The 72,089-nt window shown below is 38.2% G+C and overlaps 1 protein-coding gene, 1 pseudogene and 2 gene segments (V, D, J or C); all 4 read left to right on the top strand.

Annotated features, from left to right (window-relative positions):
* The window catches only part of LOC129490632 (T cell receptor alpha variable 9-2-like), an 841-nt gene extending 217 nt beyond the window's left edge, over nucleotides 1–624 (top strand). Inside the window, 1 exon segment of the V gene segment in view lies at nucleotides 2–624. Within this exon segment, the coding sequence occupies nucleotides 2–336 (335 nt within the window).
* An 18,719-nt stretch (nucleotides 625–19,343) lies between these two features.
* Nucleotides 19,344–24,439, top strand: LOC134731421 (T cell receptor alpha variable 12-3-like). The segment is given in 3 exon segments: nucleotides 19,344–19,397; nucleotides 23,743–23,827; nucleotides 24,039–24,439. Coding segments are annotated over 2 exon segments (405 nt in total).
* Nucleotides 24,440–39,480: 15,041 nt separating this feature from the next.
* LOC129490631 (uncharacterized) lies at nucleotides 39,481–53,899 on the top strand. The gene is made up of 8 exons (XM_055294487.2): nucleotides 39,481–39,595; nucleotides 39,710–40,055; nucleotides 40,841–41,028; nucleotides 42,435–42,610; nucleotides 46,411–46,466; nucleotides 46,728–46,783; nucleotides 46,930–47,214; nucleotides 53,871–53,899. The coding sequence occupies exons 1-8, from the start codon at nucleotides 39,487–39,489 to the stop codon at nucleotides 53,897–53,899; spliced, it is 1,245 nt and encodes a 414-aa protein (XP_055150462.1). The 5' UTR covers nucleotides 39,481–39,486.
* Nucleotides 53,900–59,646: 5,747 nt separating this feature from the next.
* LOC129490630 (sal-like protein 4) lies at nucleotides 59,647–65,205 on the top strand (annotated as a pseudogene).
* The last annotated feature ends 6,884 nt before the right edge of the window (nucleotides 65,206–72,089 follow it).

Below are 72,089 nucleotides of genomic sequence, written 5' to 3'. Positions count from 1 at the left end.
GGAAGAACCCATGGAAATTCAGTGACCCAGATGGAAGGACCAGTGACTCTCTCAGAAGAGGCCTTCCTGACTATAAACTGCACGTACACAGCCACAGGATACCCTACCCTTTTCTGGTATGTCCAATATCCTGGAGAAGGTCCACAGCTCCTCCTGAAAGCCACGAAGGCTGATGACAAGGGAAGCAACAAAGGTTTTGAAGCCACATACCGTAAAGAAACCACTTCTTTCCACTTGGAGAAAGACTCAGTTCAAGAGTCAGACTCAGCGGTGTACTTCTGTGCTCTGAGTGACACAGTGACAGGGACTGCAGGGGGAGCTGAGCACAAACTCTGAGCAGCACGGGGGGCCTGGCTGCTGAGTGTCAGCCACTGTGATCCACTCTGGTTCCAACACAGTCTGTGGTTGTTTGTGCCTCAGTTTCTCTGATTGATGCAGTAGTCATACACATGGCCAGAGGAGAAAAACAAGAAATGAACAACCCCAAACCCAGCTCTTGGTTAGTGAAATTAAAAACAGACATTGACACCAAGTAGTTCCTCATCCAGTGCCAAAGTAATTTCAAGGTTAAACCACAGAAACAATGAAGCTGTCTCTGTGATCATCCTTGCAGACAAAGTTCAACCCCCACCTCTTGTTCCAGGTCACTCTGGTAGATATTGGAGGTGGATGTGTTCTATGACATTTTTACAGAGCCAAATGTGCCAGAGAAGGTGGCGTCTCTATAATGTCTCCCTAACAGAGTACAGCAGGAGAGATGATAGGAGAGCTATAGCTCCTCAATTCAGTTCAAATGTCTATGCAGGATTCTTAATAGAGAAAGAAGGGAAGAGAAGAAAGGAGGAGGGACAGAATGTCACATGTAACAAAACAATGCAGAGAGGAAAGCAACAATTGTCAGAGAGAGGAAAGGTTTCTTTTTTGGTAAACCAGATGGTAGACAAAGGCTGATGTTCCAAAAAGAAAGGGAAGGATCAAAAGGATTATTGAAAAAATGACTCATATGTAAATCATAAGTATTCCTTGCTTGTTACGTTGATCAGTTGGCTTTCTAACAACAAGTCCTTAAGTGAGTGAGTTTTGCAGTGCCAATGGAAGATTAAGCATACAGATTTATATTTGTATCCCTGTGAAATCCTATTAGAGACACAGTAAAGAAATTGAAAAGGGCATAAAACCACAAAAAGAATAGAAAAGGAGATGACAGCAGATGGTGATATCAATACAATTTTAGAAGGCAAGAGTATATGGAGAAATGAAAACTTGCATAGCAGACCAGATAAGGAAGAAACCTGGGCCCAGTGAAAGAAGACAACAAGGAACACCCAATGTTTGTTGGGCCTTTGTGGAAAGGTTTAGAAATCAGAAGTACCAATGACCTTTGAATAATTGGTGAAGATAATGCTTTGTGTGTGTGTTTCTACTTTGAGGGTATTTGAAAAGAGGGTATGAAAAGAGGAGGAGAAAGTGAGAAAATGTATAATTAATAGACCACCCATGCTCTCCACCACTACCTTTATAACAAGCAATGATCACTTCCCAAACCCAGAAGAAAACTGGAATTTAATATTTCATGAATTGAAGTGCAGAAGATAACACAAGAAAGCAGAATAAAATTAAAATGTAAAAATATCACAGTCAATTATTTAATGTAAGTAATATAAAATATTGTTTATGAAATATTCTCGTAGTAGTCTATGTGTTTCAACCCAATTGTCCTCTAGATAAGTTTCACTAATTTATACTATCAGTAGTGGTGATTTGGCAGAATACCTATTTTCCTTAAACCTTGTGTATTACTAAACTTTTTGACGTTGGCTTATCAGTTAGAATTTCTTTTATTTATAGAATATTTCATTTACTTGTGAATGAGATGGAGCTTCATTTAATATACTTAAAAGCTATTTATATTTTTTGATATATTGCCATTTATATATGTGTCCCCCTTTTTTTTTTTTACCATTTATTATCTTTATTTTCCACATCTACCATTGTTCCAACTATTAGATATTGGCAAACCCTCACCCTTTGAAAAATTTTTTATTTTTTAAGAGCAGTTTTAGTTTACAGCAAGATCGAAAGAAGGGTACAGAGATTTACCACGTACCCTCTATCCCTTCCCAGATATATATCCTCGCCCATTTTCAACATCCACCACCAGAGTGATACATTTGTTACAACTGATGCACTTACATTGATATATCATAGTCACTCAAAGTTCATAGTTTACATTAGAGTTCATGCTTAGTGTTGCATAATATATAGATGTGGACAAATGTGTAATGCCACACATCTATCATTGTAGTATCAGACACAGTAATTTCACTGTCCTAAAAGTCCTTTGTGCTCTGGTATTCATTCATTTCCCAATATAACCACTGGCTACCTCTGATCTTTTAGTGTTTCTGTGATTTTGCCTTTTCCAGAATGTCATATACTTGGCATCATACAGTATGTAGACTTTTCACACTGACTTCTTTCACTTAGTAACATGGGTTTAAGGTTTCTCTGTTTCTTTCATGCCTTGATAGCTCATTTTTTTTTTTAGTATTGAATAATATTCTATTTTCTGGATACATCATAGTTTATTTATCCATTCATCTTCTGAAGGGCATTTTGGTTGCTTCGAAGTTTTGGCAATTATGAATAAAGCTGCCACAAATATCCCTTTGGAGGTTTTGGTGTAGACATGTGTTTTCCACTACTTGGATAAATACCAATGAGGAAAACTGCTGGATCATATGGAAAGAATTTTTTTTTTTTTTTTAAAAGCTGCCAAACTGTGCTCAAAGTGGCTGTACCATTTTGCATTCCCACCAACAATGAATGAGAGCTCTTTTTTGTTTAATCCTTGCTGGCATTTGGTGCTGTCAGAGGTCTGGATGTTGGCCATTCAAATAGGTGTATCGTGGTATCTCATTGTTGTTTTAATTTTTATTTCCCTGATGCCATATGATATAGAAGAACTTTTCATATGCTTATTTGTCATTTATATATTTTCTTTGCTGAAATATGTGTTAAAGTCTTTTATCCATTTTTTTTTGGTCAGACTGTTTTCTTATTGTTGAATTTTAAGATGTTTTGCATAAGAGTTCTTGATCAGATATGCCTTTTGCAAATGTTTTCTCCCGGTCTGTGTTTTGTCTCCCATTTTCTTGACATTGCATTTCATAAGAGCATAACTGTTAAATTTTAGTGCAGTGCAGCTTATCAATAATTTTTTTCTCCAGAGAACATACCTTTGTCTTTATATAAGTCATTGCCAAACCCAAGGTCATCTAGATTTTCTCCTACATTGCCTTCTTGGAGTTTTGTTTTGCATTTTACATTTACATCTATGGTTGCTTTTTGAGTTAATTTTTGTGAATAGTATAAGGTCTGTGTCTAGAGTCTAGATTAATTTTCTTTTCTTTTTCTTTTTTTGCATGTGAACATCCAGTTGTCCCAGCACCATTTATTGACAAAACTGTCTTTACACCATTGTATTGCCTGTGCTCCTTTGTCAAAGATTAGTTAACTACATTTACGTGGGTCTATTTCTAGGTCCTCTGTTTTGTTCCATTGATCTATTCGTTTATTCTTTTGCCAATGTCACAGTGTCTTGATTATTGTAGCTTTACAGTAAGTCTTAAAATCAGGTATTGTCATTCATCTGACTTTATTCTCTTGTAAAACCTTTTTTTTTTATAATTCTGGGTCCTTTGCCTCTCCATATAACCTTTAGAATGAGTTTATCAATATTCACAAAAATTGCTGGGATTTTAATTGAGATCGCATTGAACCTACAGATTAAACTGTGAGGAATGAACATTTTGACAATATTGAGTCTTCCTATTCATGAACATATCATCTGGGAACAAAATTATACTTCTTTCTTTCCCAATCTGTATACTTTTTTTTTTTACTTGTCTTGTTGCATTAGCTAGGACTTGCAATATGATGCTGAAAAGGAGTGGAGAGAGGCCCATCTTTGCCTTGTTCCTGATGTTAGTAGGAAAGCATCAGTTTCTCATCATTATGATGTTAGCTGTAGATTTTTGAACATATTATTTATGAAGTTGAAGGAATTCCACTCTATTTCTAGTTCACTGAGAGTTTTTATCATGAATAGGTGCTGAATTTTCTTAAATGCTTTTTCTGCATTTATTGATAAAATCATGTGATTTTTCTAGAGACTTGAAAAGTTGAGAAGTGTATAGCCCATAGACACAGGCTCATTAAAAGACTGAGAACAAATTGTGGGCCTATAGAACACTTCCTCTCCCCTCACACCTTACCACCATAGCACTAACAGTCTATTTACAGCCGTTCCTCTTACCAAGTATGTCATGTCTGGCTATCAAGTAAAAAATTGCAGGGCATATTAAAAGGGAAAATACAATTTAAAGAGACAGAAAGATCATCAGAAAAACACATCAGGGTTGTTGGAATTATCAGACCCAGGAATTTGAAACAAATATGCCAACAGCTCTAATAATGAAGTAGAGAGCATGCCAGAACAGACGGGCAATGTAACAGAGAGACAGACCTTCTAAGAAAGAACCAAGAAAAAAAAAGCTAAAGATCAAAATACTGCAACAGAAATGAAGAATGTAGTTGGCTGACTTATTAATAAACTGGATGTAGCTGAGGAAAGAATTTCTGAACTTAAGGATAAATCAGTAGAAACATCCAAAACTGAAAAAGCAGAGAAAACAAAGACTAAGAAAAAAACCCAGAAAAGAATATCTAAAAATATTCAAAAACTGTGGAACAACTATAAAAGTGTACTATACATGTAATGGGAATGTCACAAGGAGAAGAAAGTGAGAAATTAACAGAAAAAATATTTGAAACAATGATGGAGAATTTCTCCTAAAATAATGCCAGATACCAAACCACAGATCTAAGAAGCTCAGAGAACACTTGGTAGCATAAATGCCACCCCCCCCAAACCCTAAGCATATCATTTTCAAACTAGAAAATCATAAATAAAGAAAATATCCTGAAAGAAGCTGGCAAGGGGTGGAGTGGGGGAAGTGCCTTACCTATACAGGAACAAACATAAGAATTGCATCCAACTTCTCTTCAGAAATCATGCAAGGAGGAGAGAGTATAGTGAAATATTTAAAGTGTTAGCAGAACAAACCACTAACCTAGAATTGTGTACCCAGAGAAATTATCCCTCAAAAGTGCAAGAGAAATAAAGACATTTTCAGACAAAAATTGGGGATATGTGTTGCCAAGTAGCCCTGCCTTGCAAGAAATGTTAAAAGTTCTTTAAAGATAAATTAAAAGTTCAGTTTTCTTCTATGGCAGACTTGTATAAATATGAATACATTCAAAATATAAATGTATAAATAAAAATAGACCTCAAGTCTCAGTTCAACTAAAGAAAAATAAGTAAGTGCTTTTATGAGATATTTAGCTAAAAGTGCAATTCCTGTTCGTCTTTTGCACACTAGTGGAGACTGTTCCATAACCAGAGAACCCACTTGCAAATTTGAAAACTTAATTAGCTTCCTTCTTGGAAACACTCTACTTATTCTTACATTTATCAGCTTCTGAGAACATGACAGCAGGTGTAAGAAGCTTCTCCATCAGTAATCCAAACTCGGTGCCTGTCATTGTAAGGAATATGCAACTGATGCTGGAGACCAGGGATTTCATTCCAGCTTTTGCAGGGAAGAACTGAGCTTGTGTAGACCATGATCTCTCTCCTGCATCTATGACAAGAATTCTGCTACTGCTTGATGAAAAGGGGGTCACTGAGAACTCTGGATTTCTTTATGCTTATTTGATTCCAATGAGGGGGCAAGTAAAGGCTCTGAGAGCCTGATGGTTGCTCTCTCTGAACTCAGTAAAACATTGTAAAAATAGTACATGAAAATAAAAGGTAAATGAAACTGATAAAATTTTATTATTGTCTTGTAAGTGTGCAGAAAATGATACTCTGTCTTGGTTTTCCCTTAGTTGTATCAAAGTCTTGAAAATTTAGCCTTTACCAAAGCATTTTGTTTTCCATCTAGGCATAACACTTCTGCTCTAAACTCATATAAACTATTGGAACATATTCCTCAATTACCGCAAAAAATCCTTCAATTTCCTAGTAATTAGTTACAGAAGAAAGCTATTATGATAAAAACAGATGGTATTTGTTCTAGCATATAAGTGAATAATTTATGTTTCATATGAGAGTAGAAGTCACAGCATCAAATGATCAAATCTGAATAGAATGTTTATCAGTAGGTTTTTCGTATCCTCTCCTCCAAATTTCATCCTCTCGTTTCTTGAAGAGGTTAACAAAGACAAAGTGTGGCCTGCCTGTGTTCTCTCAGCTCAGTCACTTTCATGTCTTTGAAACCAAATAATGCCATGGGGCTGAGATCTTCTCAGCTGAATCCATGAAAAATAGTTCATCTTTTCACAAACTGGTAAACAAGTGAAGCATTTCAATTCACACATTGGGAATGTCACCATTTACCATGTGATTTGTTGATTAGGGAACAAAAAGGAGAGATGGTGAAGTGAGCAGTTAAGAGTAAGAATTTAGAAGCCTGTTTGCCTGGGTTTGAATCTGATCTTGAATGCTTATAACTGTATAATCTTGGCTAAGTTGCTTAACTTTCTGACTACCATTTGTTGTGGGGATTAAATGAATATATGTATTTGAAATTCTGGCTCATGATAAGTGCTCAGTAATTGTTAGCTGATTATAAAAGCTACTATAAAATCTTCTATAATATTGAGAAACTAAGAAGTCACTTGTGTTCAGGGAGAGAAAAATTACCATTTCGGTAGTTAATTATTTAGTAAATAAGCAAGAAAAGAAGAATACATGACCTAAAATAATAATGAAGCCCTTATATGTACAATGTGCTGTATCAGGACATTTGTCTACTGATAGCAGTATAAATTATTGCTTTTACCTGGAAAGAACTTATCCTTAAAAATTTATTCCATAAATTAAGTGAGGAACAAGATAAAATACATAAAAACTTAACCAATAGTTAAAATTATAAGTATGTGGACAATTAAGTTTTAAAGGTTATTTTCAGTAGGAGATCGCTGTGTTACAGAAAAGTCAAGGGGAGGCATCATGGGGAAATAGAAAATTGAATCAGGCTTTAAAGGACAGACACACATTAAATTTGTTCATTATACAATTATTTCTTAAATAGGCAACAGGTGTTTTTGTAGGTTTGATGAATAGAATAATAAACAAAATAGACAAATTCAGACACCAAAAGAGCTTCCCTCATGAGGCTTGAGTCTAGCTTTGTCTACAGTGTTCAACTTTCTCTTACAGAAATATCCTATGAGGATTTTGTTCTAACATAGATATTGCTCTTGCTTACTATAACAATTGACCTGTTTTATGTGATGATTAAAAGATAAAGTTTTGTTTTGTTTTGTTTTTGGAAACAGTATCACTATGTTGCCAAGGCTGGTCACAAACTCCTGGGCTCAAGCGATCCACCTGTCTCAGCCAACTGAGTAGCTGGGACTATAGGCCCGCGCTAGCACACCTGGCCAAGGTCTAAGTATTTAAGTGCTGTATCTGTCACTTACTAAATTATGTGGCCATGGACAAGTTACTTAATTTAGAGCATCTACACATCATCAATTTTAATAACATACATGATTTTAATAACTTTAATTTTAATAACTTTAATAATTTTAATAACTTTACATGATTGTAAAGATTGAATTAAAATAAATGAATTTAATTACATGATTGAATTTAGTCAAAAATAATTTTTCAGCTGATGATAGTTATTCTAGAATGTGGATGAAATGTGGATAAAACAGAACATAAGATAAAATAACTAAAAAATTTAAGTATAGATTAAGGTTTAGCTTTCCACTCTCCTGCTATTGATTATGTTATTTTACTATGGTTAAGGCTGAGTCACCCTTTATTTCCTATTGACCTTATTCCATCCAATTATTTGAACTGACTGTAATGGCTTTCTTGTTTGGTTTCTTTAGTTCACAGGTTTTATGCACAGAATGAAACATTCTTGCCCTGGTGTAACTTAATGTAAATTCTAAGATGAATTCGCGTGAGCAGGTCTCAGATATAATACTATTACATTGAGCTACGGTGCCAATAATTAGATCTGTATCTGGGGGCTCATTTAACAGGTTTCTTCATTGAAAGGAGGGAAAATAACCTTTCTAGGCTTTCCTTTGGGAGGAATGCTTTTTGGGTATTCAATTTATAACTCGTACATACATGGTAGATGCTCAGGAAGTATTATAGAAGAAAAAAAAGGAAGGATAACAATCTAGCAGACAAACAAGCATCACTCTCCAACAAATCAGCACCTGGTCCTACCAAGGTCCTTTTCCATGTTACCTCTTCAGACATCGGGAGGAGCTTTGTGATCTGTGCATGGGGGAATGGATCTTGTTTGCGGTTGGCTGGGAGGACTCTCAGCTTCCTGTAATAACAGAACTATGAATATTCACTCAGAGAAACAAGCTGTTGGCTTGGTAGTGTTTTAGGGCTCCCAGACCCCAACCAGAGTCCGCAGTAAGTCTCATGGACAAAGTGGAGAAGCCCTTGGGAGTTTCGTTCTTGATTTTCTCTTGGCAGCTGTGCTGTGAGTTTTGGGGCTCTGGAAATATCATTGAAAAGAGCAGTTTGTAGTATCTTCTTTAAAAGTCTGCACTTGGACACAGGAAGGGCAGCATCACACACCGGGGCCTGTGGTGGGGTGTGGGGATGGGGGAAAGATAACATTAGGGGATATACCTAATATAAATGATGAGTTAATGGGTGCAGCACACCAACATGGCACGTGTATACATATGTAACAAACCTGCACGTTGTGCACATGTACCCTAGAACGTGAAGTATAATAAAAATAAATAAATAAAATAAAAGTCTGGAAGTTATAGAAGGGTGGTTAGGGCCTCTGTGCTCACCTGTGGGGACTTGAAAAGAGAGTATATCTTCCAAAAGTAGTCAGCCATGAATGAATGTCCTCTGTCTGTGGTTCTCTGTTTAAACAGGGGTGAACAGCCTCCGTATTCTGGAGTAAAGTCCTTCATTCCTGAGTATCCAGGAGGGAATGCACACCATTCTTAATTTTATTTATGAAGAGAGAACGTTCTCTAACTTCTACTGGTTCTGGTAGGGTCTGGAAAAGGACTTGTGTCTTTGACCTTAATTCAATCAAGCCAGATGGAGCAGGGAGACAAAACGTTTTAAAGAAGCGCTTGGAAAAGAGAAATTTTATAGTGTTTTGAATATGCTGGTCTCTCATCCTGGAGATTCAGGCACCTACTTCTGTGCTTTGAGGCACAGGGTCCCCAACCACCTGCAGCCTGTACCACAACCTGCATCCAGGACCCTTCACACAGGCCTTGCCTTGCAGGTGTGAGTGAAGGTGTCGTCTTTATATGTAGAGGGAACTTCTTTACAACCTCTGTCTCCAAACAGAAGTGAAGGATAATGCAGAATCTTTCTTATGTGATGAAGCTGAATTTATATTAAATTAAATTTCATTTTGTTATTATTGAAATTTCATTCTTTAATGTAGATTCTGCTGTGCTGGTTCTGGGCCAATTTGCCCACCGATCCCTTCCACTGCTCTGTCCTTTACTGTAAATGGGCAGAACACTGTGGCACAGGCTCTAAGGCCAAGAGGCAAGTTTTCTCCATGCTATACCCTCACCAACAGTATTTTACCCATTTGCTTGTAAATTCATGATGTTTCCTGTATTTGTATCATCTATACTATTATTTACTTAATTTAATATTAAATTAACTTTTTTTTTCTTTTTTTTATTATATTTTAGGTTTTAGGGTACATGTGCACAATGTGCAGGTTTGTTACTTATGTATATATGTGCCATGCTGGTGTGCTGCACCCATTAACTCGTCATTTAGCATTAGGTATATCTCCTAATGCTATCCCTCCCCCCTCCCCCTACTCCACAACAGAACAGTCCCTGGAGTGTGATGTTCCCCTTCCTGTGTCCATGTGTTCTCATTGTTCAATTCCCACCTATGAGTGAGAACATGTGGTGTTTGGATTTTTTGTCCTTGCCATAGTTTGCTGAGAATGATGGTTTCCAGCCTCACCCATGTCCTGAATGGTATTGCCTAGGTTTTCTTGCAGGATTTTAATGGTTTTAGGTCTAACATTTAAGTCTTAATCCATCTTGAATTAATTTTTGTATAAGGTGTAAGGAAGGGATCCAGTTTCAGCTTTCTACCTATGGCTAGCCAGTTTTCCCAGCACCATTTATTAAATAGGGAATCCTTTCCCCATTGCTTGTTTTTGTCAGGTTTGTCAAAGATCAGATGGTTGTAGATATGCGGCATTATTTCTGAGGGCTCTGTTCTGTTCCATTGATCTATAGTTCTGTTTTGGTACCAGTACCATGCTGTTTTGGTTACTGTAGCCTTGTAGTATAGTTTGACGTCAGGTAGCGTGATGCCTCCAGCTTTGTTCTTTTGGCTTAGCATTGACTTGGCAATGCGGGCTCTTTTTGGTTCCATATGAACTTTAAAGTAGTTTTTTTCCAATTCTGTGAAGAAAGTCATTGGTAGCTTGATGGGGATGGCATTGAATCTATAAATTACCTTGGGTAGTGTGGCCATTTTCACGATATTGATTCTTCCTACCCATGAGCATGGAATGTTCTTCCATTTGTTTATATCATTTTTTAAAGTATAAATAAAGAGCTTTCTCCACTTGTCAAACATGCTTCAATGGCTTTCTATTGCTCCTGGAATAAAGTGTGGTGGCTTTCAGGCTGTGGTATAAAAGGATCTATATAATTGAAACCTCCCTTGGCCCTTCGGCTTTAAATTCTCTTTTCCTGGCTCTCTGTGCAGCAAAATTTCTGATTCTCTTTTAATTTTCTGAACTTGCCATGTCCTTTCCCACATGTAGGCTCTCTTTCATCCATCCGAAATGCTCTTCCCCTAAATCTTACTGAGCCTGACTCAACAAGAGTCGTCCTTCAGGTCTCAGCTCAAATGTTACTACTGTAGAAAAAAACCTACTGACCTCTGCTGCTCTTCCTGACTAATGTAGCCATCTGTAATCCTCCCCCAACTCTATCAGAACACTCTGGTTATTTCTCTTATGTTAATTATCATAACATATGTTACATTTTTGGTTTATTTGCCAGTATGTTCATTGTCCATACCTTCTATTAGAATACAATCTTTATGATGTCAGGGGTATTGTTGGTTTAGTTCATGGCTTGATTCTTTTGGTTTTTTTCTTTTTTTTTTCCAACTTTTATTTTAGGTTCTGAGGATACATAAACAGGTTTGTTATATGCGTAAATTGTATGTCACAGGGACTCAGTGAAAAGATTATTCCATCACCCAGGTAATGAGCATAGTACTTGATAGGTAGTTTTTGGATCTTCACCCTCTTCCTACTCTCCACCTTCAAGTAGGCCCCAGCGTCTGTTGTTTCCTTCTTTGTCTTCATGTATAATCAATGTTTAGCTCCCACTTATAAGTGAGAACATGTAGTGTTTGATTTTCTGTTCCCGTATTAATTTGCTTAGGATAATGGCCTTTAACTGTATCGATGTTGGCGCATAGGACAAAATTTCGTTCATTTTTATGGCTGCATAGTATTCCATGGTATATATGTACCACATTTTCTTTTTCCAGTACATCATTGCTATGCATCTAGATTGTTTCCACATCTTTGCTATTGTGAATAGTGCTGCAATGAACATGTGTGTGTGAGTGTCTTTATGGTAGAATGATTTATATTTCTTTGAGTATATACCCAGTAATAAGATTGATGGGTCTGATAGTGTTTGTTTTATGTTATTTGATAAATCTCCAAATGGCTTTCCACAGTGGCTGAACTAAGTTACATTCTCACCAGTGGTATAAAAGCATTCCCTTTTCTCCCCAACCTTGCCAGTATCTGTTATTTTTTTTACTTTTTAGTAATAGCCTTTTTGATTGGTATGAGATGGTATCTCATTGTGGTTTTGATTTGCATTTATCTAATGATTAATGATGTTGAGCATTGTTTATATGCTTGGTGGTTGCATTGATGTCTTCTTTTGAGAAGTATCTGTTCCTGTCGTTTTCCCACTTTGTCTGTTCATGTTGTTTGTTTTTTGCTGGTTAATTTGCTGAAGTTTCTTATAGGTTCTGGATATTACACCTTTGTCTGATATATAGTTTGCAAATATTTTCTTACATTCTGTAGGTTGCCTGTTTACTCTGTTGATAGTTTCCTTTGCTGTGTAAAAGTTCTTTAGTGTAATTAGGTCCCGTTTGTCAATGTTTGGATCTTTTTGCAATTGCTTTTGGAGTCTTTGTCATGAAATCTTTGCAAGGCCTCCAGAATATAATTTCATAAGTTTTCTTCTAGGGTTTTTATAGTTTTAAGTTTTACATTTACATCTTTATTTAGTCCATCTTGAATTTATTTTTGTATATGATAAAACAAAGAGATCCAGTTTCAGTCTTCTGCATATGGCTAGACAGTTACCCCAGTACCATTTATTGAATAGGGAGTCCTTTCCCCATTGGTTGTTTTGTTGGCTGTGTCGAAGATCAGGTGATCATAGGTGTGTGGCATTGTTTATCGGTTCTCTATTCTGTTCCAATGGTTTATGTGTCCATTTTTGTATTATCACCAAGGCTAAGTTTTGGTTACTTAGCCTTGTACTACAATTTGAAGTTGGGTAGTGTGATGTCTCCAGTTTTGTTCCTTCTTTTGTTAAGGATTGCTTTGGCTATTCAGGCTCTTTTTTTGGTTCCATATGAATTTTAGAATGGCTTCTACTAATTCTGTGAAAAATGACAATGATAATTTGATAGGAATACTGTTGAATCTGTAGATTGCTTTGGGCAGTATGGACATTTTGAGGACACTGATTCTTCCAATCTATGAGCATGAAATGTGTTTCCATTTGTTTTTGTGGTCTATGATTTCTTTCAGCTGTGTTTTGTAATTCTTATTTTAGGTATCTTTCACCTCCCTGGTTAGCTGTATTCCTAGATAAATTTTTTTGTGTGGCTATAGTGAATGGGATTGTATTCTTGATTTTGCTCTCAGCTTGGAGGTTTTCAGTTTATAGAAATGCTATTTATTCTTGTACATTGATTTTATATCCTAAAACTTTGCTGAAGTTGTTTATTAGGAGCCTTTTAGCAGAGGCCATGGAGTTTTCTAGGTCAAAAGTCATATAGTCTGTGAGGATAGAGAGTTTGACTTCCTCTCTTCCTATTTGGATGCTATTTATTTCTTTCTCTTGCCTGAACGTTCTGGCTAGGACATCCAGTACTATGTTGAATAGGAGTGGTGAGAGTGAGCATCTTTGTCATGTTTTGGTTCTCAAAGGGAATGCTTCCAGCTTTTGCTTGCTCACTATAATATTGGCTGTGGATTTGTAATAGACGGCTCTTATTATTTTGAGGTATGTTTCTTTAATGCCTACTTTGTTGAGGAGTTTTAATCTGAAAGGATTTTGAATTTCATCAAATGTTTTTTATGTCTATTGAGGTGATAATGTAGTTTTTTTTTAGTTCTGTTCATGTGATGAATCACATTTATTGATTTGTATATTTAAACAACCTTGCGTTTCAGAAATAAAGACTACTTGATTGTGCTGGATTAGCTGTGGGATTTGGTTTGGTAGTATTTTGTTTAGGATTTTTGCATGTATATTCATCAAGGATATTGGCCTAAAATTTTCTTCTTTTGTTGTGTCTCTTCTAGGCTTTGGTATCAGAATAATGCTGGCCTCGTAGAATGAGGTAAAGAGGAGCTCCTAGTCCTCAATATTTTGGAATAGCTTCAAAAAGTACCAGCTCTTCTTTATATGTCTGGTAGATTTTGACTATGAATCTTTCTAGTCCAGGGCTTTTTTCTTGTTGTAGGTTTTTATTACTAACTCAATTTCAGAACTCCTTATTGGTCAGTTCAGAATATTTATTTCTTCCTGATTCAATCTTGGGAGGTTGTATTTTTCCAGGAATTTACCCATTTCTTCTAGGTTTTCTGGTTTATCTGCATAGAGGTGTTCATAATAGTCTCTGAGGGATTTTTGTACTGTTCCTGTGTCATTTCTGATTGCATTTATTTGGATCTTCTCTGTTTTTTCTTTATTAGTCTATCAGTATAGCAATCATTTTTATTCTCTCAAATAAAAACCATTTGGTTTTATTCATCTTTTGTATGGTTTTTCATCTCCATTTCATTCAGTTCAGCTCTAAGTTTGTTATTTCTCTTCTTCTGCCAGCTTTGGGGTGGGTTTACTCTTGGGTTTTTTTAGTTACTCTAGATGTGATGTTAGGTTGGTAATTTGGGATCTTTCTAACTTTTTGATGTGGGTGTTTAGCACTATGAACTTTCTTTTCAACACTAGTTTAGCTGTGTCTCAGTGATTCTGTTATGTTTTATCTTTGTTTTCATTAGTTTCAATGAATCTCTTGCTTTTTCCTTAGTTTCATTGTTTACTGAAAAGTCATTCAGGGGCAGGTTGTTTAATTTCCACATAACTGTATGGTCTTGAGAGATCCTCTTGGTATTGATTTCTATTTTTATTGCACTATAGTCCAAGAGTATGGTTGGTATAATTTGGAGTTTTTTTGAATTTTTTGAGAATTGCTTTATAGTCAAGCATGTGGTTCATTTTAGAGTGCAGATAAGAAGAGTGTGTATTCTGAGGTTGTTGGGTCGAGTGCCCTATAGATGTCTGTTAGGTCCATTTGGTCATATGTCGAGTTTATATCCCAAATATCTTTGCTATGTTTCTGCTTCAATAATCTGTCTAATACTGTCAGTGGGGAGTTTAAGTCTACCAGTATTATTGCTTGGTTATCTAGGTCTCTTCATAGGACTCTAAGAATTTGCTTTATGAATCTGGGTGATCCAGCGTTGGATACATACTTATTTAGGATAGTTAGGTCTTCTTGTTAAATTGAACACTTATCATTATTCATTATTTAATGCCCTTCCTTGTGCATTTTCATTATTGTATTTAGAAAGTCTGTTCTAACTGAAATTAGAAAAAGTAACCTCTGCTCTTTTTGGTTTTCTATTTACTTTGCAGATTTTTCACTGTCTCTTTACTTTGAGCCTATGTGTGTCACTGCTTGTGAAATGTGTCTCTAGGAGACAGCATACAGTTGGGTCTTGCCTCTTTATCCAAATTGCTACCCTCTGCCTTTTAAGTGGGGCATTTACTCTGTTCATGTTTAAGATTAATATTGATATGTGTGGATTTGACCCTGTCTTCGTGTTGTTAGCTGATTGTTATGTAGACCTGATTGTGCAATTTCACCAGGCGTGGTGGGTGATGCCTGTAATTCCAACACTTTGGCAGGACAAGGTGGGCAAATTGCTTGAGCCCATTAGTTTGAGACCAGCCTGGGTAATATGGCAAAACCTGTCTCTACAAAAAAATAAAAAAAATTAGCTGAGTGTGATGGTGTGTGCTTGTAGTCCCAGCAGGCTGAGGCAGGAGGATTGATTGAGCCTGACCAGTCAATGCTGCAGTGAGCCATGATTGTACCGCTGCACTCCAGTCTGGGTGACAGAATGAGACCCTGACTCAAGAAGAAAGAAAGAAAGGAGAGAAGGAGAGAAAGAGAGAAAGAAAGAAAGAGAAAGAAAGAAAGAAGAAAGAAAGAAAGAAAGAAAGAAAGAAAGAAAGAAAGAAAGAAAGAAAGATAGATGGTGGAGCTGTTTTACAGTGTCAATGGTGTGTCCTAATTGTGTTTTTGTGGTGGCTTGTAGCAGTCTTTTTTCCCCATGTTTAAGCATTCCTTTAGGGACCTCTTATAAAGCAGGTCTGGAGGTTACAAATTTCTTTAGCATTTGCTTGTCTGAAAATAATTTTGTATTTCCTTTGCTGATAAAGCTTAGTGTGGTTGGCTATGAAATTCTTGTTAGGAATTTATTTTCTTTAAGGATGCTGAATATAAGCCCCTAATGTCCTCTGGTTTATGGGGTTTCTACTGAAAAGTTCACTGTTATTTTGATGGAGTTTCCTTAGTAGATGACCAGCCCCTTCCCTCTAGTGGCCTTTAATATTTTTTCTTTCCCATTAACCTTGGAGAATCTAATGACGACGTGTCTTGGAGATGGTTGTCTTGTATAATGTCTTGCTGAGGCTCCCTGAGTTTCCTGAATTTGAGTGTTGACTTTTCTGGTGAGGTTGGGAAAATTTTTATGGACAATATTCTCAAATATGTTTCCCAAGTTCCTTGCTCTTTCTCTCTCTCTTTCAGGGATGCCATTGAATTATAAATTTGGTCTCTTTACATAATCCCATATTTTTCAGAATTTTTGTTCATTACTTTTTATTCTTTTTTCTTTATTTTTGTCTGACTGAGTTGATTCCAAGAACTATTCTTTGACCTCTGAGATTCTTTCCTCAGCTTGCTGTATTCTCCTGTTAATACTTAACAGTTGTATTATAAAGTTCTTGTAATGAGTTTTTCAGCTCTGTCAGAACAGTTTGGTTCTTTCTTAAAATGGCTATTTTGTCTTTCAGATCTCATATTATTTTATTTCTTTACATTGTTTAGACTCCTTGGATTGGGTTTCAATTTTCTTATGAATCTCGATGTTCTTACATCCAAATTGTGACTTCTCTGTGTGTCATTTCAGCCATTTCAGCGTGGTTAACAACCATTGCCTGGGAGCTAGTGTGGTTGTTTGGAAGTAAGAAGACACTCTAGCTTCTTGAGGTGCCAAAGTTGTTGTGTTGGTTATTTATCATCTGTGTAGGCTGATGATCCTTTAATATTTGAAGTTCTTGTCCTTTGAATGGTTTTTTTTACTTTTATATTATTTTATGCCATTGAGGGATTTGACTGTGGAATAAGTTGAGTTCAGTCAACTGGCTTCATTTCTGGATGATTTCAGGGGTCCCGGGTTCAGATGAGCATTTCTGCACTGCATGCTCTAACCCTATGGGGTTGGGACCAGGCCCACTGCTTTGTTCTCTGGCCCCTTTAGGTTAAGTACCCGCTGAAACAGAGGGGCTGAGGTGTTACTGGTTTGCTGACATCAACACTCCACTTGGGGGTGCTGGCGAAAGCACTTCATTGAACTTGTGGCAGCAGTATCTGTGCTCATGTACACATGTGCCAGTGGCAATGGGGGGAGGGTGTGGATGTGTGTCAGCAGTGGCCTGTCTGCAGAAGCTCTCTGATGGTTAGGCAGAGTTTGCTGGTGAAGTAGCTATGGCATCAGTTGCCAGGGAGTGCCCTCATTGGACACCTAAGGCAGAGTTGCAAGTAGGCATGGTCAGGTAGGGACCCCAGAAGAGGTCGGCAGACAAGCGGGTGCTCAGATCAGACTAGTCCTGACCCATGGGCAAGACAACCCTACTCTGTCCAGGTCTGACAGTCAACAAAGGCTAGAGCCACGTAAAGGAGCATGGTGCACCTTGGGGAATGGGCATCCCTACTGTGCTCACTGCCACTATTCCCATGCTAAACACTCTGGGCTTCACACAGGCTAGAGTCCTGTCACTGCCAGCACTCCAAGTAGCTCTCCCTGCCAGCTCAAATTTCTATGGGCGTCATGGGTTCTCCTGCAGTTAGGATTAGAGGTCCATGGGAGGAGTTAGCAAATGCTCACCTATCTAATTCAGCCTTTCCTCGGGAGACATTGAGTATCATGAATGAGTCCCAGTGCTTGGCAGCCCAGGTTCCTCTCACTTTGGTCCAGGGTCTGAGTCTTCTCTCCATCCATTCTCAATGCATTCTTTCTGATGACACACTCAGAGAATGCAAGTCTTCCTGATGGTCTGATCTCTTGGTAGGAGAAGCTCTTTCTGGCTGTGTCTAATTGACCATCTTGGAGCTTCTCTTTCTGGCTTTGTTCTTAGTGCCTAGAATAATGACTAGCTCATAGTAATCAGTCAAAAAATCTACTGAATGAATGAAGAATGAAATTTGTTTGGCCCTCCTCTCTTTCTACCTTTTCCCTTTCTCTCATTCCCACTCTAGCAACTTTAACCTTTGTGTATGTTGTCTCTACTTCACTATGTGGGGCAGCTCAATTATCTCTGGCCCTCACCCCTGGACTCAGAACCCAGTCTTTTTGTACTTAGTGGCTTCTATCAAATAGATTCACTCAGGGCCTCAACCTTTCCTCACTTAATTGACCTCACCTTATCAGATGTGATGTGAAGGACTGAGTCAACTCTTAAGGCTAGTAACCTGTAGTGAAATATCTAAAAGAAAAAAGACATACCTAAAAGATGTTTGGAAAGTATAAAAGTAACTTCTCAAGCCTAATAATTATGAGCACATATCAAAGTTTTATTTCAAATTACTGCAAGAGAAAAAGCTCTTCAAGAAACAAATTCAAATAATTAGCCTTGGTATATTGTTACAGGAATCCAGATTTTTAAAAATCTGGTTAAAGATCATTATTACATTCAAATGACAGTTGCATAATTACCCTGCTTTTGACTGCCTGTGTAGTGGCTATTAAGCTTCTCACAAGATTAATGGTCATTTGAGTTTGTAACACTAATTTTCCCGAAGGAATCTTTATTTCATTAAAGGATATTAGAAAATTGCTCAAGCATTTTATTGGAAGTGATGGTTAATTACCATATGGGGCTATGTATATTATATCCTCCAAAAAATGCCTGCTTCATACCAGTTTGGAGAAACTTATTATATCCTCCATAAAAGGCTTGTTTCATACCAGTTTGGAGAAACTTACCTTTCTCACATGTAATTTAAATCTTTACAAGTCTTTACAACTCCTTTAGTGAGGAGTTGTCAGGTCTTGGATTTTGTCCCTTCTTGCAAGCTAATAAGCTTGTATCGTTGAGGCTGTCAATAAAAACACAGGGCTCTTTAGTAAGAGACAAAGGATTTTTATTACTTATGGCACAACAAACAGCATGAACATTGATATATTTCCATCAGTTTCTCCTCCCTTTAAGTCCTCAAAGGATGATGTAATGGGTAGTAAGGGATGCTATGCATGAAGTGGTAGTGTGTCACAGCTGAGGAACTCTGAGCTTAGGAAGTTCATTGCTTTTATAACAAGCACTTAGCCTGCTTGCTCTTTGTCTTAGAGGGAGACATTACCTCATCTCCCAAGATTGCTTGCTGGCATAACTCTGAGAAGTGACCCAGGTAGAATGCTCATGTCATTACACTGTTGGAACACTCATCAGGTCACGTTTGAGTACAACAGACTCATGGTGGACTGCCTTTCAATAATATCCACTCCATGGTCCTACACTGGGTTAGTTGCTAGAAATTTATTTTATGACTATGCCACTTTGTCAGTCATTCTGATTGGTGTAACTGAGAGATGTCATGACTAAATGCATTACATTTGTCTCAAATAGCATTTAATTAAGGCTACTATCAGCAGAACTCTAAGAAGCAGAATGAGACCAACCTGCTATGCTTGATCCAGCCAAATGTAAGTTCCAAAGTACAGACAGCTAGCACGTAGTACTTTATCTATTATAACCCATACACGAAAGTTTAGACTGAAATGTTGATCTTTGTCTGAATTACCACACAGAAAAAAACCCTACCATTCCCAATATGGAGATGTTGTATGGCCCCTTTTCCCCAGGCATAACCCAAAATGCACAAGTTAATCCAATTTGGGATTTATTATTAAACTTGATTTGGATAAGCACTGCATCACTTTGGTTAAACTACATGGGCAGTGTCAGTGCGTATTTGCAATATTTGCAACCTCTGTAGCCATTCATGACATAACCCAACTGTCAAGATATCAGGGGAAGCATATGCATTTTTATCAGTCAGTTTGAAACAAGGTTGTGCTGATTCTTGTGTTTGTATACTTATGAAGATGAGGAATTTATATTAGAAAGCTGCCACTGATAGAATAGTCTGGGAGCCATATTCACAAGAGTTTTCCTGTTTTCATGGAATGTGGAAAGAGATAACAAACCAATAGCAGGTCACAGAGTTGCTGCCTGGCTCCAGAAGACAATATGGTTGTTTTTCTATACTTGTTCTAGCATACAAACAGAGTATTAGACCCTCACTTCTCCCCACTGGCCAGGGTCTAAGAGTTTCTCTTGCTATGTGCTCATCATCACTAATCATCAGAGAAATATCCGTCAAAACCACAATGAGATATCATCTCACACCAGTCAGAATGGCTATTATTAAAAAAATTATAAAACAACAGATACTGTTGAGGCTGCAGAGAAAAGGGAACACTTATACGCTGTTGATGGGAATGTAAATTAGTTCAGTCCCTGTGGATAGCAGTTTGGAGATATCCCAAAGAACATAAAACGAAGCTATCATTTTACCCAGCAATCCCATTGTTGGATATATATGCAAAGGAAAATAGATTGTTGTACCAAAAGGATACGTGGCTTCTTATTATTATTGCCATGCTATTCACAATAGCAAATATATGGAATAAAACTCTGTGCCCATTGATGGTGGATTGGATAAAGAAAATGTGGTACATACATACCATGGAATACTATGTTGCCATAAAAAGGAATGAAATAATTTCTTTGCAGCAACATGAATGGATCTGGAGGCCATTATACTAAGTGAATTAATGCAGAAATGTTAAACCAAATATCACATATTCTTACTTATAAGTGGGAGCCAAACACAGAACCTACGTAAACATAGCAACAACTATGGATTACCAAAGGGAGCAGGAACTGGGGAGTGCATTAAATAGTACCTATCCAGTACTATGCTCACCACCTGAGTGTAATATAGACATGTAACAAACCTGCACATTTACCCCTCATACCTAAAATATAACCTAAAATATTTAAAAATAGACACAAAATTAGCACCATTTTCAGAAGCATTTATTTTAAGATAAATTGCTTTTAAATGAAATCTTGTTTTGCAATACTCTGAGGTTCACAAGACATATCTAGAAAATTTGCTATTAAAAAAATGAAAATTTACTATTGTGGAAGGTGAAGATGGTGTAAAACCAATCGGGGAGAGGTCAGTGGTTTTTGTTATTGGTCGATTATCTTAACACTGTCCTTTGGGGATATGAAAGAGTTTTATATATTCTTTAGACATAATTAGGCAAACAGGAGTCCATAGGACAGGTTTGATGCTGTATAAAGTCTGTCATTTTGCTAGCACTGATACGGCTCTTGGGTCCACCACATCATTCAATGTGTTGACCCATTTATATTATGTTTTGTTACAAATCTTACAAAGAGGGTCTGAGGCTTCTTACAGACTTTGCTTCAGACATTAGATTTTGTTTTAGTAAATTTTCCAAGACTGTAGTGGCTGCCAGCTTGTGTTACTTTCACTTTTCCTCTGGTTTTTGTATTTACTGAGAAATGGTCATGGTTTCTGTCAAGTGCAATGTACCCTTGGAGAGAGGAATTTCAATATTACCATCTATTCCTTCATTTATTTCCTAGGTAGTTGTTGGTGGGAATGGGAAATGTTAGCCTCAGCCATCTTTAGTGAATACCGATTACATGCCTCTTGAGTGGAAAAGAGCCTGCTTCATTTTTGGCCTCTTCAAGGACACAAAGCACGTTGTGGAACAGAAGAGAACAGTAGTTGCCTGTCCTTGTTTATCTATAGACTCAACTGAGTTTCTTGCATAGATAGCTCCCTGATAGATTTGGTTTGCTGGTTACGTGAGGATGAACAAAACCTGTAACTTTTAGAGATTGATTCCTAGGTATCAGCTTTATATAAGAAAGGCAATAAGAGGGACAGGACAAATGAACAGGCACATTGGGTTTTATTGACAGTCTAGGTACTAAAGGCAGGTTCATCTCAATTGCACCAACCTAAGCAAGTGCTGTTTTGGCACAGATGCATCACTGGTGCAAAATGGAATGACAAAATCCAAGCTCCTCCAGTTCCTGGCCTTGTTAAAAAATATTGCTTAGGCTGTGGGCTGTAACCATGTTTGTTTTGTTCAGCTAGATTTTAGGCCATTTCATCTTGGAAGACTTATTTTGAGTTATAAGACATTTTTTTAAAAGTTGTACATAACAGAGTAGTATAGGAATATGTGGCCTGACATTAAGAAGAGCTATACAGTGTGAAATTCTCCTTGAGTTGCAAGAATCTCACTCAGACTTCTATAATAGAATCTGTTATGTCTGATTTCTTAGTTCAGGAAAGTGGCTATTAGAAATAAGTAGTCTTACTTACACAAGAGTTGCCATTTGATGGAAACTCATACACACATATATACCCCTCTGCCTTTCTCACACATACATTGACTTTGACTTTTAATATAGCTTCAAAGCTTTATTAAAACTTTTTATTTTTAATTGATACATAATATTTGTACATATTTATGTGGTCCATGTGATATTTTGCTATGTGCATAGAATATACAATAATCAAGGCAGGGTGTTTAGAATATCTATTACCAAGAGCACTTATCATTTCTGTGTTGAGGATATTTCAAGTCCTCACTTCTAGCTATTTTGAAAGTACAATGTGTTGTTGTTAACTTTAGTCACTCTACTCTGCTATTGAACATTAGAACTTATTCCTTCTGTTTCTACCCATTAACCAACCTTTTTTTATTCCACCAACCACATCCATATCCTTCCCAGTCTCTGATAACCATCATTCTAGTCTCTATCTCCCTGAGATCAACTCTTTTTTTTTTTTTTAGCTCCCACCTATGAGTGAATTCATGCAATATTTATCTTTCTGTGCCTGGCTTATTTCATTTAACATAATGACTTCCAGTTCCATCCATGTTGCTGCAAAGAACATGATTTCATTCATTTTTATACCTGAAGAGTATTACATCGTGTAACTATACAACATTTTCTTTATCCATTCACCAGTAGATAGACACTTTGTTGATTTAATATCTTTGCTATTTAGAATAGTGCTGCAATAAACATGAGGAGGCAGGTATGCCTTCAAAACACTTATTTCCTTTCCTTTGGATAAATACTCAGTAGTTGGATTGCTGGATTGTATGCTAGTTCTATTACTAGATTTTTGAGAAATTTCTCTACTGTTTTCCAGAGTGGCTGTACTAATTTACATTCCTACCAACAATGTTTGAGAGTTCCATTTTCTATGCATCCTCATCACATCTATTATTTTGTATATTTTTAAAATAGTGATTCTAACTGGGATAGGATGATATCTCATTGTGGTTTTGATTCACATTTCCTTGATGATTAGTGATGTTGAGCATGTTTTTTTTTTTTTTATTATTATACTTTAGGGTTTTAGGGTACATGTGCACAATGTGCAGGTTTGTTACATATGTATCCATGTGCCATAATGAGCATGTTTTAAATACCTATTGGCCATATGTCTTCTTTTGAGAAATGTCAATTTAGATCTTCTACCCATTTTTAAATGGGATTGTTTGACTTTTTATTTTTCTGCTGTTGAGTTGTTTGAGTTCCTTGTATATTCTGAATTTAACTAAAGTGTCATATTTTCACTTTTAACAGTTCACATAACGCAGGTCTGTAGTTGGAAAACATCTTTGATCACTTTCATGAGTCCTCAAGATGGCAGTGTCTTCTCAGGGACCTTGAGGAAAGCTCTCATGTGCTCCTGTGGTGGGGAGGGGAGGGGGGATGCATGTGCACTTGCAAGTGCACACATACACATGAATAAGAGCAATAAGAGCAAGACAGAGGGAGAGATGAGGGAGGAGCTTAGTGATGGAGCAGAGGTGTTAAGAAGAACATATTTTTTCTAATTGGTAGGACAGATTTCTTTTATGATTCCTACAGCAGAAAAATAAGAAACATTTGAGTTATTTTTTTTTCGTGTTTAAGGTTTGAATCCTTGGTGAACCAGGGCAGAAAAGAATGATGAAATCCTTGAGAGTTTTACTGGTGATCCTGTGGCTTCAGTTAAGCTGTGAGTTTTGGGCATCTCTGTAGAAACATAATGTATATTGTTTGCAATTATTGTATATTCTAGGCCTGTGGGTAGAAACATGAGTGGTTTTTTCTCTAACAAAGGGAGACTGGGGAGAGTGGGGTCCCATGAAAAGATGATTTAAATTCTGGGTACTAAGTGTCCCCTACCCAATCTGTCTTCTCTGTCTTACCACTGTCTTTTTTCACAGGGGTTTGGTGCCAACAGAAGGAGGTGGAGCAGAATCCTGGACCACTCAGTGTTCCAGAGGGAGCCATTGCCTCTCTCAACTGCACTTACAGCAACAGTGCTTTTCAATATTTCATGTGGTACAGACAGTATTCCAGAAAAGGCCCTGAGTTGCTGATGTACACATACTCCAGTGGTAACAAAGAACATGGAAGGTTTACAGCACAGGTCGATAAATCCAGCAAGTGTATTTCCTTGTTCATCAGAAACTCACAGCCCAGTGATTCAGCCACCTACCTCTGTGCAATGAGTGCACAGTGCTCCCCAGACACCTGCAGTCTGTACCCAAACCTCCTGAGCCCTAGGAATGCCTGATGTAGAGCTTAGACTGCAAGGCAATGGAGTTCTGTTTGCTCTCTAGATGCAAATGAAAACTAAGAGCAGTAGTATTGAGGGTTTGATTAATTTGGGACATATTTTCATAATTCTGAAAATTATTGAGACCCCAAAGGAAAATAAAAGACACCATTTGGTCTACTTGAAATATTTTCTAGTCTTCTCTTTCCACTTTAGTTTTAAAATATTTTTTTTGACTGGACTTGGTGGCTTATGTCTGTAATCCCAACACTTTTGGAGGCATAGGGAAGAGGATCACTTAAGCCAAGAGTTTGAGACTAGCCTGGGCAACATAGGGAGACCTTGTCTCAAAAAAAGAAAAAAAATAGCCAAGAGTGGTAACATACACCTGCAGTCCCAGCAACTTGGAAGGGGAGAGGTGGGAGGATTTCTTGAGTCGGAGAGGTGGAGGCTGCAGTGAGCTGTGATCACAGGACTGCACTCCAGCCTGGACAATGGAGTGAGACCCTGTCTCAAAAAACAAACAAAAACAAAACACAAAACAACAACAAAAAACAAATAAAATATTTTTATTGAGGTGTTATTGACATACAAAAAGGTGCACATATTCACTTTATACAGACAATATAATCATGCCATAAACATATGTATCATTTCTAAAAATTTGCCTCCTCCCTTGTTCTTTTTATTAAGTTATTATTGCTATACAAAAAGGTACACTTATTTAATCTATGCCCAGTCTACTTTTATGCCAGATCTTTACTTTATGAGATTGGTTTTATGATTCTTTTTATCAAAGACAAGAAAATATTTCCATACAATAACAGATACGCTCTCATGTTTCCTAAGACATTTTGCTCTTTCCCCAAGGCATTTGATAGACATTGCTTTAGGAATGAAACAGCAAAGCAGAAATGCAAAGAGAAGAAAAATCTTAAGCAGATTACTTTGAAAATCTCGTAAGTCATAAATTTTTTTAGTTATAGAACCCTAACTCCATCTCCAGCCTCAACTGCAACATCACTCCTGAGTTATATAAGGGTACACCTGATGGATAACTGGAAGAACTAGAGTGAGCGGGTGAGAACTGGTTAAAAAAAAAGCCTAATTAGTTGTACAGACTAAAGATTAGAGAAGGTCTATGTTGCCATTTTAGGGTAAAGTTTTAATCAAATTCAAAACTCCTGGCTTGAGCCTGATGGGAAAGTTTTTTGATTCCTATGTACTTGAGTGTGGCCTGGAGATGGGAGGGAGCATTGGCTGTAGTTAGAGTGCCTTATCTCCCCAGCAGGGCATGACAGCACAGAAGGACTTAAAATTTTTTTTTAATTTTTTTTTAATTTTTATTATTGTACTTTAGGTTTTAGGGTACATGTGCACAACGTGCAGGTTTGTTACATATGTATCCATGTGCTGTGTTGGTTTGCTGCATCCATTGACTCATCATTTAGCATTAGGTATATCTCCTAATGCTATCCCTCCTCCCTCCCCCCACCCCACAACAGTCCCCGGAGTGTGATGTTCCCCTTCCTGTGTCCATGAGTTCTCATTGTTCAATTCCCACCTCTGAGTGAGAACATGCGGTGTTTGGTTTTTTTGTCCTTGTGATAGTTTACTGAGAATGATGGTTTCCAGTTTCATCCATGTCCCTACAAAGGACATGAACTCATCATTTTTTATGGCTGCATAGTATTCCATGGTGTATATGTGCCACATTTTCTTAATCCAGTCTATCGTTGTTGAACATGTGGGTTGGTTCCAAGTCTTTGCTATTGTGAATAGTGCCACAATAAACATATGTGTGCATGTGTCTTAATAGCAGCATGATTTATAGTCCTTTGGGTATATACCCAGTAATGGGATGGCTGGGTCAAATGGGATTTTTAGTTCTAGATCCCTGAGGAATCGCCACACTGACTTCCACAATGGTTGAACTAGGACTTAAAATGTTTTTGAGAAGGGTCTGTAAGTATTTAAAAGAGATCCAGACACCAAGGGCCTTTGTTATGATGAGTAAAGACTTGTATGAATAAGATACCAAAGACCATATGGAATTGAGAATGCTTCAGGAAATGTTTGTCTGGAGAGTTGGAAACACCTAACATCATATAAATATCTCCATCCCCTGACTACAAGGCACCACAAATTTGCCCTGCAGTGTATGTTAAGTACGGGGAAATTATTTGTGGCTGGATGAAATAAAGCCTTTTAGTAGATATTACTTTGAATTACAGGCAAAACATTTGAGAATCACATTTACTGTAAAAATGAAGTTGTGGTCTGATAGGCATGACATTATTTATGTAGCCCAGAAGGTGGGAAAAGCTTGGAAATGAAGAATAAAGATTTCTGTCCAGTTTTATTGACAGTCAGTGATGAAAATGATGAAGCCAATTCAGAATTTGCTACAACTTCTTACTCTGCAGAAGTGAAGACTCTGAACAAATATTTCCCAGTCATGGAAGAAAGATTTAAAAAGCAATGAGGAAGAGCAAACAGTTGTGCTGGAATCAAGGTACTTAAATTTTTGTTCCACTTTTATGATTTGCCTTCTGGCATCATGGCACTCTCGAAAGAACTCAGGCTGTGGTGCTGGTTTGAGCATCGATTATGTTACTTACGGCTTTTTTGATAACAAGCTATACTATTATATATATTTCAGGAATGGTTTCAGGATTCAGTGAGATAAAATATTGTCTTGGGATGAGTTCCTTAAAAGCAGAGACTGCGTTTGGAATTCTCTCTCTGTAATTTATTCTGGAAACCAGGTTGAGATGGGAGAAAGGCTAAGCATGGACATGGTCCAGCAGAGGTCTTGATCCAGCCTGACCTCATGGGGAGCTCTGGAGCTTGAACTGCATCACAGGGTTTATCCCTCCCACCCTGAGGCAAGGCGGCCAGACTGCTCAGACCTATTCTGGGTAAGAATAAAGTCGTCATTGGTTGTGGTGTTTCTTGGGGTAGAGGTATATGCTACTGGACAATGGTGACTCTCATTGGCTAAGGTCGATTTTCTAGGGAAAGAGGCAACTGTGAGCCAAGAGTAGCCAACATTCACAGTAGCTGGGGATGGCTACATTGTCCTAGGAAAGCCGATCTAGCTTGGGGACAAGCAGCATTCATTATTAATATGGAACTTGCCTTGTATGTGGGTAGCATTTGAGAAATAATAGACTTTGAGCAGAATAAATGATATCAGAAATTGAAGATCAACTTACTGAAATAAGGTGTGAAGACAAGATTAGAGAAAAAAGAATGAGAAGGAATGAACAATGTCTCCAAGATATATGGGACTATGTGAAAAGACCAAACCTGCACTTGATTGGTGTGCCTGAAAGTAACAGGGAGAATAGAACCAAGTTGGAAAACACACTTTAGGATATTATTCAGGAGAACGTCCCCAACCTAGCAAGACAGGCCAATATTCAAATTTAGGAAATACAGAGAACACCATTAAGATACTCCTCAAGAAGAGTAACCCCAAGTCACATAATCATCAGATTCTCCAAGATTGAAATGAATGAAAAAATGTTAAGGGCATCGAAACAGAAAGGTCATGTTACCTACAAAGGGAAGCCCATCAGACTAACAGTGGATGTCTCTGCAGAAACCCTACAAGCCAGAAGATAGTGAGGGCCAATATTCAACATTCATAAAGAAAAGAATTTTAAACACAGAATTTCACATCCAGCCAAACTAAGCTTCATAAGTGAAGGAGAAATAAAATCCTTTACACAGAAGTAAATGCTGAGGGATTTTGTCACCATCAGATCTGCCTTACAAGAGCTTCTGGAGGAAGCACTAAATATGGAAAGGAAAAACTGGTACCAACCACTGCAAAAACACACCAAAATATAAAGACCAATGACACTATGAAGAAACTGCATCAACTAATGTGCAAAATAACCACCTAGCATCATGATGACAGGATCAAATTCACATATAACATAACAATATTAACCTTAAATGTAAGTGGGCTAAATGCCCCAAGCAAGAGTCACAGACTGGCAAATTGGATAGAGTCAAGACCCATCGGTGTGCTGTATTCCGCAGACCCATCTCATGTGCAAAGACACACATAGGCTCAAAATAAAGGGATGAAGGAATATTTACCAAGCACATGGAAATATTTTAAAAAAAGCAGGAGTTGCAATCCTAGTTTCTGATAAAACAGACTTTAAACCAACAAAGATAAAGAAAGACAAAGAAGGGCATTACATAATGGTAAAGAGATCAATGCAACAAGAAGAGCTAACTATCCTAAATATATATGCAACCAATACATGAGCACCCAGATTCATAAAGCAAGTTCTTAGAAACCTACAAAAAGACTTAGACTCCCACACAATAATAGTGGCAGACTTTAACACCCCACTGTCAATATTAGACAGACCAAGAAGACAGAAAATTAACAAGTATATTAAGGACTTGAACTCAGCTCTGGACCAAGTGGACCTAACAGACCTTTACAGAACTCTCCACCCCACATCAACAGAATATACATTCTTCTCAGCACCACATGGCCTGTATTCTAAAATCAACCACATAATGGGAAGTAAACCACTCCTCAGCAAATGCAAAAGAACAGAAATCATAACGAACAGTCTTTCAGGCCACAGTGCAATAAAATTAGAACTCAGGATTAAGAAACTCACTCAAAACCACACAACCGCGTGGAAATTGAACAACCTGCTCCTGAATGACTACTGGGTAAATAATAAAATTAAGGCAAAAATAAATAAGTTCTTTGAAACCAATGAGAACAAGGAGACAACATACCAGAATCTCTGGGACACAGCTAAAACAGTGGTGAGAGGGATATTTATAGCAGTAAATGCCCACATCAGAAAGTGGGAAAGATCTAAAATCCAAACTCTAACATTGCAATTAAAATAACTAGAGAAGCAAGAGCAAACAAATTCAAAAGCTAGCAGAAGACAAGAAATAACTAAGATCAGAGCAGAACTGAAGGAGATAGAGGCCCAAAAAACCCTTCAAAAAAATCAGTGAATCCAGGAGCTGTTTTTTTTGTAAAGATCAACAAAATAGATGGATGACTAGCCAGACTAATAAAGAAGAAAAGAGAGAAGAATCAAATAGACATAACACAAAATGATAAAGGGGATATCACCACTGATCCCACAGAAATACAAACTACCATCAGAGAATACTATGAACACTTCTACACACAAAACAATAGAAAATCTAGAAGAAATGGATAAATGCCTGGACACATATACCCTCCGAAGACTAAACCAGGAAGAAGTAGACCAATAACACGTTCTGAAATTGAGGCAGTAATTAATAGCCTACCAACCAAAAAAAGCCCAAGACCAGATGGATTCACAGCCGAATTCTACCAGAGGTACAAAAAGGAGCTGGTACCACTCCTTCTGAAACTATTCCAAACAATAGAAAAAGAGGGAATACTTCCTAACTCATTTTATGAGGCCAGCATCGTTCTGATATCAAAATCTGACAGAGATACAACAAAAAAAGAAAATTTCAGGCCAATATCCCTGATGAACATCCATGCAAAAATCTTCAATAAAATATTGGCAAACTGAATCTAACGGCACATCAAAAAGCTTATCCACTACTATCAAGTTGGCTTTATCCCTGGGATGCAAGGCTGGTTCAACATACACAAATCAATAGATGTAATCCATCACATAAACAGAACCAATGACAAAAAACACATGATTATCTCAATAGATGCAGAAAAGGCCTTTGATAAAATTCAACATCCCTTCATGCTAAAAACTCTCAATAAACTAGGTATTAATGGAACATATCTCAAAATAATAAGAGCTATTTATGACAAACCCATAGCCAATATCATACTGAATGGGTGAAACCTGGAAGCATTCCCTTTGTAAACCAGCACAAGACAAGTATGCCCTCTTTTACCACTCCTATTCAATATAGTATTGGAAGTTCTGGCCAGGGCAATCAGGCAAGAGAAAGAAATAGAGAGTATTCAAATAGGAAGAGAGGAAGTCAAATTGTCTCTATTTGCAGATGACATGATTGTATATTTAGAAAACCCATAGTCTCAGTCCCAAAACTCCTTAAGCTGATAAGCAACTTCAGCAAAGTCTCAGGATACAGAATCAATGTGCAAAAATCACAAGCATTTCTATATACTAACAATAGACAAGCAGAGAGCCAAAGCGTGAGTGAACTCCCATTCACAATTGCTACAAAGGGAATAAAATATCTAGGAATACAACTTGCGAGGGATATGAAGGATCTCTTCGAGGAGAACTACAAACCACTGCTCAAGGAAATAAGAGAGGACACATACACAAAAAAATTCCATGCTCATGGATAGGAAGAATCAATACACTTTCAGGTTTTACGCTTTTAATTAATATTGAGTTGATTTTTGTGTATTATGTTAGCTAGAAGTCCAATTTCATTCTTTTGCAAGTGGATATCCAGTTTCCACAGCACGATTTGTTGAAGAGCTACTCTTTCCCCATTATGTATTCTTGATGCTCTTGTCAAACATCAGCTGAGTGCATATGTGTGGATCTATTTTTCAGCTCTCTATTCTGTTCCATTGGTTCGTATGTTTGTCTTTATGATAGTACTATGATGTTTTAGTTACTGTAGCTTTGTAATATATTCTGAAACCAAGAAGTGGGGTGCTTTTAGCTTTGTTTTTCTTTCTCAGGATTGTTTGAGCTATTCTGGGCCTTTTGTGGTTCCACAGAAATTTTATAATTAAAATTTTAGTTTTTTCTATTTCCATAAAAATTTCATTGGGATTTTGATAGGGATAACATTGTAGATTGCTTTGGGTAGTATAAACATCCTAACAATATTAAATCTTCCAATTCATGAACATAGACTATCTTTCATTTATTTGTGCCTTCTTTAATTTTTCTTATGTTTTGTTTTTTTCTGTGTACAAGCCTTTAGCCTAATTAGTTGTTTACTTCTAAGCATTTTAATCTTTTGTAGCTATAATAAATGGAATTGTTTTCTGGATTTTTTTTCAGATAGTTTATTGTTAATGTGTAGAAATGGCACTGATGGGCCTGGTGCAGTGGCTTATGCCTGTAATCCCAGCACTTTGGGAGGCTGAGGCGGGCGAATCACGAGGTCAGGAGTTCGAGACCAGCCTGGCCAACATGGTGAAACCCTGTCTCTACTAAAATGCAAAAAATTAGCTGGGCATGGTGGCAAGAACCTATAATCCCAGCTACTCGGGAGGGTGAGGCAGGAGAATCGCTTGAACTCGGGAAATGGAGGTTGCAGTGAGCCGAGATTGTGCCACTGCACTCCAGCCCAGGAGACAGTGTGAGACTCTGTCTAAAAAAAAAAAAAAAAAAAAGAAATGGCACTGATTTTTGTGTGTTTATTTTTATACCCTACAACTTTACTGGATTCATTTATTATTTCTAATAGGCTTTTTTTGGTGGAGTCTTCAGGGTTTTTAATGAATTTATGTCATCCATGAACAGAAATAATTTTACTTTTTTTCTGATTTGAGTACTTTTAATTTCTTTTTCCTGTCTATTTACTCTGGCTAGGATTTCTAGTATTATCCTGAATAGAAGTGGTAAGGGTGGATACCCTTATCTTGTTCTGATCTTAGAGGAAAAGCTTTTTTGCGTTTCACCATTGAGTGTGAGGTTAGCTGTGGGCTTTTTATATATGGCCTTTATTATGTTGGGGTAATTTCCCAATTTGTTGAATATTTTTATCATGAAATGTGAAGCGGGCTCACTGTGCACTGGTTATCAACTTGTCTGAGTCCAGTGAGACAGAACATGCATGCATGCATACAACAAGGTACATGAAACAGGTTTATTAATTACAGATAAGCAAGGGACAACAGAAGCTTAGGTTTCATTGCAAACAGGTCTCCCAAGGCTCAGGAAAGCTGCCTAGGGTGGATAGGGTGTCATCTGCATGTGGCCCAGTTGTACCACACCTGAGGGACCCCAGAAATTAGTATGCCCTAGGTTTCAGACCCCTGGGTGACGTGACACCCTGGGCTAAAAAGTACTGAAGGACACTGTTTCTAGGGGGTATCTGAAATACAGCCAGCCTGTTCCAGCCATTTCATTCCTGTCTGAAGATGTTACATTCCCAGTACATTCTACAGTTATTCTTTTTTTTTTTTTTTTTTTTTTTTGAGATGGAGTCTCGCTCTGTTCTCCAAGCTGGAGTGCAGTGGCGTGATCTCGGCTCACTGCAAGCTCCGCCTCCCGGGTTCACGCCATTGGCCTGCCTCAGCTTCCCCGAGTAGCTGGGACTACAGGCACCGGCCACCACGCCTGGCTAATTTTTTTTGTATTTTTTAGTGGAGACGGGATTTCACCGTGTTAGCCAGGATGGTCTCGATCTCCTGACGTCGTGATCCGCCCGCCTCGGCCTCCCAAAGTGCTGGAATTACAGGCGTGAGCCACCGCGCCCGGCCCGTTCTACAGTTATTCTTGAAAACCACAAACAAGAAAGTGGAGAGAACCGGGTTCGTCCAAGACCACCCAGAGAACCATCCTGCATGAAAGGATGTTGAATGTTGTCAGATTCTTTTTCTGCATCTATTGAGATGATCGTGTAATTTTTATCCCTCATTTTGTTATGTAGTGTGTCACATTAATTCATTTTTATATGTTAAAACATCCTTGCATCCCAGGGATAACTTCCACGTGGTTATTGTATGTGATCCTATTAGTGAGCTATTGAATTTGGTTTGCTAGTATTTCATTGAGGATTTTTGCATCTATGTTCATCGGGAATATTGGTCTGTATACTTTCCTGTAGTGTCTTTGTCTGACTTTGGTATCAGGGTAATAATGGCTTCATAAAATAAGTTTAGAGGTATTCCCCTTTCAATTTTTTGGAAGAATTTAAGAAGGATTAGAGTTAATTCTTCTTTAAATGGTTGGTAGAACTCACTAGTGAAGCTGTCAGGTCCTTTGCTTTTCTGTGTTAGGATGTTTTGGATTACTGAATCAATTTCCTTACCAGTTATAAATCTGTTCAGATTTTTCTATTTCTTCATGATTCAGTCTTGGTAGGTTATATGTTTGTATAAATTTATGCATTTCTTCTAGGTTATCCAATTTGTTGGTGTATAATTGTTTGTAATAGTCTCAAGATTCTTGTTATTTCTGTGGCATCCATTGCAATGTCTTCTCTTACATTTTTAGTTTATTTGAATCTTTTCTCTTCTTTTTCAGTCTAACTAAAAGATTGTCAATTTAGCTTATGTTTTCAAAACTTAGTTTTGTTTATTTTTATGTTATTTTCTACTCTATGTTTTATTTATTCTGCTCTAATATTTATTATTTCCTTCTTTCTACTAAATTGGACTTTACTTGTTCTTTTTTTCTAGTTCCTTGAGATGTAAAGTTATGTTTTTTGTCTGAGATCTTCTTTTTGAATTTAGGCATTTATTGTTACAAACTTCCCTATTAGTACTGCTTTTGCTCACTCTATAAATTTTGATATGTTGTGTTTTTGTGTTTGTATCTCAAAACATTTTCTAATGTGCCTTTTGATTTCTTTGACCAATTTGTCGCTCAAGAATATCATGTTTAATTCCCATAAATTTTTGAATTTTCTAGTTTTGCATCTGCTATTTATTTCTAGTGTTATTCCATTCTCATTAGAAAAATTACATGGTATGATTTCACTTTCTTAAATTTGTCGAGACTTGTTTTGTGGCTGGGCATGGTGGCTTCCGCCTGTAATCTCAGCACTTTTGGAGGCTGAGGTGGGAATGCTTGAGGCCAAGAGTTTGAGACCTGTCTGGGTAACGGTGAGACTCCTTCTCCACAAAAAATAAAAATATTGGCCTAGTGGGGTGGTGTGCAGACATCTGTAGTCTCAGCTACTCAGGAGGCTGAAATGGGATGATCGCTTGAGTCCAGGAGGAGTTTGAGGCTGCAGTGAGTCATGATGGTGTCATTGCACTCCAGCCTGGACAACACAGTGACATCCTGTCTCAAAAAATGAAACAACGAAAACTGCCCTCTTTGTTTTCAGTGACTCTATGCATCAGGAATACACTGGATCCTATCAATGCTCCTTGACAGGTGTGATGGAAGCCAGTCTCTCAGGCAGCCTGTGGTAAAGCTAGAATGTTGGATGTAATGTCCAACTCTTTCCCTCCCCAGGGAGAGGCTGAAACTGAGGCTTTCCTCTCATTTATGGGACACAGTACTGGGGGTAGGAAGACGTCACAAACCCTCCTGTCATCTTTGATGTGGCTGGTTGCTTGCTCATTCAAGGTACTGGAGACTCTGAACTAGTTACTGGACTTTTTAACAAGTGAATTGATTTATTTATTGCTGTTGAATTGGTGTGTCCATTGAGGAAAAGAGGGTCCAGGGATTCCTGTTCTGCCATCTTTCTGATGTCACACCTTTCAGGGACAGAATTCTTACTGTTCTCCTCATGGGCTTCTTTATTTGCCCTTCACCGGAACTGACCTCCTCTTGGGCATCTAGTTGAATGTGGTGTTCACTGTGGGCATGGTGGTTCTGCCTGAGTGCCAGCAGGCTGCCCTGCAATGAGGGCTCAATCATACACTTTAAACTTTCCTTGATATTTCTTTTAGCTGTGCCTCTTGAGCAGTAGAAGGCTGGATGTGAAAACCATTCAGATCATTTCTATATCTTAATAGAAACATTTAGCCTTTTAAACTTATATGCATGCATTTATTGCTACAACTAGTATTTTCGACTTACCTTACGTGACATAGTGACATTTGACATTGTAGAACACTTCTTTCCTGGAATGCTTTCTTTATTGGTTTTTAGAAATCCCACTCTTTTTTCCTTCTCCTTCAGTATTGTCAGTTGTTCCTTCTCAGTCTTTTTGCTTTTTTTTCCTCTCATTTATCTAATCTTTAAACATTGGCATGCCTCAGAAATTTATCCTTGGAAATCTTTTTCCTCTATAAATACTTTATTCACAGCTGGTTTTATTCAGTCTCTTGGCTTTAAATCCCATTTAAATACCCCAATTTATAACTGAATCCCAGATAACTCATCTGGATTCTGGATTCGAGTATCAAATAATCTATCTGACATCTTCTTTTTGACATCCTCCACTTAATATATCTGAAAATAGTCTACTGAATTTGACCTCTGTACTCACTAAGCCTTCCTTAAATCCCACTCGCTTCTTGTGAAGGTTTCTTCATTTTGGCAAAAGATAACTCCATTTACCAAATCTTCTAATCCCCTTAGCCAAAAACTTTGAAATCATCATTGTCTTATCACGTTTCTCACATCCGCACTTGATCCATTAGGAATTCCTATCAGCCATTTCTTCAAAATATCCCCATAATCAACCAGTTCTCATGACCTTTACTGCTACGGCTCTGATCCAAGCCACAGTAATCTCTTGCCTAGTTGATTGAAAGAAACCTAACTGAACTTCTGTCTTTTGCCATTGTCCCTCTTCTGTCTGTTTTCCATGCAGCAGGAGAAGCAATCTCTTTAAAACATAATTCAGATAATTTCATTTCTGTGCTCACAACTATGTAATGTCTTACCATCTCACTCAAAGGAAAACCAAATTCTTTACTAAAATATACAAGTCCATCTAGCTCCCTGCCATATCTTTGACATTTGATATCAGCTACCACCTTCCTACTTAGTCCCGCTCTCCAGCCTCACTGCACTTATTGTTGCTGTAACATACAAATTATCTTCCTGCCTCAACGTCTTTGCAGCTGCTCACTTCTCTGCCTTGTGTACTAGTACTCCAGGTAACCACATGGCTTATTTCTACACTTTATTCCGCCAAATAGCCATGCACAGAATATTTACTGCAGATTATTTTTGTAATAGTGAAAATTAAAACACAAGGTATTTCTCAGAGAATGGCTATAGAAACTGTAATAAATCTGTACTATGGAATATTAGGAAGCAAACATGTTAATATCAATAGGTTATCAGGACATATAATTGGGTACCAAACACATTGCAAACTTCTGTGTGCTTCAAAGTTATAGTCAGATAAAAATTTAAACTGTATATATATTATGTATTCATCCATGTGTTCTGCAATATTTTTAAATTAATAATAAAAAATAGGCTCCAATTTCTTTCTACATCTTTGTAGAAATAGGCTCCAGTTTCTTTCTACATCTTTGTAGAAATAGGCTCCAATTTCTTTCTACGTCTTTGTCCATTTGCTCTTCTTTTATTTTCATTTAGTAAGGGCCTCTATTCAACTCGCAAGCTTATTTAGCTTCTTGATTGCATTCTGTTTTATCTTTTCTAGGAACAGACAACAGTGATCATGTTCTCCTTAAATCTTTGTCTAACCATCCTTTGATTTAAGAAATAGCTCCTTATTTCTGGGTTCATTTTGTACTTTTTGAGGTGTTACTTGATCTATATGAAAACACACACATGTACACATTTGTCTTTCCCACTAAACTACAATGTCTTGTGAGCAGATAAGATGTCTTAGTAATATTTTAATTTCTTAAGACCTAGCACAAGATCTAGCTTATAGTAGACCTCAATAAATTACTAAGGACTTACTTTGAAATAAATTGGAGAAATCACATTAAACCTTGAAGATGCAATTTGATAAAATATTTTAATACGGTAATCTCTTGTATGTGGAATTTGGAGGAAGAAACCAGTTTCCTTTTTAAAAAAAAAAAAAAAAATGACCATAAGCCTGACAGTTTTTTTGCTCTTGACAGTCTGGGTGGTTCCTCAGGAAAGAATTGGGATGAAGGCTCTGGGACTCCACAGATGAGTTAGTTGACCTGATGGTTTCAGACCACTAGGAGGCTCTTTAGGTTTTACTCTAAATGAGGGACTTTTCCCTCAAGTTCTGAGATAGCTGACTCCGTGAAAAATTGAGAGTTAGCATCAGTTAGCAAAGCATCTGAACTAGTCACATATGAAACGGACAGGGGGAGTCTCCATTTATTCATCTGCAAAGATGTTCTGTGGCTGTGATGGGTGTCACAGAGACGGTCTCCCAAGAAGATTGATCTTAGAAATCAGCAAGGGAAATGATAAAGCTGGAAGCCTTACAGTTTTAATTTTTATGACTAAAACTTCTAAAATATGAGTCTCTATTCTGACTTTGAAATTATTTCAATAATTTCCACCTTCTTTTATACCTCCTCTGAAACTAGAAAAACAAGAAAAAGGAAATGAGAAGAAATGAGAAAAAATAATGAAAATATTCAGAGAGAGGATAAAAGAGAGAAAAAGAAATAAGAGGTTGGGGGAAAAAAGATGACACATTTAATTGAATTTCAGAATGTGGTCTATGCCTCATATAGTTTCTGTGTTGCAAGGTTGAAAAGTTCTAGAGAGCTGATGCACGACAATGTGAAGATACTTACCACTACTGAATTGTACATTTTAAAATAATCAAGATGGTAAATGTAATGTTACGTGTTTTTTTTACCACAATAAAAAATGTGACCTCTACCTCTTGTTCACAGAGCGGAATTGACCAGGTGGGGCTGCAAAGTGAATGGAGAAAGTGTTGGATAGGAGAAGAGAGATGGAAATAAGTCGGGGTGGCCGTCATATACACGTGCTATTTCTCTATCAACCAAAGTCTCATTTTATATATTCATGATGACTATATGTCCTGTGTTAAAAGAATTCTCTTAATTTAATTGTATTGTATTTACTCCTTTAAGGGTGATTAAGTAAACGATGCATTCTATGAGATATTCTTTCTTTGTGAGAGCTTTCTTATAAATGAAATCACAATCACTTTTCAAATCACATGTCCTGATTTTTTTGGCTAAGGAAATTGGGACACTGATGCTGATAATTTTTTCAGGCTATGCTTGATCCAGATGAGGCTCCCATTTGTCTCTGAGGTATCTTTTCCCTTTCTTCACTCCCCTCCTGACTTGTCTGATTACTGGGTACTTTAAGTGGAGGCAATCCTGAAAGCATAAAAATCCTAGATGTTTGTGTGCCTCTAGTCAGCAGTGCAGCACTCGGTGGGGTACTGACATCAGCAATTATGCTGGCACACTGCAGGAAAACTAGAGGAAAATCTCTTTGCTCCCTGATCTCATTGTATTCCACCTCATTTAAGTAACAGCATATCTCTTACTTTTTTCTGAGCAATTTGGAGGCCAGAGGAGAGACTTTCTCAAGAGAATTAGTTTTCTTTTTAGAAAAAAAGTTATCTGCAGGAGACGCTATCTCCATGACCCATAGTTTTCTGCTCTTAATCCCGGAGCTTCTGTCTACTTGACCCCAGATTTATATCTGACCCCAAAATGGGACACCTCACTTGAGCTCTCTCAACATAGCTTGACTGGGAGCCGGAGAAAATCTTTGGTTAAGGACCAGGGATTGGGGACACTTTCAATCTACCATTTTTCTGGAATTTCCCTCTTTCTGAGCCAAATGATTGTTCCTTTTTTTATGGCCTTCTTTTCTTTTCTTTTTTTCTTTTTTTTTTTTTTTTAAAGCGTATAGAACTAAAATCCCAAAGGGCCATTTCCTGTGTGGGGAAGGTCAGAATCAATGACGGTGGATGGAAAATAAAACAACTTGATCAGGCAATGTTTAAACATTTCACTAAAATATCTGTGTAGAAATTTAAATTTCTATGAAGTGTAATCGATCAATATTTTTTCTTATGTTTTTTGACTGTCGCTTAGCAAATCCATCACCATTCTAAATTTATTTTAAAAGTTTTTTATCTTACTTAAAATATTAAATTTTATGTCATTTGAACTTTATTTTACAACAGGTATTAAGGTAGGCTCCTAATTTATCTGTTAACTTCCAAATGATTCTTAGGATTGCACATTTTCCCCCATTTTAACTAAGTTTCCATATGTACTTGTATATTTGAACTTTATATTCTACTTCATTAAGCCCTATATGTGGATTTTTAAAATAACATTCTATTTCAATTGGTATAGCATCACACTTTGTCTTACTGAGGAAATTCTCATTCTCTGAATTTGAAGGCTTCCCCAAGCCTGAGTTAGCTGCAGTATTGTATTTGGCCTCTAGAGGGAGATGTTACACAAATTGAATTTGATAGCCAAAAACCACCTCATCTTTTTGAAGAAGAGCTTTTGGCTATACATGCTGGGTAAACTCATCCACCTCTCTGTCAGAGTGTCTATGTGGCTGAATCGTTTCCAGAAAAGACATCCAGAAAATAGCTTCCTGTTTCTCCACAGGTCAGACATGAAGCCCACCCTCATCTCAGTGCTTGTGATATTTATACTCAGTAAGTAAAGCCTCTTTTTGTCCTATTTTTCTATGGTCTTCTGATTTAGAATAACTTTAATGAATATTATCCCCAGTCTGTAAGGCTCTTCCTGATCCAGAATTGGTGTTATAGGAGGAACAAGAGCCCAGAGAGTGACTCAGCCCGAGAAGCTCCTCTCTGTCTTTGAAGGGGCCCCAGTGGAGCTGAAGTGCAACTATTCGTATTCTGGGAGTCCTGAACTCTTCTGGTATGTCCAGTACCCCAAACAACGCCTCCAGTTACTCTTGAGACACATCTCTAGAGAGAGCATCAAAGGCTTCACTGCTGACCTTAACAAAGGCGAGACATCTTTCCATCTGAAGAAACCATTTGCTCAAGAGGAAGACTCAGCCATGTATTACTGTGCTCTAAGTGGCACAGTAGCTGGTTTTGCAAGGAAGCAGAACACAAACCCTTTAAATACAGGAAGTATTTCTTTGTAAACTCTCTGTATGGCCACAGCGGGGCATTCTGCCTCCAGAAATTAATATTGAGTTTATCTCCTAGATATTAGATCATCAGTTGTCAGCTATAGATTAACCTCATAATTTAGTCCAAAAAATTCTCATTATTTACCCTGCTTAAATTAATTTTAAAATAGTAAATGTATTTATTTTGTCTAGTAGTACTGGAAACATACTTTTGAAATAAAAGCTATATTGCATGGCATAAAAAGTATTCTTTTCTTTGTTCAGAAGTACTGTCCAGGCTTCCATTGCACAGTCCTACCTCTCCAACTCCTCTGCTGCCCCACATGATCCCCACGTGTGGTTGTCACCACATACCTGAGCACAGTTCCCTAAAGTGCTCTGCTGTTTCGTGGCTTGTGATTGTTCATCTTTCTATATCTATTACCTTTCTTTCCATGAGTTTCATAGACTTCTCTTATCTCAGTTAGGGTCCAGCCAGGAAAAAAGAAACGCAATGAAGTATAATATAAAGATTTATTAAATAACAATAAGTAATTAATTACTAATGGGTAAAAAAAAAAAACTCTAAGGAATATAGGAATGCACATGTAAGCAGAAGTTCCTGTCTCTAGGACTAAGGTAGAATCCCAGGAAAGGAATAGATTGGCATAAGCCTGACCCCTCCTGCCAAGGCTATGATTCAGATCTCATTGGGAGTGTGTAGCTGGAGCCTGCTGGATGGTGGAGAAGTTTCCTGAGGTGCCAGAGAGAAATACTGACAAGCAGAAAAATACCTACCGGGATTACAATACAGTTCATGGGAAGCCCGCAAAGGAGTGCTGATGAACTTGCTTGTGGTGGCTGTGAAACTTGCCAAGAAACCACCTGTCAGGCTTGCTGGAGGGGAGTGCCACTGTTGTCCCACAGGCCAACCAAGCATAGTGGACAAGAAGTGTGGAAAACATACCAGAACCAGGAAGAGAAGCGTCATCCTTCTGCAGGGTCCTTCCAGCCCCCTCTACTGACAAAGCTTAATATCAAATATTTAGAGGGTCCAGATCCAGTCCACAAATAGGGTAATTAGGGTGGATTTGGAGCTGAGAGGTAATACACTGATAACTGTCACACCCTATCCCTCGGGCTACTGATCTTTCATATGCATTCCTTTTTTTCTTTCTTCTTTCTTTTTTTGAGACGGAGTCTCATTCTGTCACCCAAGCTAGAGTGCAGTGGCGCAATATCCACTCACTGCAGTCTCTACCTCCCAGGTTCAAGTGATTCTTCTGCCTCAGCCTCTCGAGTAGCTAGGACTACAGGTGCCTGCCATCATGCCCGGCTAATTTTTGTATTTTTAGTGGAGACGGAGTTTCACCATTTTGGCCAGGCTGGCCTTGAACTCCTGACCTCAGGTGATCCACCCGCTTTGGCCTCCCGAAGTGCTGGGATTACAGGCATGAGCCACTGCACCTGGCCCATGTGCATTCCTATATGCACATTTCAACTTCCAAACAACAGTGAAATGACACTATGTTTCTACCTAACAAGCTAAAGCTGTCCTTGAACAAGTGGAGTTTTCATTATTTCTCCCAAATGAGACGATCCGTAGTCCCAACAATCACTGTATGAATCCCTGACTGTATCGGCCACATCTCAAGTTCAGAGGAAGTTCTACTGAATATGCTGTTATATACAGACTAAATTATAAAGTTAATCTCCAATAATTTACATATAAAATAATTATGATAAGAAAGAGAGAATAAAATGGCAGCATATACAAAGAAACACATATAATGAGCAAAGATAAAATACAGAAAGCTACTACATTCCTTGAGTCCAGACTTGGTCCTGGGCTTCAATTGACATAGACAGCTTCCTTCTCTTGTTACCTATTTTATATTCTTCTGCCCTCAGCCACATCATCAGTGCATTGGAGTTATTTACCTGGTGGAATGACAAAAATCTTCATTCTCAAAGAGTCTGAGTTTTCAATAGTCATGGCTTTTAATTTGTTGCCATAGGTTTCCCTTAACTTTTACTATTGGGTAGGAAAGCACCATTAGACTCCTTAAAAAATCCCCCGGGTTTCAGATGTAGCTCTGTCTATATGTGTTGTATGGCTTCTGGAGCTACTCACCCACTTCCTAACAACTCTGCAATATGTTCTGGTAACCATCACGGTATATTAAAACTGTATCTTATCTCCTCTCCCTATTGAGCTGAATGTTCCAAAGAAGAGCCATTATGTTCTCTCTGGCTTTAACCTAACCTTCTAGCACAGTATGGAGCACACAATGTACACAGTAAAGGAATGTTAAATAAATTCATTTAAACAAGTATAAAAATTAGCAATCCTCTCCTGTGAGCATGTGAGTCAACCTCCGCTAATGTGATTTCACTGGTTTCTTCAGGGAACCGTGTCCAACCAATTAATATAGGCAAACAGTATGTTCATCTCGGCAAACAGATGCCTAATCAGGATAAGAGTTTTCTTAATTGGAAAAATAGCTTGCTTATGAAGACAATAGTTTTATCAATAAAACTCACCTCAAGACCTTCGGCACATCGTTGTACCAATCCTAAACTCGTATGTCATGAACTAGAGAAAATATCTGAGAACCAGAGCTAGACAGTGAGTTCTTGGACATGCACCCAAAAAGTGTAATCTATAAAAGAAAAAAACCATAAATTGGCCTTAAATAAAATTAAAACCTTTGGCATTGTAGAAAGGCCTTGTTAATAGAATAAAAGGCAACCTATAGACAGAGAGAAAATATTTATAAATCACACATCAGACAGAAGTCTTATATCTACAATAAATAAAGAGCACTTAAATCTCAATGTAAAAAAGAAGCAAATAAATAATCCAATTAGAAATAGAATAGATATTTCACCAAAGTAGAAATATGGGTGAAAAATAAACAAATAAAAAGATATTCAATATCATTCTTCACTAGCAAAATGAAAACAAAAATCACAATGAGATATCACTATAAACATATTAGAACAGCTAAAATACAAAACAGTAATAATACTAAATGTTGGTGAGTATGTAGAGAAATGGACACTTTTATACATTGCTGGTGGGATTGTAAAATAGTACAGCCATTCTGGAAAATAATCTGGCAGTTTTTTATAAAACTAAACATGCACTTATCATATGACCACGCCATTGTGCATTGGACATCTATCCCAGTAACATTCACATAAAGGCTTATACAACATTCATAGTAGCTTTATTCATAATTGCCAAAAACTGGAATCAACCTAGATATTTTTCAATGGGTAAATGGTTAAATAAACTATAGTAGTTCATACCATGGAATAATATGAAAAAAAAGGACAAACTATTGATACATGGAACAACCTGTATGGGTCAATTCCCAAAGGTTACGTACAGTTTGATTCCATATATATAACATTCTCAGAATAACAGAACTATAAGAGATGGTTGCTAGGGGACAGAGATGGGGCATGGGAGGGTGTTTGTGCATATAGAAGGTTAGGATGAGATAATTCTATGTTGATGGAACAGTCTGAATCTTGATTATGTTGGTGGTTATATGAGATAAAATCAAGAACCACACACATGTATGCATGCACACACACAGAGAAAAGCAGGAAAATAGTGACAATTGAATAATATCTGTAGTCTAGTTAGTGGGATTTGAACAATGTCAGTTTCCTTGTATTTATATTGCATTTCAATTATATAAGATGTCACCACTGAAAGAGGCTATGTGAAGAGTACATAGGGTTCTATAAACTATTTTGGCAACTTCCCATGGATTTATAACAATTTCAAAACAAATACAGTACTATAGTTTCAAAAATTGCATTCCTTACTATCACCACCAATTTTATCAGTAAAACTACTAAGAATTGAGAAGGTGTGAAGCCGATGGTAGCGGATGCAAATTTTCCAAAATTCTAATTTTCACTTGGAAGCTCAAATATTATCATTGGCGACAACCACTATCAGTTGTTTTCCTCAAAGTGGCAGGCTCACATTTTATCATTTTTAAGAACATATCTTCCAATTACCCAAATCTGCTGTTCTGTCACTCATGCCTTCAAGTAAAAAAAAAAAGTTCTATGAAAAACAGCTAGTTTAGCTCACAACTCAAACAATGCTCCAGTGTCTTTCTCTCTTGAGACACCGCTGTGTTAGTACACCACAGATGAGCTTTGTGCATACATCCTATGTCATCACACAGAATATTAAAGAGGTATACTCTCAAGGGTCAAGATTTAATTTAAACAATTTTGCTTCTACATGTAGGACATTGTTGAATAAAATCTTTTTCTCTTGCCAGTGTGGTGGTAATAATTACGTACAATGACTACTAGAATATTTTGGGTTCATTTATTTTACCTGTGTTAAAATGCCAGCAATTGCATTTGCTCCATCAATGTGAATGTCAACACAGTGAAAGACTCAAGTAACATCAGCACTATTGTAAAAATAGTTTTATTCTATCTCACAGTTTTCCCAAGAGGTCAGCAATATTTCTGGTTACTTTTTGCAGATACAGCTAAATACATACAAATATTAAAAGTACTATATTCTTGACCTCCTCATTGTGAGACATTAGACACATCATTTAATTTCTTAGAACCAGGGCACATCTTTTAACTACTATTCTAAATTTCCTCACAGACTGTTTCAAAATTATCTGGAAGAGGGCAGACAGATTAAATTTCGGTTTGTTAAATAACACTGGTTCTTTGCTCAAAAAGCTTTCATATGTCTTTATTTCACACTGAAAAACATAAAGATTTATTCTGGCAGTAATCTGACCCAGACGCTTCCTCCAGACTTATGTCCTGGAACTCTCCAGTCTACATGCTGCTCCAGCCAGCAATCTCTTCTCTTCATTTCTTTTTTTCGTTTCTCTGTTCTCCTCTCTTCTCCTCTTTCCCATCTCTCCCTCTGTTTTACACACAAAACACCTTAAAATCAATTTTTGAGAACATTTATAAAATACTCTAGAAGATTCTTGCTATTCTTTTTGACTGCTCTGCATCAGGACCCATTTTCTTGTAACAATAATAATTTTTCAGTCACTAATGAATGTCAGGCACTGTGCTAAATGACATTTTATTATCTCATCATTAACCTTCAACAGCTTTGAAAAGGTAGTATTATTATTTACTCATGATCCACGTTCTACAGCCAAGAGAATGTAGGCACAGAAGACAGAAACAGCTACTGAATTGATAGATGTAAACCTGACTTCGATGGCCTGACTACAAAACTTCCTCTCTTCCTGGACCCGCCTGCCTCCTGCCATAGAAACTAAAACTTCTAGGTATTCATTGCTATGGGCTGAATTGTGTTTCCACAAAATGTGTTTGTAGAAGCCCTAACCCCCAGTACCTCAGAACATCACTCTATTTGGAGACAGAACTTTTAGAGGTAAAGTTAAAAGGTGGTCCTGAGGGTAACCACTAATTCAATAAGACTGGCATCCTTAAGAGGAGGTTAGGACAGATAGCACAGGCAAAGGGATGACCATGTGAAGACAAAACAAGGAGGCAACCATCTATGAGTCATGGAGAAAGGCCTCAAAAGAAACTAAACCTGCCAGCACTTTGACCTTGAACTTGTAGTCCCTAAAATCATGAGAAAATAAATGTTTGTTGTTTAAGCCATGCAGTCTGTGATACTTTGTTGTAGGAGCCCTGGTAAACTAATACAGTACACTGATAACCAGCCTACTGGTTAGGCTTGATGTGGGCACATGGCTTGATGTGAGCACATGGCTTGGGCTCCAACAATTAGATGAATTGTTCCCTAACTTTCATTCAGGAGTTACTTATGTAAAAAAACAAAAACAAAAAACAAACAAACAAAAAAGTAAGAGTTTCCTTTTTGAGAGTGGTGGTAATTGCAACAAGATGGACATGAGAGTTTACAGAGCTACAAGGCAGTGGAATTGTAGCTGCATACATTGTCCTGCGTGAACAGTCTTGCATAAACTACGTGCAGTATCTGGAGCTCAGGAGAGGAGCCAGTGGGAAACTCAGAGGAGTGGTTCTCCAGAGTGATTTTCTGTACTGCTGCTGACTTAATATCTTTTGAGTTTAGTTCTCTGACCCTATTGGAGATTCTGAGGCAAATCCAGTATTCATTAATTTATTCCTTTTCTACCTAATGTAGGCAGAGTCCATTTCTGTTGCCCATCAATAAAAACCCTGACTTGTATATAATCTCTTCCAGGGAAAATTTTTTAAAAGGAAGCTCATAGGTACATGATCAGAGGTCATAGTAACTACTGGGAATTTAACAGTGCTTCTCAGAGGTAGTCTGCAAATATTGAGCACCAATTTTCTTTCGTAGTTGAGTTCTTACCTGAATTGACATGTACCTGTTCCTGTTCTAAGTTAGAACTAGAATTCGATAAAGGCAGAGACTGGAATAGCTTTGTAATTTCTTCTGAGTAAGTTCTGAACGCACATCCTGATGGCAGTAAGATGATGTTGTCATCACAAGAGGGCAGTGCCTCCCTGTCCTCAGAATAACTTGGCTTTAAATCAGCCTGTCTGCATTGAAAGGAAAGGAGTGAGCTTGCCTCTGACTGGCTAGGGAGGAACCTGAGACTAGGGGACAGAAGGACTAGAGATTCACCCAGTAAAGAGAGCTCACCTGTGACTGAGGAGCGTGGCTCCATTTCAGGTCTTCTGTGATTTCAATAAGGAAGAAGAATGGAAACTCTCCTGGGAGTGTCTTTGGTGATTCTATGGCTTCAACTGGCCAGTGAGTTGGGGTTTTTGGTGATGGGAACAGCAAGACCAAACTTTAGAGCCCACAGGACTGAGGGGTAAAGTGTTCTGATTACTTTGGAAATGTAATTTGAAAATGCAATGACTGACTCCTGGTCCCGGACCTGTGTTTCTGCCTAGGGGTGAACAGTCAACAAGGAGAAGAGGATCCTCAGGCCTTGACCATCCAGGAGGGTGAAAATGCCACCATGAACTGCAGTTACAAAAGTAGTATAAACAGTTTACAGTGGTATAGACAAGAGTCAGGTAGAGGCCTTGTCCACCTAATTTTAATACGTTCAAATGAAAGAGAGAAACATAGTGGAAGATTAAGGGTCACGCTTGACACTTCCAGGAAAAGCAGTTCCTTGTTGATCACGGCTTCCCGGGCAGCAGACACTGCTTCTTACTTCTGTGCTACGGAGGCACAGTGTTCCCCAGGAACCTGCAGCCTCTATGCAAACCCTGCCAAAGCAGCTTCTTAGAAGCCCTAACAGTGGGTAGAATTGGTGGTTATGTCTTTCAGTGAAGAAGAATCTACAAACAGCTGGCAAAGTAAAAGGGGAACCCTTTCAAATTCATGATTTTTTAAAAAGCATCTTGGACTAGGGGAAAAGGCATGAAATTTGGAACAGGAAATGGAAATGCCAGGCTCAGTTCTGCTAATCCTGGCTACACAGGGACATTGTCAGTGTAGCAGGCTTCAATTTCCTCACTTGAAATAAAGGATTTGGATCAATGAGTCCAAAATATTACTGAATCCCTAATTTTATTAGGGGAAATAAAAACAATCACTGGGCACTTGTGGAAGAGGAGGAAGGCTGCTCAGTTTTCGAAGGTCTCATTTGTCCTATGTGCAGCCCTCCCAAGACATCAGTGGGTCTTTGAGATGCATGATGTGGCTCTTACATTTCTCTAATTCTTGTATAAGAAGCAGTAGATTCATTAGGGATTAGAATTGGAAGAGGTCCTAGGACTCTTTACCAAGCTTTTCATTTTAGAGCTGAGGAGTAAAACCATTGCATAATAAGACAGACAATTATCTGAATCTTTGGAGTGATAGTGACAAATATCTTGATCCGATTTCACCATTTATTAGTTGTATGATTCCCAAGCTTCAATGTCTCTATTAGGTAAAATGGGAGTTTATAAGAAAGTAACAACTTCTCCCCATCCAAAGGAGAGATAGGTGTTCGCCACTACCAGGTCCTAAAATGCTGTGTTTTGAAAGCAGGCATTTTCAGTATCAAATACATAACAATTTTTCAGCCATTTACTCTTGCTCTTACTGAGAAATAAATGCTGACTATAGTTTTCTTGACACAGTTTTGATACTACCGAAAATGTGTTTGTGGAGAAAATTACAGCATTTGTATTTCGGTGTATGCTTTGGTGAGAAAAGTCAGGGAGGGCAGGGAAAGGTTGTATAGGACAGTGGTTCCCACAAGTCAGACCTTGAGCCATTAATATTAGCTGTACCAGAATCACTAGAGCATCTTTGAAGATCTGGACTATTAAGCTCAATTCTCAATCAGCCTCTGATAAAGTGATGAATTTCAATTTTAATGAATATCTTCTATATATGTAAGAGATTGGCTCAGGTTCACATTTAAAAAACCCAAACAATAATGTTTTTAACAAGATTGACGGGTTGTTTTCCACATAAAGGAGCTCTGTAATATTCAGGGCTGGTGCGGTAGCTTCATCATGTTACAAAGGAACCAGGGTCTTTCTAGCTTACTGTTTCTCACTCTTAATGTGTCACTCTTGTTTTTATACTTTCAAGAGACTGATAGAGATCCTTCCACTTTATACACCTTCCAGACTGAAAGAAGGAGAAAGTCAAGTGCACATGTACATGTTGGCTGAGTCAGTCTTTTCCAGAAGCTTCACCCAATGGCTTCTTCTTACTAATTTGCTTGAGTGTTATTCGATGTTCTCACCTCCACCCATCTGCAAGGGAGGCTAGGATATCAGGATTATTATCTAAGTATATTTCTATTCACAGCAAAATTCGGGTTCTATTAGTAAAAAAAAATAGGCGATAATGGACATTTTACAGACAATTAGAAGTTTCTGCCAGACCCTCAGTTTAGGACATATTGGGACTCATAATATTTTTGGTTCATAGTTATTTCTGAATTACCATATCCAATGTATTTCCAAGTTCTATTGAGTGTACCATCTACTAAGTTTTCCAGAAGACATCACAACCTCTATAACCTAATTCACCTCCACACCCAAATTTAAAATTCTCCCTAATCCCTTGCTGCTCTGCCCCCAGCAAGCTTGACAGACCCCATCACTTCTCAGTATAGTGCTTTGTACACAATGAGGGTACCTTTTCAGAGTGCAAATTTGACCATGTCAACCACTTGGGTCCTCACTGGTTCTTAGAGTAGAAAAAAAATTGCTTCATGTGATTTACAAAACCCTCCATAATTTAGACTCTTAGTACCTCTCCAGTATCTTTCCACAATAAGCTCCTAATTTATCTTTTTCTTCAATACTGGTCCTATCTACGTTTCTTGAATGCACTTTTTTCATCTTATATAACCCCCTCAAAGCAATTTTAGGATACATTCTTACTCTTTTTAAAAAATTCTTTTCTCTTCCCTTGAGAGTAGAACCCAGTAAATGCCTACTTATTCTCATACGTCTGTTCAAGAGTCAGTAATAGAAGAAAGCTCAATGTGCTTTCTTAGAATTGTGGACCACTGCCTTTTTAAATGTGCAGTTTCTCCTTTTATTTCTTTATTTAATTAATAATTGTCTCTATTATTACTCTATGTGCTTCTTAAGGGCAGGGACCATTATCTGTGCTGCTCAGCCTTGAATCTGTAACACCAAAGTAACTTAAGCACTAAGATAATCAATTTTCCCTCTTCTTTCTTCCTATTAATTTATTTAATATACTACCTTTATTTTAAGCCTCCTCTAAGAGTTAAAATAATGTTGTAGTAAGAGAACACACAAGAGGTCGGGCACAATGGCTCAAGCCTGTAATCCCAACACTTTGGGAGGCCAAGGAGGGTGGATCACGAGGTCAGGAGATCAAGACCATCCTGGCTAACACGGTGAAACCCCATCTCTACTAAAAATAAAAAAAATTAGCAGGGCGTGGTGGCGGGCGCCTGTAGTCCCAGCTACTCAGGAGGCTGAGGCAGGAGAATGGTCTGAACCCGGGAGGCAGAGCTTGCAGTGAGTCGAGATGGAGCCACTGCACTCCAGCCTGGGCCACAGAGCGAGACTCTGTCTCAAAAAAAAAAAAAAAAAAAAAGAAAGAACACACCAGAAAATAGGGCTGAGTTTTTCAAACTATAGTCCATGGGTATTTGGAATTGTATGAACAAATTGTTGGTGTGTAATGGGGGTCAGAAAACTATGGCCTAGTGTTCAAAACAAGCTGCCACTTATTTTTGTAAAGTTTTATTGCAAAATAGCCATGCCCATCTATTTACACATTGCTTATGATGGCTTCCATGCTATAACAGCAGAGTTTAGTACTTGCAACAGACAGTGTATGATTTCAAATATATACTATTTGTCCTTTTATAAAGAAAAGTTTATCAATCCCTGAGGTATAGAAATTAAAAGAGAATTATTAGATGTGTGTGATTAGGACAATGTAAAATAATAAAGGTATATTTCTAATAATCTAGATGACTAATAGAATAGCCCCCTTGAATTTGATTTTTTTGTCACTTTTACCAAATTAAGGGTAAATGGGATAATAATACTCTACAAATGAAGACATTGCAGCTGTTTAAATGGTGAAAAATTTTTGGAAAATTTTGGTTATGATATAGAACATAGCACACAGCACTACAGATATATCACATAGTACTACGGATAGGGCACACTCCCAAGAACCTGCATCTTTCCATTGAAAGAGGATATACTGCAAACATTTGTTGTTTGTATGCATCAACATGCAATTCAATAGACATAAAAGTAGCAGTAAATAAAAAACGTTTTTTCAGTGGTGAATTCTTGGGTGCTTCATTAAATAATAAAATTGTATAATGGTGACTGACATGAGTATTTCTAAATAGGAAAAGTGAAGAAAAAATCCTAGTAATTACTAATCACAATAACTCAGACAATAGCACTTCGAGCCCCAAATAACTTTAATCAATTCACTTATTCAACTATACACATCCATAGCTTTCTTTTAATAAGTCTACACTAACCCTTTAGTTTCAGTGAAAAATCATTTCTTACACTAATGTTTTAATTTGAATTTTATCGATTTTATATTTTGTTTGCAGTTTTTGTCTGATTTGGTAATTGTATAAAAGCTATGAGCCTAAAAAGTTGACACCCAATTTTATTGTTGGGTATATGAAAGCACCATAATATTAAAAAAATGGTTACTATGAGAGTGGCCCCTTATAAGAAGACCTGCACCTTACTCAATTTTGAAGAACATGGAATGCACTTGCTACCAGGTCCTGGATCTACTCCTAAATGAAGCCAGTCACACCAGGGGCCTAAGACACTAGACACATCTTCCCACAGACTGTCCTTCATCAAAGATAATTTTGCCCACCAGACACAGCCATTCATTCATTTTTTCACCAATTTTTAAGGGTTTTTTTGAGCATTTCCTATGAGCTAAGGTCCTAGGAAAAGGGCTGCTGATAGTAACAGGATTCAACTTCTGATTCAGGAGCACTAAGTGCAGCTTGAGAAACAGGACAGAAATGATTCTAATATGATGTGACAAGGACAGAAAGTATGGTGGAAAAAAAGGAGAGCACTAACTCAGCTCGAGAGATGGCAGAATGTTTTCACATGAAGGTGAGGCAGTGGTTTTCAAAGAATGAACAGGAGTAGTCCAAGTGAAGGGGAGTGGGGAGAAGGAAGGGCATTCTAAGCAGAAGTGCTCACCCCCTGGTTTCGGGGGACCAGTGGGAAATATGTGGAGAAAAAAATCTCACATTTTTTTATATATTCTCAGGATATCCTGAGATGCCTAAAGCTAAATTACCACTTGTGAACACATTAGATGCTGGGACTGGGGAGATTCAAGGGAGTCATATTGCTCTGCGCCTTGAAGAAGGTGACAGGAATCACCCACACAATGAAGTCAGCAGAGTGTTTGATGCTCCTTCCTTGAGTCCCACCCTTCACCTCGGAGACCATTTTCTTTCTATGTCTGCAGGTTAAGCCGCACCCCAGGGTGAAAATGAACATCATTCCGAGACTCAGAGCAGGCTTCAGAGACAGAGAGGAGCCGCAAGAGGGCGCTGCTCCCTTCAGCTTGTGGTTTGACACACATTTCATCTTTCCTTCCTGCGCACATCTCTTTGTTCCAGCCTATGGCCTGATCTTGCAGAGCAGTTTACCCTGCTTAACACGTGAGTCAAGATTTTGTAGAAGATTCCGGCAAAGAATCAACAACATAAAGAAATATACCTCTCGGTTTGGGTATCTCTCAACAAAACCTTCTACTGCTTCTCAGCCAGCCATGCTGTCCGCTTCCTGCTCAGGACTTGTGATCTTGTTGATATTCAGTGAGTAATGTTTACTCAGAACTTCTGAGATGTTCTATTCCTTAGCTTTAGGATGACCTTTAACCCTTTCCAAACTGGAGACCATGCCTCTTCTATTGCCAGTATAATAATATCTTTCCTTTTTTTAGGGAGGACCAATGGAGACTCGGTTACCCAGACAGAAGGCCCAGTTACCCTCCCTGAGCGGGCAGCTCTGACATTAAACTGCACTTATCAGTCCAGCTATTCAACTTTTCTATTCTGGTATGTCCAGTATCTAAACAAAGCTCCTGAGCTCCTCCTGAAAAGTTCAGAAAACCAGGAGACGGACAGCAGAGGTTTTCAGGCCAGTCATGTCAAGAGTGACAGTTCCTTCCACCTGGAGAAGCCCTCAGTGCAGCTGTCGGACTCTGCCGTGTACTACTGCGCTCTGAGAGACACAGTGGGAGGGACTGCAGCGAGAACCCAGCACAAACCTCGGGGGCTGCAGGTGGGGCCTGGGTGTGAGCCGCTTAGGGTGGGAGGTACTATTTTCTGTCTCCAGGGTTCTATGCTGGAGGCTTCCTCCAAGTACTTCCAGCTCTGATTCTTCAGTGCCAAGGAACCGTGGAGATTTTGGATTACACCACACAGAGGAATTGGGGGAGGAACAGTCTAAAGCAGAAACTAAGCTCTGTTTTCTAGAAATGCCTCTGTCCTCAGCCCACCTGTCTCTTCTCCCCAGACGGCATACATTCCTGAGAAGTGACACTAACTTTGCTACGTGACAGTTCAGTTGGTCTATGCTGAAATACTTCATAACCTGTTAATAGAAACTCTAAGGGAAAACAGTTCAGGGACTAATGTATCACCTTGAATCTACTCCCTTGTGTTTACAGTTGAGACCAAGGTTGTCTGTCTTGCTGAGTTTCACTTGCAGAAACTCCATCTCCAGCGACTGCAGTATTTATCCTCTCTTCCCTTCACTTTTCCTTCTCTTGTGGTTGCTTAGAAATTCTGCTACCTGAGTAAGTGCTATGAGGAAAGTGTCCTGATGAGAGGCTTTCCTTGTGCCATCGGCATTGTGGTTTCAGAACAGCCGGGTCAGTAAAGGCTGCCTCCATGGTATGTCTCACCCACACTGTTTACACCCCTCCACACTGATCTTCCTGTTGGCTTGGCAGCTGTTTATTGCAACACTAAATCATGACCTGGATTTTTGACTTGAGGATCTGTGTTATGAGAAATTCTGGATTTGGGACATTACTTTAACTTGGGAACTAACATTATTTTTATCATTGCATTTATGCCCATGATCCTTCTAAAGTGCGTCAAATTTAGCAGCCAAGAAAGACTGTTTATAAAAAAGAGGTGAATGAACATGGACTCTTGTTCACTGGGACCCCAAATGGAGAAAATAATCTCGTATTTCCCTACATCAAAGAACACAAAACAGAAATGTGGGCCCCTCACACATGGGATGTAGCTCACCACGAGAAACTTTTCCTAATATTCTGGAGTTCCGTGAGCCTTTTTTGTCCTTTGTCTATCCTGCATGATTCTGTGAGTTCTACACACAAAAATGCAGGTTTTGCAGGGCCTGATGCTTCTTTGATTTCTGGGGCTCTCTTTAAGAAAAAGAAAATTAAATTATAAATTTAAGTTTCTAGGTTCTGGGATAGAAAGGGGCCCTAAAATCAAAGCCAAATATACTTCATGGTAAATCTGCATTTGAGGTTCCATAGAGATCATCTTCTTTAAGACTGAAATATTATAATAGTCTTAGTTTGTCCTGACACTGGGAGGTTCCCTAACTCCAAGTCCCCTTTTCCACGGCAGCACTAGAATCACTTTAGCTATCATTAATATGAGTATTTTCACTTCTATCTTTAAAAAAATAACAGCTTCATTGACATATAATTTGCATACCTTAAACTGCATTCTTTTAAGTCTACAATTCAGTGGTTTTAGTATATTCACAGTTATCCAATCATTATCCTGATCTAATTCCAGAATATTTTCACCACCTCATAAAGAAACTCTGTGCCCACTAGCACTCACCCCCGTTCTTTTCTTACCCTAGCCATAAATCAAATAAAATATTGATTTGTGAAGAATAATAACACAAAATTTTGATGTACCCAGTCTTATTGTAAATACAGGACCTCTTATGAACTTGTATCTAGAGGGATGAAACAGAAGTCCCAACATTTAAGACTGCAAAGAGTTTAATGACTGTGATACAGGGACAAAAGCCAGTGGAGATTGAACTCTGCTGGTATTTTAACAGGATTTCTATTGTTTTTGGTAATGCTTTGGTTACAAATTATATATTTTTGGGTGTTTCCCATCCTAATCTCCACCATAATTAATATGTGTGGATTGGAATAGCAGGGGGATTTTCAAGGACACACATATTGAGTTATAACAGAAACTCCTGTCTTTGAGCAGTGAGTAGAATTTCTGGAATTTATTTTTGTTTACACACACACACAAAATACGTGTGCAAATAAACATGTATGTATTTTTCTCTGGTGTTACTCAACATGGCAAACACTGAACAGATTTGGTGACTCAAGAGGTATGTTGTGAAATCATTTATTAACAATAAGCTATTTCTTATATAACTTTTGCTAGATTCCACAACTGGCAAAGTAGTAACAAAGATTGAGACTAAAAGTTTTGCCTTCCTGCTAGAAAGTGAAAACTCTGTATGGTTAGTTTGCACCTTGATTCTATCTGGAGAAAAAGACATATGTAAGGCCAAAAGGTGCATAACTGTATCATCCCATGTATTCACTATAGCTCATAATAAATTGTAAGTCTCACATTTTCCACCAAAGATGAATTAACTAACCATGATTCAATTTTACCATTGTATATTTACAGTCCAGTAAGTTATATTGAGATAAAATTGGTACTTAGGACAGTCTAGCATCGTCCATCTATACAGGAAGCATGTGACATGGCACAGTCAAACTCGTCATATATCTGTTAACTATACTTCCTGTAAAAGGCAGAAGCCTCACACAGCCCAGTAACTTTGCTAGTACCTCTTGAGTGCAAGGTATAGAATTAAGATCTGGATTTGAGACGGAGCACAGAACAGTTCACTCAGGGGAAGAGCTATGAACATTGCCAGCCTGCTGATGGCAATCATAGCCTCCATCTGTCTTGGTAAGGATGACCACCAACACAGAACTCAGGCTTCTGTTAGCTCAGAAGGATGTGGAGAGAGGCTTAGAAAGAAGGGGTAATGGGCAATGGAATCAGCACTAGGTCCAAAGCCACTGAATCCGTTTTATCCCCAGGGTTACAAATAAGGGATCAGTCTATTTTTTCCTCTTTTCTGCAGGATCCAGCATGACTCAGAAGGTAACTCAAGCTCAGACTGAAATTTCTGTGGTGGAGAAGGAGGATGTGACCTTGGACTGTGTGTATGAAAGCCGTGATACTACTTATTACTTATTCTGGTACAAGCAACCGCCAAGTAGAGAATTGGTTTTCCTTATTCGTCAGAACTCTTTTAATGAGCAAAATGAAATAAATGGTCGGTATTCTTGGAACTTCCAGAAATCCACCAGTTCCTTCAACCTCACCATCACAGCCTCACAAGTCATGGACTCAGCAGTATACTTCTGTGTTCTGAGTGATGCCACAGTGAGATGGGTGCCTGCGGGAGCCCTACAAAAACCTCAGCAAGAGACAGGGCTCCTGGGGAGAGACTCCGTCACAGACAGGAAGAAGCAAGGAGGGGCTGTGTCAGCACAGGTGGTTTGGCAAGGAAACCTGAGTTCAATTCATGTACAATGTCTAGCTATAACATTTATTAGAAGCATGTGTATCTTCTATTCTTTAGAATAGATTGAGACAGAATATATAGCACATATTTTTATATCACATATAGAATTATGCAACAAAAAGTGCAATAACAAAGTATATTAATCTTGTGTTGGTTTTATTGAGGGTTGGAAACTATTCAATTATCTTCAGACCAAATGGATGATTCCATTCATAAGCTGTTAAGTTTTCAGACTCATTCATACATTTATGCATTAATTATTATGTAGAATGCCTTAATCCAAGTGTAATAGAAATCCTTTCACTGATTTTTCTTAAGAATGGTATCATTACTCAGTGAGATAGAAAAATTAAATTTAAATTTCTTTCCATAATCTTACCAGCAACCTCTTGTACATCAGAATAGATGTGAAATGTTTCTCAAATTTCCTTTCTCTGGCTCCTCTCTTTTTGTGACATGATTATGATATTTTAAAGTATCTAAATATTTTGCTGTCATTTAGAGGCTGCCTACTAAGAGAGATGTCTAAGGTGGGAATTTGTCCTAACCGATTGAATATCTTGCCTTCACCCTTTCCCCTTTGAGTTCTGGCCAGTTTGAAGCTGAGAAGTGGTTAGGACCAGAATTACAGCTGCCATGGCAACCAGAACCCAGATGGTGTGTCCAGTGTCTACTTCCTGTCTAAACATATATTTCTCCTTGGACGTTACAACAGGTGCTCAGGAACAAGGATTTTTATTCCTTTTGCTACACACAAGTTTTTAGAAACCTGAGTTTTTAACATTAATAGAAAACAGACATCACATTAAAAACTGGATTTCTAGCTTACCTATAAACATGGGAAGAGCTGGGAAACACTATACTCCCTGGGGTGGAGGTCAAAAGTTCTGTTTGGACACATAATGGTTTTGATGTATATGTATTTTATTTTTAAAATGTATGCAAATTTACCATTCATTTCACAGTATGAATTAATTTAAAAGTAAAAATTTAAATTATTAGTTACGAGACATAAACTAATCTGCAAGACAAACAAATCTGAATCACCATCTCATGAAACTATACCTGGCTTTCCCCCCATGATTTCATGTATCATGGGTGTATCCCAGCTTGAGAAACTTAAGTATAGTTTATTCTTAATTCAGGAGGCATTTGTAGCTATAGTAAGCATTGGAGAAACATTAATAAGACAGACATGGTTCCTGCCTTTATGGAGGTCATGTTCTAGGGGGCTATATCCACTACAGAATGGTAGGCAGAGGGAACTAAAGTTTTACACAAACAACCTATGTGACCTTAAGAAAGTTATAACTCCGCTGAACCTGTTCTCTCATTTGTAAAATGTAGAGATTTAATTAGGCAGTTGCTATTGAATAATATTTTCCAAAATTTTACTAGCCTCACAAGAGCACATAGTCCACTGCCTTTTTGAGTTCCTAACACTTATTAGCTGCCTTTCTTTTTTGGGAAAGGACAATTCGTTGTTATAGACATATTCATACTGTTCCACATGTTGCATGATAATGTAACAGTAATAACAAGAAGCCAAAAGAAGCAGGCAGAGAGAAGAGTGGCTTGGGAAGTCACCTGCTTTCCATACACAGAAGCTACTATTCTATGTAGCCGGGTAGCAAAGGAAGAGGGAGAGGAAGAAGGGGAGAGGGAGGGAGAGGAGAAAAGAAAGAAGGATGGGGAGGAGAAGGAGGAAGGGGAGAGGAGGAAGGCAGAATGAGGGATAGAGAAGGAGAGATTAAGGGAGGAAGAAAGAAGGAGGAAAGGACAGAACAGGTACTAATTCAAAAGTAAATGTTTTTATTTGAATTCGAAGTTTTTGTTTCTTTCACAAGGCATTAGACACACTTTCTTTCCTTAGCATGAGAGAATGGGAAAAATTAGAAGATTCCTATTTGACAAGCATGAGGTCACAATGAACTTGGACTAGCTGGCTGAAACTCCAGAGGACACAGCTCCTCCAGTTAAGTTCTAAGGCAGGTTGAGAGACAGATTTTCTAGTAATTCTGGTTGTCTCTTGTAAAATTAATATAATTCATCTCTTCCTAAAGTAACTAAGAACATTGTAACTGGGAAAGGTTCGTTCAATATTAGAGTTCTCTCTAGAGCTAAGTAGCAAATGCAAATGCTCATAGGTGCCTAGAGTAGAATGAAATAAGTGTGGTTGTCCAAGTGTTTTAAAAGGTACAGGCCTAACAATGTGTTAGTAGGCAATGGGCCTTGGCATCAGAGGATAAACAAAAATGATGCAGTAAACCCTCCCATTCTTCTCCTAAGTACAGTGGGTGTCCTGAAAGGTTATCCAGAGACTGAAGCTTTGTTGTTTGTTCCTGAGTCCTATCTAAGTCAGGCTACAAGCTGTTAGATGTAGACAGGCCGATGCACAAGAGCTATAATACAGGAAGCCTCTTGATGAGGGGCTGGGGAGATGAAGCCATCACAGTCTGCAAGACAGCTGAGGCTTATTCCAGCCTCTGTGAATAAAGTCAATGATAATGACCATTAGGCTCCAGCCACTGCTATTTCCTAATGATCCTCATCAGGGAACCTCTTCAGGTGTTCCCTGAAATTAGTCACCCTCATACCCCACATCTCAGAGACTCTGATCTTGCATACGATGGATGTCTTCACTGCAGAACTGTTCCAGTATCCCTGGGCTAAAGTTGGACTGAGTTCAAATAAAGCGTATCACACACAGAGCTGGTTAAGCTAATGAGCTGTCCAGGGTCCTTAATCACTTGGCTTACATAACTTCTGTTCTGGACCTGATCCATTGTCATAAGCATTTTTCTTTTAAAAGAATGAAAGCAAATATTAGGCACATATTATGTGTGATACAAAGAATCTCTGAACCTTACCTCTTATCCCTGTTTATTACATGTAGTAGTTGCCTTCTGCCTGACCCCTAGTACAGCCTGCTTACCATCTATATCCTTTGTGTGTGCCCTCATTTCCATCTTCTACCAGACAATAAGATACAAGTTCAACAGTTCGGTGCTGCTCCAACCCCAAACAGTAGCATTAGGAACCTTTCCACCTGATTTCATAATTAAAGTTTCCTTTTCTTTGGAAAAGGAAATTTCCCCATCAGAATTGGATACCCTTGGGAGTGAACAGTAAATTGTCAAATGTGTACTCTCCCAGGAGTAGAGTGGAATTCTTGATGTTTCACACCATCGTTATTCCAAAACCTCCAGTCTCTTTCAGAATTTCCAAACAGAGGGAAAAATTAGGTGGACTTGAAATAGTAACTCAATCCAATAGACTTCCCACAGAAGTGAAAAATAGCTTTGTTTTCTGTTCACTGTATTAAACAAAATACTGCCCTCTAGATCCAAATGCCAATTTATAGTAAGTACAAAGGACAGCAGAACATATTAAACCCATCACAAGTATACAGTAAGCAAAATTTATAGTATGAAAAACTCTGCAAGACAAACAGCCTGGGTCTTTTTTTCTTCCCACAATCAACTACAAAGAACAAGTGAGGGGATCTATGGATTAAAAGAGCCTTTAAAAAACATATCAGCCAGAACTGTGGCTTTCCCAGTGCCCCATGCTCTCACCATGCAGAAGTGCAAGCAGACGGAAGCCCAGCATGCCAACTTGGAGGGGGACCAGGGTGAGCAGCAGCAACTGAATCCAGAGTTTGCAGACGCAGCCTGAATGGCGCCAGTGGTGGGGGCCAGGGGTGCTCCAATGGATCACCAAGGGAATGATGATGAAGCGAATGAGGACAAAGCCACATGGTAAAATGGCTTCATGGAGAGGAGATGGACACCTGTGAGAAACACTGTGCAGAGTTCTTTAGCATCTCTGAGTTCTTGGAACATACGAAAAATTGCACTAAAAATCCCCCTGTCCTCATCAGGAATGACAGTGAGAGGCCATGACAGCTCTCTAGAGCCAGACTGAGCCACCAGCCACCCAGTCCAAGCAATAAAGATGGCCACAAGGAGAACAGTGGCAGCTCAGGAGAAATGAAAGAGAAGCCGGGTGTGAAGTCTGTGGTGCACTTACAGACAGAGATGGCCCAGCCACCCACACCTAAGGACATAGGCTATTTACCCACGGGCAAAGTAGCCAACACTAATGTGCCCATGCAGGCTCTGGGGCACCAAGGTGGCAGTGAATCAGTGGAGTGCAGGTGCACTGCCAGCCTGTGCCCAGTGCCCACAGCATCCCATGGGTCCTCGAGCAGATCTTGTATCTGCAACAGCAGCTACAGCAGATCCAGCTCACCAAGCAGATCTACATTGAGATGAACATCTGGGCCTCCCATGTCCTCCACTGTGGCAGGGCAGGGGCTGACACCCTGAAGACTTTGGGCAGCCACATGTCCCAGCAGGTTTCTGCAGCTGTGGTTTTGCTTAGCCAGAAGGCTGGAGGTCAAGCTCTGTCTCTGGATGCCTTGAAACAAGCCAAGATACCACACGCCAACATCCTTTCTACCTTCAGCACTCTGCCCCATGACTGATGCCTTTTGCTGTGAAGCCAGATGGGCAAAGCGTACTCTCTTCCCTTTCCCTGTTTGGGAAAACATCATGTCTCCCATACTGAGTGCTTTGCTCCCTCAGGCTCTGGGCTTGGTGCTCTTCCAGGATCCTTTCTCCACTATGGCATTAGACCCATCCAAGAAAGAGAAAGGAAAGCTACAGAACATCTCCAAGCACAAGCGTAAGTACTCTAGCAAGGTTTTTGGGACTCACAGTTTCTCGTAGATCCACCTCTGCTCCCACACTGGAGAGAGACCCTTCGTGTGCTATGTCTGTAGTCATCGCTTCACCACCAAGGGCAACCTCACGGTACAGTTTCACAAACATCTCCAAGAGAAGGTGAACCCCCAGCTGTTTGTTGAGTTCCAGGACAAAATGGCAACAGGCAATGGCAACCCATTTGCACTCTGTACCTGCCCCCATTGATGAATTGAGTCTCTCTTTAAACAGCAAACTTGTCCTTGTCACTTCCTCTCTAAGGCTACCTCAGAATCTCTCTTCAGAGACTAACCCCAAGAACTTCATGGATGGCCTGTTGCCCCATGACCTGTAGCCCAGTCCTTCTGCAGAAAGTGAGGGCAGGCCTACACTCCTTGAGGAAGGGACAAATAATAATTCACCAAGGATTGGTGGCTTCTAAGTGAGTGGGACTCCCAGCCAGGACCAGAGACCCTAAAATTGCTGTAGCTGTTCGAGAACATTCACAAGGCCACCACTGGCTTCATTTTCTACTGATTCCTAAGCTCTCTCAAAATGTGTTACTGCACACACACCTACACACCAGGGAGAGACCACTCCAGTCTAAGATTTGTGGTTGAGCTTTTTCTGCCAAAGGCAACTTGCAGATGCACCTTGGGATTCACTGAACCAACACACCCATAAAGAGGCAGCATTCATGCCTCATCTGCCAGAGTTACCAATGCCGTGATATTGAAGCAGCATATTCGGATGCACATGGGCAGTCAGATTCCCAATATTCCCTTGCCAGAGGATCCCTGTGACCTTATGGTCCTGATCCAGTGATGGTCAGTGAGGATGGCCTGCAGTGCCAGAGCAGCCAAAAAATGGTTCAGTGGAGAGCAATGGCTTGACCAATGACTCATCCTCACTGAAACGAGACCAGGAGTGTGAGAGCCAAAGTCCAGACACCATGGAAACTAGGTCCTTCCAGGTACTCTCTCTGGCCAATAGTGAGGCACAAATCATCAAGTCAATGTCTCCTGATGCTGGGGGCAAATCAGAGAGCTTTGAGAACAGATGCAGAGATGGAAGGTTGGAGCAGGCTCACTTCAACGTTTATCTGAGCCCAGCCAACCTATGTCAAACTTGAAGTTCCAGGTATATTTGTAGGACCCTCAATCTTGTCTCCAGGGATGAACCCTTTGTTAGAGGCCCAGCTACACCGACAGGTCAAGCAACATGGCTGCACCCAGTGTGGGAAGAACTTCTTGTCCACTAGTCTTTTCAGATTCATGGACAGACTCACACCAGAGAGAAGCTTTGTATGCAACATTTGTGGGACAGCTTTTACCACCAAAGGCAACTTGAGGGTCTACTATATGACACATAGGGTGAACAATAACTTAGCACATCATGGGAGGAAGTTGGTCCTGGCGAACACCATGGCTCTGTTAAGTACAAAAGGAAATAGAGATGTTTTTCCTAAGGAAATGTTTCCTAAGGAAATCCAAGCCCCTTTGGTGACTGTGGACCCTGTTGTAAGGAACCAGTATACCCCCACACTTGACTGAGGTCTGGCAGTGAAAACCAGTGAGCTCTCTGTGATCCAGAGTAGCTGTATTCCTACCCTCCTGGTTTCCTTGGAGGCTGTCTCCATCATGAATAACACCACCATCTCCAAGACGATGGCTCCCAATCAGGTGTCAGTGCGGATGTGGAAAAACCAGGTGCTATTGACAGCATTCCCAAACACCAGTTCCCTCACTTCCTGGAAGAAAACAAGGTTGCAGTCTTCTTTTTCTTTCTTTCCTTTTTCTTTCTTTTTTTTTTTTTTTTTCCAGCTTAGCTTAACTTGCATGGAAGGATAAATGCAGACAGAGTTAAATCTCTAGAATCTGCCTTTTTTTTCTTTTTTTTTGTAAAGGCCCATCTCCTCCTGTTTTCTTTCTTTTTTATTTTTATTTTTTTTTTGAGATGGAGTCTTGCTCTGGAGGCTGGAGTGCAGTGGCGTGATCTCAGCTCACTGCAATATCCGCCTCCCAGGTTCAAGCAATTCTCCTGTCTCAGCCTCCTGAGTAACTGGGACTACAGGCATGTGCCACTGCATGCAGGTGATTTTTGTATTTTTAGTAGAGACAGGGTTTCATCATGTTGGTCAGGCTGGTTTTGAATTCCTGACCTCGTGATCCGCCCATCTCGGCCTCCCAAAGTGCCGGAATTACAGGCGTGAGCCACCCGCGCCCGGCCTTGTTTTTCTTACTGGTATGCAAATAATGTTTATGAAGGTTATGACCACCACCTCAAGCAGGATTGAAATGAAAAGGAAAAAATAAAAAAAAATACCAAAACAAATATACACTAGATTTTTTTTTTTTTTTTTGAAAGCAGCAGGTCTCGCTAAGTAGCCTTGTTACTTGTGACAAACTGTATACATAGGACTTTTGTACAACCTAGGGTGACTTTTCCCAAAGACCATTATCTATTTCAAGGTGGAACTATTGGAACTTATTGAATCACAATGGAAGAGACAATGACTTAGCCTAATTGGGGTGAAGGGTATTGGTAACCGTATGCAGGTAAACAGACAAGATCTGTCATCTATTTCGTGAACTGTTTTATATTCCCCCAACCCTGTTCACATTTTTTAAAAATGTACTTTAAAAAGAACAAAAAACTAAGGTTGTACAATTATAAAATTGCTTCAACCTTAAAACCTTAAATAGGATGCCCTCAGATGCACTTATGTTAGTGCTTAGGGATTCATTGTGTACGTTGCTGCTTATTTAAATGTAGTTCAGTCAGAGCCGCAAGAGTGCCAGTATCCTCTTCATACTTCCCAAATGCCTTTTTCTTCCTGAACGGGGAATCTCAGGTGACTTAGTTTAGTTTGCCAGTGCCTACCCTATTGAAAAACTGGGTTTTCATTCTTGAGAAGAAACTCATGGAAGGATGTGGTTCCTGCCATAGGTTCACACACTATTTTTTTGTTTTGTTTAATTTATTTGGTGCAACTTAGGAAGATTTTTTTTTTTTGAGCATTTTATGAAGTCTATGAAGTTGGAACAGGTGAGTCCTGGATAGGAAAGCTTTTATTTATCTACCTTATTTATTTATTTGTTTATTAGCCATAGTCTCTATTTTCCTATTTTAAGACCGCTGAAGTATTCCCAGGTTCTGTCTTAAACCTAGAAGTCAATGTATTGGTGGAAAGAGTTGGATGTTCAAGGTGTTTTGTGATTCCTTTATTTGTAATCTCCTTTTGTATATGTAATAATATTGAGCAAATGAAACATCTCTCTAATGGTTTAACAAGAAAAGAGAAAGAAAATCCCTAACTTCTGGGAGAAGTCTATCCCCTCTATGTGGAAGGCCCTGAATGAAATGTAGATTGATACTGTTTGCTAATGTTTTTCCTCTTGGTTATTGCACCTGATTTTAGGCTTTTTTTTTTTTTTTTTTTTTTTTTGCCATTTGTGCCTTTCCTTCTGGAATTGTAAGTGAACACAATAATGGTATCTGTTTATACTGTGAAATGGATATCATTACAGAGACCACACCAGTGGCTTTTTCACTGTGGAGCTAATAATTCCTTGTGAATGTATGATCTTTGGAGAAACTTCTGTAGCTGTGCTGCTAATGCTATCTGTCTATTGGAAAATAAATTTTGAATGTTTTCTCTTTGGAAAACATGTCCACAAATCACAGTATGTGACTCTTAGGTGAATTCTGAATCAGATAAGCTGTAAAATAATTGAAAATGTGAACACATTTATCAATTTGGCTGTGTTTTTAAAAAGTCAAAATTTAGTGATGGTACTAAAATAAGCAAAAGCAAAATAATATGACATTTTAAAAATATATGAATGGCTTTAAAAAATAAATGAATGGGTAAATGTAGTTGGGGCATAAATAAAACAAGATTGACCAAGAATCAATATTTGATGAACATGGGTGATGGGTACATGGGGTTTCATTGTTCCATACTGTGTACTTTTCTATACATTTGAGAAATTTTCTTTAAAAAAATTAAAAATAGAAATTGGCTAGATTCAAATCTTGTCATCTCCATTGCATTAAAGAACTTTTGATTCTTTAATCTGTTGATGTCTCAGTTTCCTCATCCATTAAATGGTGATAATAGAATTTACCTCGTGAAGTCGAGTTGAGAATTAAAATTATACATATTTACATATACCTATATGTTTAAATTAAACTATACATGATTTTATACAGACACAGTTTTTGCATGGTACATAGCATGGCATGTCGACGCAGTAGGGACTCAATCTGTGGCAGCCAATGTTAATGGAAAGGGTGGAATTTGTTCAGGGCTTAAATCAGATTTTTAATCATGTGCTAGTTTCATAACACCACACTGCTCCTTGATGCATTTTTCAAAGGAAAGAGCCGAAACTCATTGATAAGGCAAGGACATCTTGGCGCTGCTTGAAAATCACCCCAACAGGTCCCTATATCCCCATTTGCAGCTCCAGCAAATATCCCCATTTGCAGCTGCTTCCCCTCCAGTACCTACCCTGCTGATAAGCCCCAGTCCCTGTCAGAGAAGCAGCACATGACGGATGTTTAACATAAAAGTGTTTTTAGGGGCCAGGCAGGGCTGCTTTATTTCCCCTAACTAGGTAATTTAAGGTATATTTTCTCATATTTGCCAACAGACCAAAGAAGAAATGCTCTAAGATGTAATCAATATTCACATCAGCCTTCAAACCAATTTGGTTTCAGTGTTTCACACTGTTGAAATAAACAACCCAGTGAAGTCCCACACATCAAGATAAAAGCTAACAAAGAAATGGCATTTTTCCCTTGGGCAAATATACACCTACAAGATGACTTGTGAAGCAATAAATATAGGTTATGGAGATTTTCCCCTCTTACTCTAAGAGTACATAAACACTTTAAAATATATTTGAAATATTATTGATTGCTGAATTAATATATTTTGTAAGATGAGGTAATTATTGACAAAGAAGATATTCTCATCTTGTATTCAGTTTAAATGCAAGCTCTCATACAAAAGAGAGGAGATTTATAACCTGCTCCAGGAAGCTAGGAGAAGGTTTCATCCACCCCCAAAGTACAGCTCCTCACTCTTCTGCTTGTTAACAGTAATATGGATGCCACTGTGTCTGGTCATGGATCTGTGTCTCTGCTTAAATTGTCCCCATTGCACAGAATGTCCTTTCTCCATCTCCACAGGCTAAACGTCTGTCTCAACCTCCTATGACTGTACTTTCGGAAAGGAAAGTGGGGAACACAGTAGGTGAGAAAAGACATCTGTTTTGCTGGTTGATAGTCTAAAAGATGTGGCCTAGACGTTGAATTATTGTCATTTCATAATTTATAAAAACAACTATTAAAATGCCCAGTGATCCTGGATAATGTATAGTCACCGTTCTTATCTTATAAGACATAGCTGTCCTGATGCAAAGATACAACATGTGTAATCTTTCCTTCTCTAAACTTCTCAATCACTCTTTAACCTTTGTTGCTACTTCCCACTTGATATGTTGCATTTTGTTTCTGAAAATTCATATCTATAACTATACCATGATCAGAATGGCTAAAGTGAAAAAGACTACACTAAATATTGACAAGAACATGGAGCAACAGAAATTCACATATTCGGCTGGAAGGAATGTCAACTGGTACAATTTCAAAAAACATTTGGCAATATTTACTACAGCTGAACATGTGCATTCCCTGTGATGCAGAAATTCCATTTCTACCTATATGCCCAATAAGAAGTTACATATATTCATTTGTAAAACACGTAGAAGAATAAGAACACGTATTACATCAGTGATTATAATATCCTAAAACTGGAAAGCCACTCAGATGCACATCAGCAATTTCAAAATGAATAAATTACAATAATGAAATACTACCCAGCAATGAGAATGAATAAATTTGCCATATGCTCAAGGCAGATTGAATCACACAAATATTACTGAGTGAAAAATGAAAGCAAAAGAAATTCAGAAAAAGGCAAGACTAAGCTATGAAGTTGTAAGTCAGGAGAGTGAAGATAGGGGCTATCTTTATAAAGAGACAGTGACTCAGAAAGAGTACAAGAGGGGCTTCTGGATGTTGGCAATGCTGTTTCTCAATTTGGGTGCTGGTTACATAGGCGATTTCACTTCGTGAAAATTCACCAAGCTCTACATTTAAGTTTTGTGCACTTTTCTGAATCTATATTATACTTTAAAAGTTTTTAAAAGAAACCTTATCCATCCCATTGACTAAATTTTGAGAACATACTTCTTATTCAATCCATCTTCATAGCCCCACTGCCCTTCACATTAGCCTTCATTTAAAACATGATTCATAATTGTTTTCTCAATAAAGGACTGAGCTACATGTTTAAAAAGATGCTCTGGTCCCAGGTCCTAGGATCTAGTATGTTATTAGATGGACTTGAACTTCCCTGTGTAGCTTGCTAATTACTGCTCTGAGTTTAGATCTTTGGTATTGACATAATTTTTCTCTTTGTCTCCACTCAAATCTAATGTTGAATTGTAATTCCTAATGTTGGAGGCGGGATCTGGTGGGAAGTGACTGGATCATGGAGGTGGCTTCTAATGGTTTAGCACCATCCCCCTAGTGCTCTCTCGTGATAGAGTTCTCAAGACATCTGGTTGTTTGAAGGTGTGTGGCACTTCCCCCTTTGCTCTCTCTCTCTCTCTCTCTCTCCTGCTGGGCATGTGAAAATGTACTTGCTTCTCCTTCACCTTCTGCCATGAATTTCTTAGTTTCCTGAGGCCTCCCCAGCCATGCCTCCAGTATAGCCTACAGAACTGTGAGTCTATTAAGCATCTTTTCTTCATAATACCCAATCTCAAGTAGTTCTTTATAGCAATGTGAGAATGGTCTAATACAAGTATGCTACACATGGTTTTCTGTAACAGGCTTTTAACTGGCCTCCCTCCTTCCAGCACTTCCTCCCCATAATCCGCTCCCATACACTACAAATGACTTACTCTTTCAAGAAACACAGCATCAATCACATCAGTCCTCTGTTTAACAACCTTCAATGACCATCCTTTTCCTGTAGGAGTAAGGTTAATTAAAACTCATGGTGTAGCTCTCCATGGCCTCTACAGTAGTCATGAACTTTCTGCTTCATCAGATTAAGTCTAACTTGTGAATGAGGCTGGGAAACATTTACTGTCCTCCATTAACAGCTCTGCTCATAGTCCTTTGCTCCCATGATTACACCTGTCTGAATGCTTACCATCATTCCTTCTCCCAATCCTAGAGACTATCTCAGACCATTATTATCCCGTGAAGAATTTTCTGGTCACCCCAGCTCACAGTGATCTCTTCCTTCTGATAAATTACCTCAAATTTTTTAAAAATATATTTCAAAAAATCTTTTTTTCAAAAAATATTTTTGAAATATATTTTTATATATTTTATGTATGTTTTAAAAATATAGTTCACTTAATTTTACAGTGCACTTTCATAAGCTTTATCTCATTCACTCTTTATAATAACACTGTGAACAAGGCAAGGTACAAAGAATTAATCTCATTTTGTAGATTAAAAACTGAGATTCAGGGAAGTGAAGGGACCTAAGCCAGTGTGCTCAGCCAAGGGTAAAGCTCACTCTTCTCACCCAAGCTCTCTATACCCAATTACCTTTTTATGAGTATATACGTTATCTGCTCCCAAATATACATTTTTTTCTAAATGTGCTTACACGTTTGTATGTCTCATAATACCGGGCAAGACATTTATGGGGCTATGTAGAGCTGAGTGATTTTATTTCAATATTGTTCCCAGCAAGCTCAAGGACTGACAAAACTGTACCGCCTCTGCTCTATGGGACTTCTGTAGCAAAAATTGAATGGTAGAAAAAAACAATCACTGCATCTCCAAAAAATCTGCTTTTGGAAGTAAGAAAGAGACAAGAAAAATAATCTTTTAAAGGTCGTGGCAGCCTTAATTTTACCTTTATATCCTAGGCTCCATATTAAAAAGTTTCAAAGAAGGCTATCAGAGGTAATGACAATGGGCTTCAAGAACTACAAATGAATCACAATGAAATAAGTTTCAAATTGATCAAATTCCAGAAACCACTCCTCAAATAATTTAACTGGTAAGCAAAATGGAGAACTTTTTGATTTTGAAGCCCAGTTTAACAGAATTTAAACTATATTAATATAAAACTTAATTTTCTTTATTCCAAAGGCTATATTATGCTAAATCTTTCTGGAAGCTAGCCACAGAACTAATGTGATGAAATTGAAAGAATGGGGAACAAACTAGGTAGATGTCTGGACACCCCAAACTGAAGGTAAATGCTACCTTCTACCCTAACATTCTTGACTGCCACAAACTCAGGTGTTAGACACCTGAGCACTGGAAGTTAAACATCTAGATATGAAGACTAAGAAAAGAAAGGTGAGATAGAAGGACCAGAATAAATCTGAATATTGTAAAGAAGGTATTCACACAGTCTTTATTTGCCTAGTGCTAAATACATCCAGTATCTATTTCTAGTCTGACCCTTCATTCCAAATGCCTGTGCCTGGGCTAACGGGAGTATAGACAGCGAATAGAATTTGCTTTACTATCTGATCTTCACTCAAGTGAAAGCAATTTGAGGTAGGAATCATGTTTTGTTTTGGTTTATGTGGTTTTTTTGCAGAGCTTTACATGTCATGTAAGTCTGAATTTCTGGAATGAGTACTTAAGCTTAGGGGTTCCTGAGCATGCACAATCATTTGAGAGCAGCTAGCTGATCTGTCTAGCTTGAGAATCTTGTCAGCATGATAACTGTACTCAAGACCACAATTTTACTAAGAGTTGAAGTGTGTAGGCAATTTTAATTGGTGAGAAAATTCATTTAGGATAAATAATTATTTTTTAAGAGTATTTTTATGTTCACTTTATTTTTGCCATAGCTGTTGTTGCTATACTGACAGCACTTCCAATCAGAGCCTGTGTAAAAAAATACTATAGTCGTCCTCAGTAAAAAAGTCCCAATGCTTTAAAATGGTTTATGTAGGCAGAGAACTATGCTTTAACTTCTTACTATAATACAACCATAACTTGCATAAAGTAAATCCAATCCTAGAGAAATTATGAGCTATGAATTCTGCTTGTCTTGTTTCATTAGCACAAATAATTTTAAAAGTGCTAGACAAATAGGCCAACAGATGTCGAGCAAACAGAATCTTTAACTGAGATTCCTGAAATCCCCAATAAAACAAATAAACGGGAGACAGCTATAATAAAATAAATGCCTCTGTAATGAAGAGAAGTGTGTAATAGTAAGCATCTAAACCTAGCATTGTAAAAGAAACAGAAAGTAAAAAGATAGCATTTCGAAAACCAACTTACTAAAGTAAGATTACCTATTTATCATAAGGCTAAAGGTGTAAGGCTGCTGTCATCCAAGTATGGTCCAGGGAACCCTAGACAGACTTTTTAGGGAGTCTGGCATTCCAAAACTATTTTTATAATAATGATAAGACATTATCTGCCTTTTTTACTTTCAAAGTCTCGCAGGTGTATATGCAATGTTTCCAGTCCACATGATATATGTGATAAGGTCATCACTCTGATGGTTAATGGAATATATCTCTACCTCTATCTCTATTCCACATAAACAAAACCTCTTTAGAGTCTTCTTGGAATTGCTCAGTAAAACTATAAAGGAATCCTGAGACCAACAGGTTTGAGAACTGATGGTTTACAGACTACAAATTCAATTTATCACAATATGACTTTGAATAATATTTTACCACTTCACACACAGTGTAATAAATTTACAGCATTTCACCTCCATTCTTTGTGCTATTGTTGTCAACACATTTTTATTCTACATAAGTTAAAAGCCCCACAATGCAGTTTTATGGTTTTTCCTTTAAATAATTATCTTTTAAAGTTTCTTTTTAGCACTTTAAAGTTCGGTTCTGACATACATTGTTTCTGATGAAAAGCTGGCTGTTATTCTTAGCTTTGACTCCCCGTACCTAAAGTGTCTTTCCTCATTTTTCTATCCTGTCATCCCAACTGCTGTTAAAGTTTTCCCTTTTATTACTGGTTTTCAAAAATTTGATTACAATGAGCCTTGGGGTAATTTTCTCTATATTTCTTCTTTGTATCTATGAAAAATTTTCAGCCATTCTTTCTTTAAGTATCTTTCTTTCTCTCCCTCTCTTCTTCTGAGGCCTCAGTTACACCTATTTTAGACTATTTGATTTTGTAGAGTTCAGAAGCCCTATTTCTTTTTTTAAAATCGTTTTTCTTTGCTTCAGTTTAGATCATTTCTACTGCTTTTTCTTGAAGTTCTCTAAGCTTCTTTTCCTGTGATTTCTTTTTTTTTTTTTTTTTTTTTTTTTGAGACGGAGTCTCGCTCTGTCGCCCAGGCTGGAGTGCAGTGGCGCAATCTCGGCTCACTGCAAGCTCTGCCTCCTGGGTTCATGCCATTCTCCTGCCTCAGCCTCCCAAGTAGCTGGGACTACAGGCGCCCGCCACCACGCCCGGCCCTGTGATTTCTAATCTGCTGTTAATCTTGTCCAACTTATTTTTCATTTTATTTATTTAATTGTTTTTTATTTCTGCAAGTTCCACTTGGATCTTTTTATGCCTTCCATTTTTCTCCTCCTTATGTTTCTATATTTTTTTACATCCTTGAATTCATTTTTATTGTATATATGTAGTTTATATGCACTATTTTAAAGTCCTTTTATAACAATTACATAACCTGTGTCATTTTAAGTTCCGTTTCTGTTTATCTTTCTCCTGGTTATAGACTTTATTTTCCTGGTTCTTCACCTGCTTGATAATTTTGATTGGGTGCTAGATATTATGTATTTTACATTGTTGGATGCACAATTTTGTTATATTACTTTAAACACCATTGGACATTGTACTGATCATTAAAATAATTTGCTTATCATTTTGATTTTTTGAGGCTTCTTTTAATTTTTATCTGAACAGCCTCTGTTCTGGGACTAATATAACTCACTACTAATTTATCACCTTTCTGAGGATTCTAGTGCCTGCCCCATGCATTACAATGTCTCTTGAATCCTGGATGCTAGTAATACAAACTATGCCCAGCACTGTGTGAACTCTGGAAATTATTTGGCTTGTTGCTTCTCTTTGCCTGAGTTTTCTCTCATGTATGTACAGATCAGCCAAAGACAAACAGTGACCCCTCCAGAGCCAGGGTTCTCTTCTGAATCTCTCTCTCCCTCTCTTTCTCTTTGTCTCTCTCTTTTTTTCTCTCTCCCCAAATCCCTCCTCTCTGGTACACATATTCATGCATTCTAGATGCTTTAGGATCCCCAATCTCCTATT

This window comes from Symphalangus syndactylus, chromosome 9, assembly GCF_028878055.3.
Source record: "Symphalangus syndactylus isolate Jambi chromosome 9, NHGRI_mSymSyn1-v2.1_pri, whole genome shotgun sequence".
NCBI classification, from domain to species: Eukaryota; Metazoa; Chordata; class Mammalia; order Primates; family Hylobatidae; genus Symphalangus; species Symphalangus syndactylus.
This window is presented reverse-complemented; position numbering and strand designations above follow the sequence as displayed.

What these genes read in the sequence shown, in the direction of transcription:
- LOC129490631 (XM_055294487.2), top strand. Translation starts at nt 39,487, where the DNA reads ATGTGGCTGAATCGTTTCCAGAAAAGACATCCAGAAAATAGCTTCCTG. An exon ending in GTTGTACCAATCCTAAACTC is followed by an intron (nt 42,611 to 46,410) that starts GTATGTCATGAA and finishes TCCTGTTCTAAG; the next exon opens with TTAGAACTAGAATTCGATAA. An exon ending in AGCTTTGTAATTTCTTCTGA is followed by an intron (nt 46,467 to 46,727) that starts GTAAGTTCTGAA and finishes TCAATAAGGAAG; the next exon opens with AAGAATGGAAACTCTCCTGG.